At 41.6% G+C, this 72,089-nt stretch overlaps 1 pseudogene; it reads right to left on the minus strand.

The window, feature by feature from the left end:
- Positions 1-24,991: 24,991 nt before the first annotated feature.
- On the minus strand, positions 24,992-49,978 carry LOC138988838 (nucleophosmin-like; annotated as a pseudogene).
- Between the last annotated feature and the right edge of the window lie 22,111 nt (positions 49,979-72,089).

Consider the following 72,089-nt stretch of genomic DNA (forward strand, 5'->3'; position numbering starts at 1 on the left):
TGAAGTGCAGGCTCTAGGGTGCGCAGGCTTCAGTAGTTGCTGCACATGGGCTCAGTAGTTGCGGCTTGAGAGCTCAAGCACACAGGCTTAGCAGTTGTGGTGCACAAGCTTTTTTGCTCCGCGGTACGTGGGTTTTTCCAAGGGACACCAGAAATTGAACTGATGTCCCTTGCATTGCAAGGCGGATTCTTACCACTGGACCATCAGAGAAGTCCCTCTTTTAGACTCTTATATCTTATTATAAGAGAGAAGGGAATGGAGAAGGGAATGGCAAGCCACTCCAGTATTCTTTTTCTTTTTTTAAAATCTTTTATCTTTTTTTTTACTTTACAATATTGTATTGGTTTTGCCATACATTAACATGCATCTGCCACGGGTGTACACGTGTTCCCCATCCTGAAACCCCCTTCCACCTCCCTCCCCATACCATCCCTCTGGGTCATCCCAGTGCACCAGCCCCAAGCTTCCTGTATCCTGCATCGAACCTGGAATGGCGATTCATTTCTTATATGATATTATACATGTTTTAACGCCATTCTCCCAACTCCAGTATTCTTGCCTGAAGAATCCCATGGACAGAGGAGCCTGGTGGGCTACAGTCTGTGGGGTTGCAAAGAGTCGGACACCACTGAGCGACTAACACACACACATTATCATTCTACTTTTGGTTTCAGTATATTAATTTTTCTTTCACATTATATTTGCTTTATTGAGATATAGATTACATGTCATAAACTTTACCAATTTTAAGTGTGCAAGTTAATAATTTTAATTGTTTACTGAATTGTACAACTATTACCACAACCCAGTTTTAGAACATTTTGCTACCCCTGTGAGATAACTCACGCACATTTAACATCAATTCCCCATTCCCATAAGTACTTTTTTGTGTATGGAAAACGAAGTTTCAAGACGTGTCAAGTTCTTCAGAGAAGTGAGCAAGAACTGAAGAAGTCCTTGAGTTCTAGACTCGGTCTAATTCTACCTCATTCACTCTATACTGTGAGTTTATTTAACTGTTTTGAACATCAGTTACTCATCTGAAAAGTATAATTAGTAGTATCTAACTTGTAGAAGTTTTCAGATGATCAGAGATAACACATATGAATGGCCTGACATATAGTAGATGTTTAGTCAGATTATGAAATTATCTTATCATGAATACACAGATGCTTGCAAACAATAGAAATTGGTTGAGCCCAAGGACTGAACTATGGGATTCATTATTTTTCTATTTTGTAATTTAACCCATGAAATGGGGTAGGGAGGAGAAAATACAATTCATTTGTAATAGCTGTTTGCTGCTTTGAAAAATTAAATGCATTTTAAAAATCTTAATTTCTTTTGATTTATACTGCTCAAAAAAATTTCCTGTTAAAACTACACAGAGGTTTTTTGTTCCAAATGTCTTGACTCCCACTGACCTCATACTAACTCTACCCTGTGTTCTACACTTTTGTCTTGCTTTCTTCTGCAAGAGCTTTGAAAAAAAAAATAAGACCCTGGCTTTAGCTCTTCAGAGCCCATTAGTGATTTTCTCTTCTGGTATGAAATTTAAGACCCATAAAATCCAATTACCATTTCCTGTGGAAGTTCCATTTCTGTGTTCCTATTTCATATTTATTACCATATGAGTCAAGATCACAATAAGTTGCTCCATTGCCCTGTGTTACTGATAGAGTGTCATCTGTTTATGTGGGAATGGTTAGCTCCTGACATGAATACCTGGAAAACTAAGCATGGCCACCAGGGGGCGCCTTTTCCCCAGAGTCTAGTCCTGGGTCCTAATTTGGAAAAGGAGAGAGGACCAGGGATGAGGCTGCTTCAGCCCTGCCTCTCTTCCTCCCCAAGAGACGCCACAGGTGAGGAGCATCTTTATGCCCAAAAGCCAGTCCTCACAGTGGGACAGCTTCCCAAGTGGACAGGAGAAGCATGGGACCTCCTTGCCACCTTTGAAAGCTGGGGTCTTCCCTGGCTGCTTCTGGGGAGGGTTTTTCTATCTGCTTCTCGAGAACCACTAAAAGGTCTTTGCTAAATATGTAGATTCTTGGATTTCCTTCTCTAAACAAAGTGAGTCAAGATCTCTGAGGACAGGGTTCAGGAGTCTTGGCTGTCTAGATGATCTTAATTGCACACCAGTTAGGATCCTGAAGAAGTATTCTCAGAAAACACTTTAAAAAAACCCAGCCCTTCCCTTTCAAAACCCAAACCCAAACAGGTCTTCAGAGACTATGCCATCGCCCTAGGTCTCCATGTTCATCTTGTCCACTCTGTGGTGTAAAATAATGCTTCCATCTCTGCCTTAGTTTGAGGGACCCTTGAAGACTACTTTGAATTTCAGAAGTGAGATTAAGAAAAACAGTGTTGAAATCATTATCAGTATTGATTAGGAGATGTGACTATTTTCCTTGAAAAAGAAATGGATTCTGTATTAAATAGTTTCGTGTGGCAGTTGTAACAAAATACCATAAATGGGGTGGTTTAAACAAGAGAGGCTTACTTATTCCCTCAGAATTCTGGAGGCTGGAAGTTGAAATCTGGGGGTCAGGAGGGCCGAGCTTGGCACCCAGGGCTTTCCTCACAGGCTCCATGCTTTTCTCTTAGCTTCTGAATTGCTAGCAATCCTACATGTTCCATGGTTTGCAACTGCATAACTTCAATCTTAGCCCCTCCATCATATGATCATCTTCTCTTGCATGTCTATGTCCTCTTCTCACAATAACACAGCCATATTGGATTAGGGCTCATCCTAATGACCTTATGTTAATTTGATTACATCTGCCAAGACCCTGTTTTCAAATAAGGTCCCATTCACAGGTGCTGGGGGTTAGGATTTCCATCTGTGCTTGAAAGTGAAAGTGTTAGTTGCTCAGTCATTTCTGACTCTTTGTGACCCCATAGACTGTAGCCCACCAGGCTCCTCTCACGGAATTCTCAAGGCAAGAATACTGGAATGGGTTGCCATTCCCTTCTCTGGGGGAATCTTCCTGACCCAGGAATTGAACCTGGGTCTCTTGCACTGCAGGCAGACTCTTTACCATCTGAACCACCAGGAAAGCCCCTATGTTTGCAGGGACATAATTTGGCATATATTGTTTCCTACAAGTGACTATCATTATTTAAGTTTCCAACCCACTGAGTCATAAGGAAAAACTAAATTTAGTCCAATCCAATAACCTCAGTCCAATCACATGACTTAAAATGGCCTATTCATTCTCTGTAAGCATGACTAAATAAATGCTCAATCTTCCTTTTCCTTTTTCCTTTCTCTCCTTTTTTCCCCTTCCTTCCTTCCCTCCCTCCCTTTCTTCCCCTCTTCCTGCCTTCCTTTACCCTTCTCCATAGCATGCTATCTGTGGGTATAGGTGACCAGGGTACCTGACTTCATGGTTGTAGGTGAAGGGGCAGACTCACTCTGTCCCTGGCTCCTGGCTGGTCTCTGCTGCAGAATGGCCTCTCTGTTCCCCTCCAGCAACTGATCCCACTGATGCAAGGTTGGTCCTATCTAACTTTTTGGATCTGATCTTGCACTCTTCTCTGGAACCCCATAATCTTAGCCATTAGTCCCTGAAATTCAGAAATCTCCCTTATCTTAAAAACCAACTTTCAGGCTATTGTTTTATTAAAGAAACTAAGAATATCAGCTTTAAGATTCCAAGTTGATCAATGGCCGTTTTTTTTCCAATATCAACCAATGTCTTCATCTCAGAGGCAATTACCCTGATGGTTTAGTTTCTGTCTGCAAGGGAACAAGAAATAAAAGCACACAAAACCCACATGGCATGTTAACTATTACTGTGTAGCAACACATCCCAAAGCTCAGTGGTTTAAAACAAGGGTTGGCAAACTGTCCCATGGGCCAAATACAGCCCGTGGCATGTTTTCATAGGGCTCACAAACTGGGAATCATTTTAAATATTTTAAAGTGTTTAAAATACACAAAAAGAATATGCAACAGAGACTGTATATATAGCTTGTCAAACCTAGAATATTTACTACCTGGTCCTTTTTGGACAAAGTTTTCCAACTTTGGATTAAAATAATTAACATTTATTATTGCTCACAAAGGCGTCCTTGATGGCTCAGAGGTAAAGAATCCATTTGCCAACGCAGAAGACACGAGTTCGATCCCTGAGTCAAGAAGATTCCCTGGAGAAGGAAATGGCAACCCACTCCAGTATTCTTGCCTGGGAAATGCTATGGACAGAAGGGGCCTGGTGGGCTACAGTCTATGAAGTTGAAAGAGTCAGACGTGACTTAGAGACTAACCAACAGTTGGTCACTAATCTATGGGTTCTTCAGCTCCTTGACAGACTCCTTCATGTCTGTGAGGTTAGCTATGGGCCAGGCAGGCAACTTGGCTGATCTTGGCTGGTCTTTCTCACTTGATTGGAGGCTGGCTGGCTGTAGGCTGATCTAAGCTGGCTTTGCTGGGATAAGTGGATGCTTGTCTATGAGCTCTCTTATCCTCTAGAAGGCTAGCCTGGCCTTGTTTTCATGGCAGCAGTAAGGTTCTGAAAAACATAAGAAATGAGCAAGTTCTCTTGAGGCCTAGAATTAGAATCGACACATTGTCATTCCTCCTACATTCTACTGGTCAGAAGTTCTGGCCCAGATCCAGCCTGGAGAAATAAATACACTCTATCTTGACAGATGGAGCTGTAAGGTCACAAGTTAAAGGGTGTGGCTACAGAAAGTGGTGAATAATTGAACCCTGTTTTTGTAATCAATCTACCACATACGGGTTATTAGTTTCTAAATATTCTTCCAATGACAAAAAAATTACATTTATCTATCTTCTCCAAATATTCCTTATCTTAGGACTCACTTGTGTAGAAGCAGGTTTGATTTGATTTAGAGCACAATAGAGACTCGTGCACCTTGCTCACAGGACTTGTAGGTTCTAAAACCCTAGGATTAAGATTTTTAGAACTTTATACTAAGGATATCCTCTTTTACCTTCAATAATGCCTTCTCTTTCCAATCTCAGATTGCCCCACCTGAAGGAGAAGAAAAATTAGTTTAATATTGTTAGTTTTATAGTTAACAGTGGTTACAAAATTTCCTATCCCTTCAGTCTGTCCTTTCTGAAATCTGAGCTGGTTTGGAAAATCCTTGAGAGACATTCGCCAGACACCAACAACCCTTATAAAGTTGCCGTGAGGCATCTCTTCTCACAAGATTTTAAAGAAAACTTCTAAATTGATGCCCAGGAGAACCATCTAGAATTTCATCCCAGTCAACCCCAAGATGAATTTACCACCAAACTTTCTTTAACCCAATTTTTAAACTCTGTGACTCATCTCTCCCTAAGTTGGGAGCCCCACAATTTTTGCCCGATGCTGTTTTAAGAGGGAAACTAAAGCAAACCACAAAGAGCTGAAGCGTTGACTTTTGGAGCTGGATGGAACGTCCAAACTTTTTCTGATACATGCACATTCTGCTGCCTTTCAGAAGTGGCGGGCCAAACTGTTGGCTGCTTCCCATATCAGGGAGCTCACTACCTACAAAGCTGGCTTTCATTAGACTAGGTTAACGTACACTCCGTTTATGGTGCCCAGACACCTGAAGAAATATCAGGTCATGCTAGCCATTTTGTCTTTGGAACGTGACTTCAAGGCCAGCATTTTGTTGGCAAAATAAAATGAAGCAAACCCAGGGACCTGCCTGAGGGCATGGTGGCCCCAACTCAGCCAGAGAAATGCTGTGATCTTGAACATTCTTTCTAAATTCCAGTTGTAAAATCAGGCCCTTACTGAAGCTCTAAAAACGAGGTCTGGAATATAAATTCCTTGGTGGTTTCCCTAATGGCTGACAGCTAGCTCAGGGAATGAGGGGTGTGTGGAGGAAGAGACCTGTGTTTTTCAGTGCAGTCTCATGGGAGCAAGAGGAGGAGGCCTGGGTAGGAGGGAGGGAGATTTTCCTTCCAGGAAGAGGCCCATGTGTGCAGAGCAGGCTGCCTAAAATCATATGGGGCCTGGTGGATTTGAGGACTCTTTTCAAGGTTGCCATATGTGAGAGAAATTGCTGATTATCTGCCTAATTACCTATTATCCAATCTTCCCTTCTTCCTTACTAACAGAACCCCATTTTGTTTGGAGCAGCTCTGTGCCCAGCTACAAACACTCACTTTCCCTGATTCCCTTGCAGCTATCCCCTGGTGGCTGTGACCCCATGAGTGAAGTGTGAGAGGGTGTCATCTGGGATTGTGGGGGAGAGCCTTTGCTTCCCGATATGGTAACCATAGGCAACAGCATGGTAACCATAGGCAACAGCATGGATGGAAATTGATACCCTTGGGATTCATTCTTTAGCCGCTGCACCAGCTCAGGACAGCATCCCCGGACTGACTCCACGGACTTCATCCATAGACCACATCCATGCTTTGTGAAAAATAAACCTCTGTGTGTTTAAGCCAACGTGAGTTGGGCCTTGTCATTACTTTCATCTCAGTTCTCACTGCTGTAGAGCTCATACAATATAACTGAATTTTTCATCTTTGAGTTTGATACCTGAGGGTCCGGAGTTGGCATCAGTCCTGGGTGACCTCTGAGATAGTCTTCCTCATAGTGTTGTTGGGTGGAAACTACAGAGACAAGATGAATAAGAACTGCTGTGTCTCTAATCTGTGTCTCTGAGACTTTCTCTGGGCAGGGGGAGCCCTGTGAGTTGGTGAACATGCACTGAGCCTACAGGATAAGGGTGGTATAAAATGTCAATGGGAAGCCAAGGTGCTCTGTGTGCTGTGACAAGATGATCCCACACACTGGACTCCCATTTTTGGTGGCCAGGCATGTTCTGTGTGGGTGAGGGGGCAAAGGAACCTCTGCCTCCGGTGGCTACTTGTTCTCCTGATGAGCTGGAAGGGTTGTACCTGCTGCATTCCCAGTTCAGTTTCAGCAGCTGAGTGAACATGGTCTGAAGTCAAAGTCTTTGTGTCTTGTGAGTCTGAACACCAACTCAGACCCATGACCATCTCTGTGCCAAAGACCCAGCTGATTTTGTTAAGACTAATTAGCCACATCTTCCCTCTCCATGGACAATTATTATCTTATTAACCTTTTGTGCAGCGTTTCACATTGCCTTAGATATACTGTTTTGGGGAATGGGTTGGGGTGTAAATGATTTTTATTAGTATTATAATTATTAATACTTTTAAATTAAAGCTTTCCTCATCAATGATGATTGCCTCCTGTTGGCATTGAAAATGTTAGTTCTCCAGGAAGAGTTGAGGTGATGGTCAGGGGCCATTCCACCTGTTGTGGGCAGGGAGGTGGCACTGAGAAATGAAAGAGATGTGGGCCTGGAGGTCAGGGAAACTGGAAATGAAGTCCAGATACTACTATTACAGTGGTGATGTCTTGGGGGATTTATCTGGGCTTGCTGAGTCTCAGTTGCTGCATTTGTGCATTGGGCCTAAGTCTCCGTGTAGATGAAATGAAACAAAATAGATAAAATGATCAAGCTATCAAAATCAGGACTATCAAAATGATAGTCCTGATCCAGGCACAAACACAGGCTTCCCACCAGTGTTATCTCCCTCCCTTCTTTCAAATCAATAGTAATATTAATAATATTAATAACATTACCACCATCATCTGTGTCATGGTTTCCTCTTACGGTGGAGTGGAGTGAAGTGCTTGGATTCTTGAGTCAGACTTCTGAGTTTGAATCTTTGGTCTGCTCTTTGGAGCTGAATAACTCTGGGCAAGATATTTAACTTTTTGGTGGCTCATGTGCTTCATTTGCAACACGGGGAGAACAACAATACCTACTTTATAAGCTTGTTGAGAAGCTTAGTGAAGTTGATGATAAAGTGTCTGGCACAAGGCTTGGCACATGGTAAGAGCTCAATACATGGTCACAAAAAGGAGGATGTTTATAGGAGCTCAGGTTACGAAGCTGGCGGAGCTGGCGCTCAAAGCCCGGCCCCTTGTCACTGATCTTGCTCTGTGCCTGGCACTGTGCTCAGCATGAGGTATTTGACCATGAATAAGATGCAACTTCAGCTTCTGTTTTCAAGGAGCTGAGGGTCTAGAGACTGCAGGGTTCAGGAAATGAGAATATCACAGTTCTTACTCCTTTACTACCTTCAACTGTTTAGATTTCCCTCTCTCTAGGAATGGGAAAGGTGCCCCAGAATCTGAATAGATGGTCAAGATGGTGGAGGCCAGAGGCGAATCTACGAGTTCCTGCTTGTTGTTTTCCATCTCTGCCGCACCTGTCTGCACTGCTGAGGTTCTTTGCCTCCCGGATTTATGTAACTTATCATCAGAATCACGTCTATGTGTTTTGTTGATGCCATTTAAGTTCTGTTACTATTTAATACCAAGAACATCTAAAAAGAACATTTTGAGGGACTTGAAAAATCCAATTGGTCTCTTAGTAATTCGATTTGTAGGAAATTGGAGAAGATCATATTCTGAATGGAGTGCTTTTAAATGAATCATCATGGCTTTCCTGCACAGGCACTAGATGGGCTCAGATGGGGAGCCCTGCTAAACCTCTCATTAGGTGGGAGAGGCAGTCTGTGTTGGTTAGGAAAGGCTCAGTTCCATGTGGCAGAAAATCCAAAATAATAATGGCTTAAACAAGATGGATGCTATTTTCCTCTCATGAAAAAGAGTTCTGGAGGAGACAGTTCCTGGCTGAGAGGTGTCTTTATGGAATCCCCAGGGAGCCAGACTTTTTTCATTTCCTTGTTCTGCCACCCTTAGAATGTGGCTTCCTCCTGATGGACAAAGAAGCCTTTCAGACTCCATCATCACCATTTGTGCCTGCATTCCAGGCACTGGCAGGAGGGAGGGATGAAAATGGCGTGCCCTCTGCTTTTAAGGTATTTCCTAAGAGTCATAAATTACACTTTTATTCACATACTCTAGGTCAGCACTTAGTCACGTGGCCACATCTACTTGCCAGGAAGGCTGGTATCTTAGATCAAGCTGCTATAACAAAACACCATAGACTGATGGCTTATAAACAGCAGAAATCTATTTCTCATAGTTCTGGAGGCTGGAAGTCTGAGGCAGGGTACTAGCATAGTCAGATTCTGGTAAGAACTCTTTTCCAGGTGGCCAACTTCTTGTTGTGCCCTTACACAGAGGAAAGCAGAAAGGAGCATGGAGCTCTCTCATAACCCTTACAAGGGCACTAATTCCATTCATGAAGACTTCACCCTCATTATTATGTTATTTAGTCACTCAGTCATGTCCAACTCTTTGCAACCCCATGGACTGTAGCATGCCAGGCTCCTCTGTCCATGGGATTCTCCAGGCAAGAATACTGGAGTCATGGCCTCATCCAATCCTAATTACATCCCTAAGATCGTAATCATACCTCCCAATTTCATCACATGGAGAAGTAACGTTGCAACATATAAATTTTGGGAAGACCCAAACATTCAGTCCATACCAGCTGGGAAATTTACTTTATTGCAGGTACCCAGGTAAAATAGGTTCCATTACCATGGAGAGAGGGGATGAATGGATACTGAGGGGCTTTGCAACATATTTCTGAAGACATGACAATACTACTTTCTCTACCAGCAAAAGTTTTTTTGTTTGAGAAGAATAGCAAGGACCAGCTGGAGAGAAACCCCTAGTGCAGATAGAACTGCAAATAGGACATATGGGACTAGGAAAAAAGAGACAATTGCGAAGTAGAATTTAAGACAGAGTTGGAGAACCCTTGGAAGTCACGGAGGGCTGCAGGTCAGCTCTCTCGTGTAACACATGGAGATGCAAAGGGTCGGAGGGGTAAGTTAGCTGGCATGTCAGAGGTCACTAAGTTCACCCTCTAGCTCCACAATTCACTAGGACTCACAGAACTCAGAAAAATGGAAAAGTTGTTATACTCACAGTCACAGTTTATTAAATCAGCAAAAGAAAAAAAAAATAGACTCAGGGTGGAGTCCAGGAAAAACCAGGACTCCTGTGAGCTTTTAGTTGCTGTGTCCTTGTGTGGTCAATGGATAGGGTTTAATTTGCCTGGTTACAGGAGTGTGACAACATGTAGCAAATTTTGCTAACCAGAGTTGCTCACCTGAGCCTGATATCCAGGGCTTCTTCTGGGGAATTAGTCCTCAAAGCAGGCAATGCCGACATGAATGACTCTAGTTATTCAGTCTGCAGCCCTTCTCAGGTCAAACTGACAAAAAGTGGCCAAGACCCCATTATAAGTCACATTGTTAACATAAACTCTTTGGTGTGGCCCAAAGACACTCCAAGCAGGAATTTCCCATGACTCAGAGACGATTTCTCAGACGCTCAGGGCTGAAGACCTTTACAGTGTGCAGGGCTTGGGCAGCCCAGGCCTGCTGAGATAACCCCCATTGCGCACCTGCTCAGAGTCACACATCTATGGTGGAGCCAGACCCAGAATATTCACCTCCTGGATGACAGTCGAGGGAGTTGACTTGCCCCGTAGCAGAGGCAGATCTAGAGTACATGTCTCCAGATCCCCATCTAGGACACCAACAGGGTTGAAAGTATGATCTGAGACAGTCATTTATATTGGCTCTGACACTTAGTGGCTGTTGGACTTTCTCAGATTGCTTATCTGTAAGTGCAAAGAAGAGGAGAAGACTAGCATTTACTCAGCGTTTCTGTTAAGGCTGAATCCAACCATTAACATGAGGTTCTAGGAAGAGTTGGAGAAGGCAATGGCAACCCACTCCAGTACTGGGGTCACATAGAGTCAGACACAACTGAAGCGACTTAGCAGCAGCAGCAGCTAGGAAGAGTGCCTGGCATATGATATGCGCCCAATAGGTGAAAGCAAGTATTTTTATTATCATTCATATCACATTGTTATTCTGCAGTCTCTTCTTATGTCTGTAGAAAGCTCCAGAGCTCGTTCAGAACCTGGATGTTGAAAAATACCTGTTTGCCCAAGACAAGATCTCTTCCCAGAAGATTGGCCACCCAGCAGCAAGCTGCACAGGACATTCTGTGATGTCCTTGGCATGACTGAAGACTGAAGTCTCATCCATCCTTGCATCCATATTGCAAAGATTCCCTCAACATTCACTCTAACCTTATTTTCAATAAAGTAAACCTGCAGTGTTTACATTCTAAAAAAGTCCGTTCTCAAAGTTCTCTCCGATCTTTTCTCATTTCCAGAAGCATCTCAGATAAACCTTTTTCCCTTGGAAGTGATTCTCTGCAATGCTTCAGTGTTCTCTGTGTTTCTCTAGAGAAAGCATTCCTGATTAGCTTCTCTTGTTTGATCAAACTCAGCCCCCAAAGACAGGAGCAAAGGATTCAGGGATCTCTTCCCTTATTTGTCACTATCAGGCTTTGAAATTTTGGGAAAGTCACTTCTCTGGGCTTCAGTTTGCTCATTCCTAAATTGAGTGGAAGATGGATGCTAAGATTCCTTCCTCTTCTGTGTTCAGATGCTGAATGTGAACATGCTTAATCTGTGTTTTGGGCCGTTTAGTCATCATAAGTGTACAGACAGCGTGTGTGTGTGTGTGTGTGTGTGTGTGTGTGTGTGCGTGCACACGTGCATGCACGCTCCTAGAAGACAGGGATGCAGCAGGGACTCAGCTAATGCTGTTTATTCCCCCAGGTTCTCTGTTCCTGAGCAATCCTGAATCACAGGCCTGTCAAAGGGGAGGGTGTTTGTGTTGGGGTAAGAAGCTCTAAGCGGTACTCTACCCCCTCTCTCCACACTGTAAATGCCAGTGCACTTGGAAGGGGTGGAGGAGAGAATCTTCAATTTTTCCAGAAGCTTTAAAGTGCCCCTGGGACAAAGACCCTCCAGTTGGTGGGCACTCCCCTACAATCCTGGCAATGCAAGGCTGAATTTTCCCCAGAGCTATCATTCTGGGTTTGCAAAGAAGTGTGCCGGGTGATGTTTAAGAAAAGGAGGACCCCAGGGAGAAGAAGACAACTTCTGTTGGTCCCTTCCCTTTCTTTCCCTCCCTCCCAAGGCTGTTCTTTTCAGAACCCAGTTCGCTGCCTGATTGGCTTCCTAAATTCTAGAGGAAGTGCCACCCCCAGCAGATATAGAGCCTGCCTGTGTGCCTTTGCATCCCTCACTGCCCTGCGCAGCAGACACCCTGCTCAGCTTCTTTTTATAGAGATTTAAAAAAGGAAAGAGATGCTCCCCATGAAGCCTGAAGAGCAGCACTTCTATCATCGGTTGTCATGACATGGGCTGACATGGGAGCAGCCCCAGCAACGGCGTTGACAGTTGATGGGTTTAATTTTGGTGCAGATTCATGCAAAGAGGTAACTGCTAGAAGTGCACTGCCATTGGCTGGGGAGGCAGAAGGGGAATCAGGTAGGTGGTGGGAGTCTGGTGTTGTAGCCCATCGCAACAGCAGCAGCCCAGTGGGACTGCTTGCAAGGGCTTTGCCTGGCACCAAAACCAGCCTCACTGGTGGCTGATTTCAAGCTCTCAGTGGACTTGTTAATAATACTCAGCATTTGCCCTGCTCACTACTCACTCTCTAGAGGGGCCCACCTTTGGTCTCTGTCTGAGAAATGGAGGTAGACATCAAATAAATTACCCTGAGATGTGGTTGGTTGAGGTGGCAGAGGAATCTCCAGTCCCAATTCTTGGTCCTGGGTGCCAGTCCCTCTGAATCAGAGAGAGGCAACAAAGTAGCATCATTTCCTCCTCCATTCTTAACCCCACTTGATGTCCTAAGGTGAGGTCCATGCACATGACAGAGGATTTAATGACAAGGAAAGCAAAATGAGGCAGGACTCCTTCCTCCCAGCTCTGTGCTTCTGTTCCGTTGTACTCTCTCCCACCAGGGTCTGTGAGATCTAACTTGGCAAGAGATGGGATCAACAAACCATTTGCTACCCTGCTCTCTTCCACATTCTGACATCATATTTTGTTTTCCTCTGAGCCCTGAGGATCAGGAAGCCCACAGACTGCCATCATGCATTCATTCCACTAATGTTAGGTAGTCGTGCATCTAGACACACCCTGCTACATGCTGGGGCCACCAATTATGTGTGCATCCTGTATTTTAGGATCTGAACATCTGGCAGGGAGGACAGACAGGCAAGAAGCACTCTTAGGAAATGCAAATTAAAGACTAGCTTGTGATGCTATTTTATACACCTCAGATTGGTAACATTTAGAAAGTCTGATGGGAGTACCAGACCACCTGACCTGCCTCTTGAGAAACCTGTATGCAGGTCAGAAAGCAACAGTTAGAACTGGACATGGAACAACAGACTGGTTCCAAATAGGAAAAGGAGTACATCAAGGCTGTATATTGTCACCCTGCTTATTTAACTTATATGCAGAGTACATCATGAGAAATGCTGGGCTGGAAGAGGCACAAGCTGGAATCAAGATTGCTGGGAGAAATATTGATAACCTCAGATGTGCAGATGACACTACCCTTGTGGCAGAAAGTGAAGAGGAACTAAAGAGCCTCTTGATGAAAGTGAAAGAGGAGAGTGAAAAAGTTGGCTTAAAGTTCAATATTCAGAAAACTAAGATCATGGCATCCGGTCCCATCACTTCATGGGAAATAGATGGGGACACAGTGGAAACAGTGTCAGACTTTATTTTTCTGGGCTCCAAAATCACTGCAGATGGTGATTGCAGCCGTGAAATTAAAAGATGCTTACTGCTTGGAAGGAAAGTTATGATCAACCTAGACAGAATCTTAAAAAGCAGAGACGTTACTTTGCCAACAAAGGTCCATCTAGTCAAGGCTATGGTTTTTCCAGTAGCCATATATGGATATGAGAGTTGGACTATAAAGAGAGCTGAGCACTGGAAGAATTGATGCTTTTGAACTGTGGTGTTGGAGAAGACTCTTGAGAGTCCCTTGGATTTCAAGGAGATCCGACCAGTCCATCCTAAAGGAGATCCGTCCTGGGTGTTCATTGGAAGGACTGATGTTGAAGCTGAAACTCCAATACTTTGGCCACCTGACGCGAAGAGCTGACTCATTTGAAAAGACCCTGATGCTGGGAAAGACTGAAGGCAGCAGGAGAAGGGGATGGCAGAGCATGAGATAGTTGGATGGCATCACTGACTCAATGGACATGAGTTGGATAAACTCCGGGAGTTGGTGATGGACAGGGAGGCCTGGCGTGCTGTGGTTCATGGGGTCACAAAGAGTGGGACACGACTGAGCGACTGAACTGAAGAAAGTCTGAACGTATTAAGTGTTGTTGAGGGTGTAAAGCAACCTCTTTCATATGCTGCTTGTGAGAGGGTAAATTGATACAAGTACCTGCAAATCATTTCATGTTGTTTAATAAAGGGGAGATGTGTATATGCTATGCTATGTCTGGGGAAGTCTATGATTAAGTATATGCCCAGGAGAAATCACTGTGCACATACGCACAACAATGTCTTTTGAAACAGTAAAACCCTGGAAACAATCCAAATGACTATTAAGAATAGAATGAATAAAATCACTCTGGAATATTATACAGCAGTGAAATGAATAGACTACTACTATATATATCAACATGATGAGTATTACTAACAAAGTGTAGAACAAGAAAAGCAAGTCACAGAATAATAGATTGACTATGACTTTGTTTATACAAAGGTCAAACATAGACAAAAGTAAGCTACATATATAGTAAGTGTATTTTTAAAAACATCAAGGGAATGATAACCACAAAATACAGGACAATGCTTCCCTCTTGGGTGGGTGAGGTTCAGAGGGGCACAGTCATAAATGAGCTTATGGCTGAGCCTTTGCACAGGCTTATGTACAGAATGTTCATGATATCCACATGGTGATTTTCCTCATTAAAAAACACAAACAAACATTTTATTGAAACATAATTGAAATAAGATGAGCTATGCATATTTGAAAGTACAATTTGATATATTTGAGATACTTTTCAAACTTCTTTGGCTATTCTAAGTCCTTTGCATTTCTGTACTAAATTTAGTTTTAAACACTTGAGGACTGAGCACATGTTAAACTTTGTTTTTTAGAGTCCTTTCAATTACACTGATAGCTTCCCTGGGGGCTCAGATGGTGAAGAATCTGCCTGCGGTACAGGAGACCCAGGGTCGATCCCTGGGTTGGGAACATTACCTGGAGAGGGGAATGGCTACTCACTCCTGTATTCTTGCCTGGAGAATTCCATGGACAGAAGAATCTGGTGGGCTATAGTCCATGGGGTCACAAAGTCAGACACGACTGAGTGACTAACACTTTCACTTTTTCATTTCATTAGTGAGAGAGGCGGTGGTACAAAGAGCAGTGGTGGAAACAGAGGAGTCCAGTGCTAAATAGGCATGAGGATCTTTGCAGTCTGATGACATCAATCAGAGGAGAGCTAAATTCTCTGCCCTCTTGAGCCAGCATGGCTAGTGGTATCCATCCATACAACATTGGGAAGCTCCCTATGTGTCCACAGGCCCCGAATAGTACTCTTGTCCTGAATATTATCTTAAACATCCTTTCTGCTGGCATCTTTGAGGATGTGGTGGTAACAATATATTAAGTGTCAGATCAGATGAGATCAGATCAGTCGCTCAGTCGTGTCCGACTCTTTGCGACCCCATGAATCGCAGCACGCCAGGCCTCCCTGTCCATCACCAACTCCCGGAGTTCACTCAGACTCACATCCATCGAGTCAGTGATGCCATCCAGCCATCTCATCCTCTGTTGTCCCCTTTTCCTCCTGCCCCCAATCCCTCCCAGCATCAGAGTCTTTTCCAATGAGTCAACTCTTCGCATGAGGTGGCCAAAGTACTGGAGTTTCAGCTTTAGCATCATTCCTTCCAAAGAAATCCCAGGGCTGATCTCCTTCAGAATGGACTGGTTGGATCTCCTTGCAGTCCAAGGGACTCTCAAGAGTCTTCTCCAACACCACAGTTCAAAAGCATCAACTCTTTGGTGCTCAGCCTTCTTCACAGTCCAACTTTCACATCCATACATGACCACAGGAAAAACCATAGCCTTGACTAGATGAACCTTTGTTGGCAAAGTAATGTCTCTGCTTTTGAATATGCTGTCTAGGTTGGTCATAACTTTCCTTCCAAGGAGTAAGCGTCTTTTAATTTCATGGCTGCAGTCACCATCTGTAGTGATTTGGAGCCCAGAAAAATAAAGTCTGACACTGTTTCCACTGTTTCCCCATCTATTTCCCATGAACTGATGGGACCGGGTGCCATGATCTTCTTTTTCTGAATGTTGAGCTTTAAGCCAACTTTTTCACTCTCCACTTTCACTTTCATCAAGAGGCTTTTTAGTTCCTCTTCACTTTCTGCCATAAGGGTGGTGTCATCTGCACATCTGAGGTTATTGATATTTCTCCCGGCAATCCTGATTCCAACTTGTGTTTCTCCCAGTCCAGCGTTTCTCATGATGTACTCTGCATAGAAGTTAAATAAGCAGGGTGACAATATACAGCTTTGACGAACTCCTTTTCCTATTTGGAACCAGTCTGTTGTTTCATGTCCAGTTCTAACTGCTGCTTCCTGACCTGCATACAAATTTCTCAAGAGGCAGATCAGGTGGTCTGGTATTCCCATCTCTTTCAGAATTTTCCACAGTTTATTGTGATCCACACAGTCAAAGGCTTTGGCATATTCAATAAAGCAGAAATAGATGTTTTTCTGGAATTCTCTTGCTTTTTCCATGATTCAGCGGATGTTGGCAATTTGATCTCTGGTTCCTCTGCCTTTTCTAAAACCAGCTTGAACATCTGGAAGTTCATGGTTCACATGTTGCTGAAGCCTGGCTTGGAGAATTTTGAGCATCATTTTACTAGCATGTGAGATGAGTGCAATTGTGCAGTAGTTTGAACATTCTTTGGCATTGCCTTTCTTTGGGATTGGAAGAAAAATCGACCTTTTCCAGTCCTGTGGCCACTGCTGAGTTTTCTAAATTTGCTGGCATATTGAGTGCAGCACTTTCACAGCATCATCTTTCAGGATTTGGAATAGCTCAACTGGAATTCCATCACCTCCACTAGCTTTGTTCGTAGTGATGCTTTCTAAGGCCCACTTGACTTCACATTCCAGGATGTCTGGCTCTAGGTGAGTGATCACACCATTGTGATTATCTGGGTCGTGAAGATCTTTTTTGTAGAGTTCTTCTGTATAGTCTTTCCATCTCTTATTAATATCTTCTGCTTCTGTTAGGTCCATACCTTTTCTGTCCTTTATCGAGCTCATCTTTGCATGAAATGTTCCTTTGGTATCTCTGATTTTCTTGAAGAGATCCCTAGTCTTTCCCATTCTGTTGTTTTCCTCTATTTCTTTGCATTGATCGCTGAAGAAGGCTTTCTTATCTCTTCTTGCCTTTCTTTGGAACTCTGCATTCAGATGTTTATATCTTTCCTTTTCTCCTTTGCTTTTCACTTCTCTCTTTTCACAGCTTTTTGTAAGCCCTCCCCAGACAGCCATTTTGCTTTTTTGCATTTCTTTTCTATGGGAATGGTCTTGGTCCCTGTCTCCTGTACAATGTCACGAACCTCATTCCATAGTTCATCAGGCACTCTATCTATCAGATGTAGGCCCTTAAATCTATTTCTGACTTCCACTGTATAATCATAAGGGATTTGATTTAGGTCATACCTGAATGGTCTAGTGGTTTTCCCTACTTTGTTCAATTTAAGTCTGAATTTGGCAATAAGGAGTTCATGATCTGAGCCACAGTCAGCTCCTGGTCTTGTTTTGCTGACTGTATAGAACTTCTCCATCTTTGGCTGCAAATAATATAATCCATCCTATTTCAGTGTTGACCATCTGGTGATGTCCATGTATAGAGTCTTCTCTTGTGTTGTTGGAAGAGGGTGTTTGTTATGACCAGTGCATTTTTTTTTGGCAAAACTCTATTAGTCTTTGCCCTGCTTCATTCCGTATTCCAAGGCCAAATTTGCCTGTTACTCCAGGTGTTTCTTGACTTCCTACTTTTGCATTGTCAGATAGACCCAAAAAGCGGACCCCAGCATGTACTTCCAGTTTCTTGAATAACTTCTTAATGGCTCTGTCTCTTGTGAGAACATTATGAAAAATGATGTTGAGAGTAATCCATCCACTAGTGTGAGAGACCCCCTGGACTCAACTTCTTTCTGCTTAAGCCAGAAGCATTAGTACACAGGATGAAGGTTATGGTTCCCCTCTTGTTTCCAAATGCACATATGCAGTCATATATTTGAACTGTGTTGGAGAACTCAGGGAGGCAGCTGTGGAGGAAATGTGCCACCTCTTGGGTGACTAACATCCAAATCTCCCTCTTCCTTTAATATCCTGATTTCCTAATGAATGCCTGAGAGCATGTGGAGAAAAGGGAACCCTCCTATACTGTTGGTGGGAAGGTAATTTGGTGCAGCCAGTATGGAGACCAGCATGGAGGGTCCTTTAAAAACTAAAAATAGAAATACAGTATGATCCTACAATCTCAATCTTGGGCATATCCTCAGAGAAAACTAAGTCAAAAAGATACATGCTCCCCAATGTTCATTGCAGCACTATTTACAATGGTCAAGATATGGAAAAAACGTATTTGTCCATTGATAGATGAATAGATATAGAAGATGTTGTGTGTATACACAATGGAATACTATTCAGCCATAAAAAAGAATGAATTAATACCATTTGCAGCTAGAGAGTCCAGCTAGAGATTATCTAGATTAACTAGAGATTATCTAGATTAACTAGAGATTATCATATGAAATGAAGTAAGTCAAACAGAGAAAGACAAATACCACATGATAACATTTATGTGTGGAATCTAAAATTTGACAGAAATGAACTTGTTTATGAGACAGAAACAGACTCAGGACAGAGAAGACAAATTTATAGCTACCAAAGGGCAATGGGGAAGGGGGAGGGATAAATTATAAGTTTGGGATTATCAGATACACAGTACCACATATAACATGTATAAAAAACAGGTTGTACTGTATAACACAGGGAACTATATTCAGTATCTTGTAATAAACCAAAATGGAAAAGAATGTGAAAAAGAATAAGCATATATATGTATAACTGAATCAATTTGCTGTATACCAGAACAAGCATTTTAAATTAACTATACTTCAAAAAGAAAGAAAGAAAAAATATCCTGGTTTCTTACTGGGGCAACTCATTACTGTGTGTTATCTTAGTGGTCCCCAGTTCCTGGTGACAGCTGCTCCCTTAGCTCACCTCCATGGAAGTCAACAGAAGCCAGATTTTTTCTGTCTTTTTGGAGAGGCTGAGGACAACCACATGACCTAAACTTGACCTGTAGGACACTGGCTCCTGGGACATTGGATCTGGGGCAAATGAAGCTAAGATGCTGGGGCAGGCATATCTGTTGATGTATGGGAATATTTTAGTGTCCCATCCACAGTCTTGCTACATAGAGGATGCTCAGTGAATGAATCAGTGCATAGCTAATAATACTGTCAGCAGATCCCATTTCTCGGAAACAAAAACACTGTCTAGAATAAAAGACTTGTCAAGATTGAGCAAAACTGGTTTTTCATTCTCATCTAATTCAAATTCTCCATTTTGCTGGTAAGTAAACATACACAGGAAATCCAAGGGACACGGTCAGAATTGCAGCCCCTACCACAGCTCCCCAGGTACACACAGAACTGGGCTTTAAATATTCAGACTCCTGATTTATTTATTTTTTTCAGCTATCTTATTCCAAGACTTTAGAAGTATATTAAGATATTTGCCTACTTAACTTAGATATACCCAGACATAAACATATTTACAGAAAAATCACTGAAAATGATGCCAGTGGAGGGCAGTCTTGATACCAGCCACGTTTCAGAGAAGAGTGTTTCAAGATACTAATTTATAGGACTCAAGCTGGCTATAGTCTAGGTGGGTTATATTTAGCATGAGATACAGGATCCCAAGGGCATCCCCGGTGGCCCTAGTGGTAAAGAACCTATCTGCCAATGCAAGAGACATAAGAGACTCTGGTTCAATCTTTGGGTCTGGAAGGTCCCCTAGAAGACATGGCAACCCACTCCAGCATTCTTGCCTGGAGATCCCATGGGCAGAGGAACCTGGTGGGCTACAGTCCATAGGGCTGTAAAGAGTCAGACGTGACTGAAGTGACTTAGCACACACACATAGGATCCCAAAGTATCCGTTCACTTTCTTCATTTTCAGATCATAGTGTGATATAAGTTGACTTTCCTGAGTCACTAAGGGGGGCTTCTTGAAACTAGCCAACACTTTGACTCTTTTCATGAGACCACTGGGTTTGCAGAAACGGGCTAAGCTTCTAGAATCTAGAATACAAGTATTGCCATTTTCTAAAGACATACACACTGAATGCAGATTTGCTTCAGCAAATGTAACCTGTATAAAAAAGGCTTTATAGTTAGCTGGTAAACAAACACCCTAGTGGACAAATGTCTGTATTTGTTACCAGGAAACTAAGATGGAGGGCTTCCCTGGGGGCTCAGTGGTTAAGAATCTGCCTGCCAATGTAGGAGATGCAGGTTTGATCTCTGGGTCAGGAAGATCCCCAAGGAAATGGCAACCGACTCTGGTATTCTTGCCTGGAAAATCCCATGGACAGAGGAGCCTGCTGGTTACAGTCCACGGGTTTACAAAAGAGTTGGGCGTGATTTAGCAACTAAACAACAACAACTAGGATAGGAGATTAAAAAATGCCCAAAACTATTTACCAGAAATGCTGTTATCAGTCTTGGACAAATTGTGTTACATCTCCATGAAGTGTGTGGCAGTTTCTTTTGGGGTTTGGTATTGATCAGAGAGGGTAAAATTAGAGAACAGACCTTGTAATTTGCATCTAGGTATCCTTCATGTGAGCATCTGAATTTGAGTCCTTCCAAAAGTAGACTCTGTGACAAGGAGCTGGGTCCAAGATGTTTATTTGGGAGATGGAATGAAGGAGAGGGGAGAGAGACATAGGAAGGAAAGAAGAGCCAATAAAAGGTGTGACCATGGGCAGATTAGTGCTGTGGGCAGCTGAGGTTCAATCCTGCTGGGGATGCTTTGAGGAATAATACAGATTTCACTGCAGGTTCCTCCCACCCCCCAGGGAGGAAGATGATGCAGAACCACCAACTCCTGCCCTTTGTTGCTTGAGGGTTGCTCCTGAGGAATCAGCTTTCGGGTGTTTTGCCTGCAGGTGACCACTGGGGTCGGCTAAGCCTGGAGATGGGGAACCAATGGCATATGCTACAGTAAGGAAATACTATTCCAGTGACTTGGAGAACATAGGATCTTTGTATAGCACTGTATAGTTCTCCCTTTCTTTAAACATCACCATGACAACCACCACAAAATAGAACACCTAAAGTTAGGAATAATTTAAAATTTCAGGGAATGTGGACTATAGGGGAGATTTGCATTTCCATTCGATAAAAAGGCTTTACAGGAAAAATCCAATACTCTAAGTTGATGGTGGCTCTTTATTGTCCATATATGTGCTGTTAGCATTGATTTCCCTCTCTTGCATCTTGCATAATTATAGTACAATATCAAATCCAGGAAACTGATATTGATGATATTGACACAATCCAGTGACCTTATTTGGATTTTTAGCAGTTTTACATGCACTCATCTGTGTATAGCTAGTTCTTTGTAATTTTATCAGCTGGGCAGATGTGTGTGGCTGCCACCACACTGAAGGTACAAGATAGTTCCATTCCAAGGATCACTTAATAGCCACAACCTCCTCCTTCTCTTCCCCCGCCCCACTAATCAGTGCTGGCAACCCTTAATCTGCTGTTCAACTCTATAATTGCATCATTTTGAGAATGATGTGTAAAAGGAATCATACAGATGACCTAGAATGGAAAAGAATGTGAATCACTTTGCTGGACACCTGAAACTACCACAGCATTATAAATCAACTATAGTTTCAATAAAAAAATTTTTTTTTGAAAAGGAATCATATAGGTATAGCCTTTGAGAAATTTTCTCAGTGTATCTCCCTTCAGATCCAACCAAGTTCTCATGTGTTGTTAAGTTGTCAATAGTTTGTTCCTGGGACTTCCCTGGTGGTTCAGTGACTACGATTCCAGGTCCCAGTGTAGAGGACCCGGGTTTGATCCCTAGTCAGGGAACTAGATCCCACATGCTACAACTAAGAGTTCACATGTTGCAACTAAAGATCTTGCATACTGCAAAGAGATCGAAGATCCCATCTGCAGCTAAGACCTGGCAAGCCAATTAATGAATACATAAATAAAAGTAAACAAATATTAAAAAATTGTTTCTTCTTATTGCAGAGTAGTATTTCATGGTTTAGATGCCTCACAACCTCTAGCCATTCACCCACTGAAGGACATTTCAGTTGGTTCCTATTTGGGGACATTGTGTATAAAGCTGACCATCTATGTACAGGTTTTTGTGTGAATATCAGTTTCCATTTCTCTGGCACAAGTGCCCAAGAGTGTATTTGTCAGGCCATGTGGTAAATGCAGATTTAGTTTTGTGAGAAACGGCTTCACTCTTTCCCAGAGTGGCTGTGCCATTGCACACTTCCACCAGTGATGAGTGGTCCACACCCTTTCCAGAATGTAGTTAGTATTGATCTCTTTTCTTGGATCAGAGAGTCAGAAGAGTCTTACTTTTGTTTGAGAACAGTGCTGTGTTTGTGAACTTTGCAAGAAATTAGTCCCATGCTTGGGCCATCTAGCTGATAACTCTTTTCATTTTTGCTCTTCTGCTTTCTGATTGGCTCTCTTTTTACTTTGAAATAACAATATATGTGATAAGTTGCAATAAATCAAAGCATTTCCAATGACTAACTTCCCTCAGGTTAAAAAATATAAAGGGCCCTTCCCTAGTCTGTAAAGGTAAGTAAGTGACTCACTATATCCAGAATCAAAGCAAGAAGATGGATGGAACAGGGAGAAAAATGAAGGATGGGAGAATAGAGGAAAAGGATCAAAGGAATCTATTATTATAGGACATAATGAATATGTAATAGTTGTGAATAGGCTAAATAGCTTCAGTACACACAGAAACAAAGAGAAATGTATCTGTAGTGATATTGGCCTGTGAGCTATTAATACTTTAAGGGGGCTTGGCTGATTATATAGACTTGATGAATTTGTTAGAGTTACACTGTGCTGTGCTTAGTCGCTCAGCTGTGTCCAACTCTTTGCAACTTCATGGTCAGTAGCCTGTCAGGCTCCTCCGTCCATTGGGTTCTCCAGGCAAGAATACTGGAGTGGGTAGTCTATCCCTTCTCCAGGGGATCTTCCCAATCCAGGGATCGAACCCAGGTCTCCCGCATTGCAGGTGGATTCTTTACCATCTGAGCTATCAGGGAAGCCCTTAGAGTAACACAATTCGGGTTAAAAGGGGCAGGAAGGCCCATCAATTTAGATGTCATCTTAGAAATAATACTATAGTTTTAAGAATGATGTAAAGAATACACAGAGCAATTAAACTGCTTGTCCAAAGTCACACAGGGAGCTGACTGCAAACAAGGGCCAGAGACCCATACAGCATGAGACTGCAGTGTGCTTCCTACAAAACTGTGTGGGGTAATTCATTTAAAAAAAGATCCTTACCCTGACCCATGTCAGGTATGTTCATGCCCTAGGCCTGCATTTTTTCATGGCCAAGGCCTGCTTTTTTTGTTTTCCTTGGTGCACGGCTGCTCTGAGTTGGAAGCGTCCAAGTTATTTCATTTTGTCTTATATACCTATCGAACTCCAGAGAACAGGCCCAGAACAACCGAGTGACTTGTTTTCAAAGATCCACTTGTTCTCAGAGATGTTTGAAGGCTCAGAAGTAAAAACCAGAGCTGATTGTTAAAAAAAAAAAAAAGATTAGCTAGAGCAGGTTTTAAAATAGCAAGACTTAAAGTGATTCAATGTTAATTGAATACTGAGTAAGGAAGAGGTAGGGAGTTAATTGAATGAGTGAGCTTGGGGTTTTGGGTAATTTTTTTCATGATGTGAAGGAAATTATAACAGAGTTGGATGCAGATCAGGGGGGAGAAAGAGAGGCAGCATGCTCTTTGGAAGCCGTAAATGAAAGCCATTTACTTTGGTGGGAAACACATAAGCTTGTTGGATTACTGGCTTTTCCCTTTTGCTTATAAAATTCTTCTTTAAAAAAAACAAAACCTTTATTTTTTGTTATAAAAGTTATATGCTATTTGAAGACAATGTAGAAACTATGAAAAAGCAAAAAGAAGTAAAACAGCAAAAAAGAACAAAATAAATATCATTTGTGATTTCATCACTGCTAGCATTTTAGTTATATGCTTTTACTCTTTTATATGGGTATTATCATTTATATATTTATACATATATTATATGTTTATAAATAAAGGTTTATATTTTTAGGAACCTATCAAAATTTAATAGTGGTAAATGTCTTTCTGATATAATTTTAAATCACTGCCTCATATTCTATTGTATGAGTGTATTTATAGAATACACTTATATTGTATAAATATAATACAATATATTATATTGATATACCCAATATTATTTCCCTCTTGTAAACAACATGGTCATGGGTGTTATAGCTTCATTTTTTGTAATTATCCACAATTTTTTCCTTAGGTTGAGTTTGGAATTCTAGTGTCAAATGAAATGTAAATTTTGGGACTTTTGATTCCTACTGCAAAATTATAAACCTGGAAATAAATGGATAAGCTGTCATTCCCAGACCCAGTTTATAAGTTTCTCCACATTCTTTCCCAAATGGTTCCATTATTTATTTTTAAATTGTCAATTTAGTAAATGAAAAAATATATGTATATTTACACTTTTCATTTCTTTGATTACTAAGGACATTATACTTAAAAAAACCCCCAATATTTGGGTTCTGTGTTTGTAAATTTTCTGAGCATGTTCTTTGACTATAATTTTTTCTATTGGGGGACTTATCTTTTTCTCATCAATTCTTTTAAACTTTAAATTAAATTGAAATTTCAATTAGAAAATAAAATAAAACAAACCAATCCCTTCCCGAAACAGAGATTAGTACAAATAGAGATGCCAATATCCCAACTGAAAAAAAAAAAGATAGTCAGATTATAAACTGTTACAAAAATAAGATGGAAAATTTTAACAAACTGTTTAAGCTATTTTCTTAAAAGACATTTCTTTCACTGCCAGAGATCTTGAACATACTTCTGGTCAGTCATCCAGATGCAGTTCTTCACATAATTGATGAACTTGGGTTCCACTTTGGGAAGAGAACCACCTTTCTCTATACTTGCTTGCCTTCTACTTAATGTGTTCTATAAAATCAGCTCCTTTTGGTGTTTTAGGAGTTTTTCTATGTTTTTGAGATTCTTGACCTTTTCATCTTGGTGTCAATAGTTTTGAGTCTTGTCATTCTGGTTTGATTTTTATGCATTTTAGACCTGGGTTCAATCCCTGGGTCATGAAGATCACCTAGAAGAGAGAATGGCAACCCACTCCAGTATTCTTGCCTGGAGAATCCCATGAGTGGAGGAATCTTGCCGACTGCAGTCCATAGGGTTGCAAAGAGTTGGGCACAACTGAAATGACTGTCAATAAAGGACAGAAATGGTATGGACTTAACAGAAGCAGAAGATATTAAGAAGAGGTGGCAAGAATACAAAGGAGAACTGTGCAAAAAAGATCTTCACGACCCAGATAATCACAATGGTGTGATCACTCAGTTAGAGCCAGACATTCTGGGAAGTGAAGTCAAGTGGGCCTTAGGAAGCATCACTTCGAACAAAGCTAGTGGAGGTGATGGAATTCCAGTTGAGCTATTTCAAATCCTAAAAGATGATGCTATGAAAGTGCTGCACTCAATATGCCAGCAAATTTGGAAAACTCACAGTGGCCACAGGACTGGAAAAGGTCAGTTTTCATTCCAATCCCAAAGAAAGGCAATGCCAAAGAATGCTCAAACTACCACACAATTGCACTCATCTCACACACTAGCAAAGTAATGCTCAAAATTCTCCAAGCCAGGTTTCAGCAATATGTGAACTGTGAACATCCAGATATTCGAGCTGGTTTTAGAAAAGGCAGAGGAACCAGAGAATAAATTGCCAACATCTGCTGGATCATGGAAAAAGCAAGAGAGTTCCAGAAAAACATCTATTTCTGCTTTATTGACTATGCCAAAGCCTTTGACTGTGTGGACCATGATAAACTGTGAAAAATTCTGAAAGAGATGGGAATACCAGACCACCTGATCTGCCTCTTGAGAAACCTGTATGCAGGTCAGGAAGCAACAGTTAGAACTGGACATGGAACCACAGACTGGTTCCAAATAGGAAAAGGAGTACGTCAAGGTTGTATATTGTCACCCTGCTTATTTAACTTCTAAGCAGAGTACATCATGAGAAATGCTGGGCTTGAGGAAGCACAAGCTTGAATCAAGATTGCCAGGAGAAATATCAGTAACCTCAGATATGCAGATGACATCACCCTTATGGCAGAAATTGAAGAGGAGCTAAAAAGCCTCTTGATGAAAGTGAAAGAGGAGAGTGAGAAAGTTGGCTTAAAGTTCAACATTCAGAAAACTAAGATTATGACATCTGGTCCCATCACTTCATGGCAAATAGATGGGGAAACAGTGGAAAGAGTGGCTGACTTTAGTTTTTGGGGCTCCAAAATCACTGCAGATGGTGACTGCAGCCATGAAATTAAAATACATATATTCTTTGGAAGTAAAGTTATGACCAACCTAGACAGCATATTAAAAAGCAGAGACATTACTTTGCCAACAAAGGTCCATCTAGTTAAGGCTATGGTTTTTCTAGTAGCCATGTATGGATGTGAGAGTTGGCCTATAAAGAAAGCTGAAAGTGAAGTCACTCAGTCGTGTCTGACTCTTGGCGACCCTATGGACTGTAGCCTACCATGCTCCTCAGTCCATGGGATTTTCCAGGCAAGAGTACTGGAGTGGGTTGCCATTTCCTTTTCCAGGGGATCTTCCCAACCCAGGGATCGAACCTGGGTCTCCTGCACTGCAGGCAGATGCTTTACCGCCTGAGCCACCATGGAAGCCCCAAAGAAAGCTGAGCACTGAAGAATTGATGCTTTTGAACTGTGGTGTTGGAGAAGACTCTTGAGAGTCCCTTGGACTGCAAGGAGATCCAGCAAGTCCATCCTAAAGGAGATCAGTCCTGGGTGTTCATTGGAAGAACTGATGGTGAAGCTGAAACTCCAATACTTTGGCCACCTGATGCGAAGATCTGGCTCATTTGAAAAGATCCTGATGCTGGGGAAGATTGAGGGCAGGAGGCGAAGGGGATGACAGAGGATGAGATCGTTGGATGGACATGAGTTTGGGTATACTCCGGGATTTGGTGATGGACAGGGAAGCCTCGTGTCCTGTGATCCATGGGGTTGCAAAGAGTTGGACACGACTGAGTGACTGAACTGAACTGAACTGAAGTGACTTAGCACACACACATATTTCATATGGATTGCTTTACTGGAGCCTTTTCTTCAGCTTCCTCATTATATTCATTATCATCATCATCTTCACAGCAAGTTTGACCTTTTTTTTGGTGGAAGTTTGCCGCCACTTTCAGGAGCAGATCACTTTCCAGACATACTTAGAAGTTTCACCTTCTCCTCTTCATCTTTTGATTCTTCATCTTCCTTCACACCAACCAAGTACTGTCTACTAATATGCATGAACCATCCCTTAACTCTAAGCCACAAGTGGTGTTATTTCAAAGCTCCCAAGGGAAACCGTTGACTATATAGATGTTTTCAAAGTTGCCAACTTTGACTGTTTGCATAATTCATTGCCACTGTTTTGGTAATGTGCAATTTATCTTTTGTATCAGTTATTCTTAGAGCTAACTGTAGGTCACCTTCCATTACTGTTGTTGTTGAGTTGCTCAGCCATGTCTGACTCTTTGTGACCCCATGGACTGCAGCATGCCAGGCTTCCCTGTCCTTCACCATCTCCCATAGTTTGCAGAAACTAATGTCCATTGAGTCAGTGAAGCTATCCACCCATCTGATCCTCTGTCGAACCCTTCACCTCCTGTCCTCAATCTTTCCCAGCATTAGGGTCTTTTCTAATGAGTCGGCTCTTTGCATCAGTTGGCCAAAGTATTGGAGCTTCAGCTTCAGCATCAGTCCTTCCAATGAATATTCAGGATTGGTTTTCTTTAGGATTGACTGGTTTGATTTATTTGCAGTCCAAGGAACTGTCAAGAGTCTTCTCCAATACCACAATTCAAAAGCATCAGTTCTTTGGTGCTCAGCCTTCTTCCATTATCATCCACTTTAAAATCACAAGTTTTGGTCAGTTCTGGGGCCTCAAGGACTCATGTTCATTTCAACTAAACTGTCCTTGGGGTACTGACTGGTACTTGATAGGAGAGAAAGTGGATGGAGATACAGTCATGAAGGAGGGAATCACACAGGGGTTCCTCTTGATTTTTAATTGCTTTGTGTACATTAAGATTGGGGCCTCCCTTGTAGCTCAGTCAGTAAAGAATTTCCTGCAGTGCAGGAGACCCAGGTTCAATTCCAGGGTTGGGAAGATCCCTTGGAGAAGGAAATGGCAACCCACTCCAGTATTCTTGCCCTGAGAATCCGATGGACAGAGAAGCCTAGCAGGCTACAGTCCATGGGGTCACAAGAGTTGGATACGACTTAGAGACTAAACCACCACCACATTAAGTTTACTCATTCTTTATCTGTTTTCTTTGTTGCCAAAATTTTTTTCTCTATTCTTTTTAGGCTTTGAATTTTGTTGATGTACTTTTCTATGTTAGTAATCTTTGTTGCTGTTACTTTTTTCCCCCTTTAATTTGTTTGATTGCTTTTAGCTTTTAGGCAGTCAAATCTATTACAGTTGTGATTTCTGTCATTGGTATCACACTTAGAAAGACTACCTCCCTCCTTAGATAATACAATACTTGTTCACATTTCCTTCTAGTCCTTTATCATTTCATTTTACATTTGCAATGTATTTAGGTAAAAGGTCTTATTTCAGGAAACGACTTCAGAATATTATGTTCTAACTTAAGTGTGTGTATAGCCTATTAGGATGATTAATTACTAACCAACACTGTTATATTTCTGTTGTAAATGACTCATTTGAAAAGACCCTGATGCTGGGAAAGATTGAAAGTGGGAGGAGAAGGGGATGACAGAGGATGAGATGGTTGGATGGCATCACTGACTCAATGGACATGAGTTTGATTAAACTCCAGGAGTTGGTGATGGACAGGGAGGCCTTGCGTGCTGCAGTCTATGGGATTGCAAAGAGTCGGACATGACTGAGTGACTGAACTGACTGACTTGTATAGAGTATGTCTATTCCTGTAAATACTGTTACTCACACCTGGGCCCAGAGCCCTGCTGTGAGCATCACTTTTTCATTGCCTGAAAGTCGGGATAGACCTTGGGTTTCACATATAAGTAAGAGGGTCATCACCATAATGTTACTTGGCAAACTCAAATTCTTTTTTTTTTTTTTTGCTTCTCAAACACCTAAAATTAGGATCATGTGTTTTCCTTAAGATCTATGAGAATAGTTGATATACTTCAGTCATTGGTCAGAGTGCATGTTTTGTGAGTAAAGCTCTCCTGGGGGATGGTGAAGAGGAGGGAGTAGCTGGCCCTCTGGGGACTTCATGCTTCAGCACCTGTACCAAGGCACTCCCAGCTGGGAGGATCTCAGCGCCCCAGACACCTCTCAGCACAAACAACATCATTCCATGCTGTGCATTTCTGAATGCCTCCAGCTGTAAAACAGATTGCTTTCTATGTTAGAATTAAATTTTGTCTTTTCCTTCTCTTTCTTTTGCAAAGCTTCAAATGCGAGAACAAGTGCCAGCTGTTGGATCAGAGGACTCTTCCTACAGTACAAAAGTGCATGCACTATCCCAGATTTGCAAATATGTAGAAGATGGCACATCTTGTTATTTTTGTTTTTGAGGTTCCTAAACTCATGTCTTCTAAAATGCAGGTTGCCAGTAGAGTTTTGTAGGTAGGTGACCCAGGAGAGGTGAAATGAGTGGGCAGAGAGAGCCATGAGGAATTCCACACATTTGGGAAATACTTTCATTAATATTTTGTATTTGTGTTTTAAATTTTGGGAGTGACTCATAGGCACTTAGTACAAAAAAGTGATGAAATTAATCTTGCCAGTAATGAGGTTGCTTGGCCCTTCTGTTAGCAGACACTGAGCTCATGGGCTGTAGGATGTTTAATTGGCTGCCTGGTGGTTTGTGAAAGCAATGTGGGTTGAGTTTCACTTTAACAAGTGTTATAGTACATCAACCTTGTCATATTGTCTCCAGATGTTATTAAAGTTAGGGAGTGATACACTGAATTGTCTGTTTTCCTTATTTAGGCAAAACAGACGTTCAGGACTCACTACTCAGACACAGTAAATTAGGGGCGGATATACTGAGTGAGCGGAGAAGGCAATGGCAACCCACTCCAGTGTTCTTGCCTGGAGAATCCCAGGGATGGGGGAACCTGGTGGGCTACAGTCTATGGGGTCACACAGAGTTGGACACGACTGAAGCGACTTAGCAGCAGCAGCAGCATACGGAGTGAAGGCTTCCCAGCTGGTGCTAGTGGTAAAGAATCCACCTGCAATGCAGGAGACCCGGTTTGACCCCTGGATCAGGAGAATTCCCTGGAGGAGGGCATGGCAACTCACTCCAGTATTCTTGCCTGGAGAATTCCATGGACAGAGGAGCCTGGTAGGCTCCTCTGCCCTTAGGGTTGCAAAGAGTTGGACATGACTGAAGCGACTTAGCTCATGTTGAGTGAAATGAATACTTTGTGTGGTCTAGAAGAATAAATATTGTAACCATTGTCATGCTCTGGCTATATTTAAAAACAATAAGTGATATTCTTAATACAGTTTGCTGCTGCTGCTGCTGCTGCTAAGTCGCTTCAGTCATGTCCGACTCTGTGCGACCCCACTGATGGCAGCCCACCAGGCTCCCCCGTCCCTGGGATTCTCCAGGAAAGAACATTGGAGTGGGTTGCCATTTCCTTCTCCAATGCATGAAAGTGAAAAGTGAAAGTGAAAGTGAAGACGCTCAGTCGTGTCCGACTCTTCGCAACCCCATGGACTGCAGCCCACCAGGCTCCTCCATCCATGGGATTTTCCAGGCAAGAGTACTGGAGTGGGGTGCCATTTGTTCTTCAAATGCCTAGTTGGAGCTCAAGGGTTATGAAATCAGACTCTTGAGTAGTGGGTTGTGAAAGTGCTAGAGACTGAATTGTGTTCCCACCAGTAGTTCATGGGGCTTCCCAGGTGGTGCTAGTGGTGAAGAACCCACCTACCAATGCAGGAGACAAAAGACGAGGGTTCAGTCCCTGAGTTGGGAAGATCCCCTGGAGGAGGGCATGGCAACGTACTCTAGTATTCTTGCCTGCAGAATCCCCATGGATAGATGATCCTGGGGGGCTACAATCCATAGGGTCATACAGAGTCAAACATGACTGAAGTGACTTAGCATGCACATCTGCACTAATTCATATGCTTAATATAATGTGACTGTATTTGGAGATATGGCTTTTAACAGGTAACTAATGTTAAGTGAGGTTGAGTTCTTACCTGATAGAACTGTTTGTATTATAAAAATTGGGAAGATCTCTCCCCCTCCACTCTCTATTTCTCTCTCCCCACATGCACACACAGAGGCAAGGCCATAGGAGAAGGCAACCAACTGCAACCAAGGTAGAGAACTCTCACTGGATATCAACCCTGTTGGCACAGAGAAATCTAGCTTCCATAACTGTGAGCAAATAAATTTCTACTGTTTAAGCCACTCGGTTTATGATAATTTGTTATGGTAGAATAAGCAGACAGAAAGGAGATGGCATGTTAAATATAGCTCCAGAGGGGATCTTCAGAGGCTGAAGGTTGAAAGCAAAAGAGTGCTTCTCTGTGAATGACTTTTAACAACCATACTGGGTGAACCAGCAGGTCTGGGAGAGGACCTGTCAGAAACATGAGACTGGGTTTACCTCTCAGCATTGCCTCATTTGGGTCTCAGATTTCCTCACCTGTGAAAAGAGGTGATGAGGTTAGCTTTTATTTAAGTTCAACCCACTCCAGTATTCTTGCCTGGAGAATCCCATGGACAGAGGAGCCTGGCAGGCTACAGTCCATGGAGTAGCAAGAGTCAGACATGACTTAACTTCTAAACCACCACCATGAGTTACTGCATTGTTGATGGGGAGGATTTGGGGCTGGTTCCAGGAATACTGGGGGCTGTCTCACATAGGGTGCATGTCACAACTGCAGGTGCCACATCCTCTACCGGGATTGGTGACCTCAAACACAGATATAAACACAAGATGCCCTGACCTCCTGCTCAAAGAAGGTCAGTATGTCTCTCCCTGTCACACTTAGTTTTGCGTGAAAGATCCTGAAAGTTGTATGATAAGCAGTTAGTGCCTGTGAGTAGAACTTGTAATTTACTTCTGGGGGTAAATTGTTTCCCAGGACACAATTGAATTGGGTCCAGGGAAGATAGTTTCATGAGGGGCTTGAGGAAATGCCATGTGAAAGAGGGGGAAGCCAACAGAGAAAGTCTGGAGTTTCAGGAAAGCTGGCTGGTACTCAGGGTGTGGCCCTTGGGAGAATTATCTTCTTTCATTAGGCGTAAAAGAAAAGAGTGTAGAGTTTGGGGAATGAGAAGTCCAAATAAATGAACTAATGTGTATATGAGCTTTGCAATGCATAAATGGGGTTCATATACATAACCTCATTGATTCTTGGCACATTTCTGCATGGGTTCAATCTTTACCAGTTGAGTACCTTGTTCTAGTTCCCAAGTAAAATATGTGATTCAGAGAGGCTAAAATGACCACCTATGTCACCAAGTTCATAGAGTGCAGATTGGAAGCTTAAACCTGTGGTTTCTGACCCCCAAGTTGGGCTCTTGAAAGGGATAGAGTAAAATTGAGTTCAGCATCTTTGGGTGAAGGTGGGGAAAAATGTTACATGTTACTCACCCTGTTTTTCTCCATTCCATCCTAATCATCCTTATAGGGTAACTAGACAAAGATCCTTTTCCAGATTCTAGGCTGAAAAGACGTCCCTACCTCAGGAACACATATTTATTCTCTCACTCTCACAAAATATAGTCTCTCTCCACTCCTTGCTTCCTTTGGTTGAGTCACATTATTTAGATGTGAAGGTGGGAAGAGATAAATCCTTGTGACCCAATGACTGAGAGAACCATTAAGAAAGAATAACTTCCTTTGAGGACAGACTTGACCTTTTCAAACTGAGACTCTCTAGCTCAAGACACCTTCCCTGTTGGTTCGTTTCCTTCAATGTGAGGATCTCATATTGAGAGGGAGACAATCAAGGAGGCTGTCACAGTCACTCTGATGAAGGACAGTGGTATTTGGAACTGGGAATTAAGATGATGATTGTGGTTGGACATTTAGGCCATGATGACTTGAATATGGACATAAAAGGGGGAATATTGTCAAGAATAGCTCCTAGGTTTCTGGCCTATGTGTTCAGGAGGATGTAAATACTATTTACTGTGAAAAAGATAATGGAAAGGGGGCCAAGTGAGATGGCGTTTCATGAGTTCAGTCCCTGTCTTATGTTAGTGAAAGCTGCAAAGAACAGAAAGTTTCTACTGGAATGGTCAGGAGTGTGTGTGGTTTGCAGAACAGAATCTACAGTAATATTCTCTAGGACTTAAAAAGTAGCGCAACAGTTCAGGGATAGTGGGTTCTTTCCTGTCTACCTACTGTGACGTGTAGCCCTTTACCCCTTTGCTTATCTCCTCATGGTTCAGGATGGCTGCTGTGACCCTGCCTTTGTACCTGCTTTACAAGTAGAAACTTGGCAGCAGGGCCAAGAGGTGGAGGGCTGTGTCCTAGCAAAGATTTTCCCTTTCACTTGGGAAGGATTCTCTTCTCCAGGAACTCTTCTGACATCACATTGGCCTGATCTAAGTTTTATGACCTCCCTTAGCTAAATGGAGGCTTGGAAATGCAGTATTGTAGCTTTCTATCCTGTACAGGTAGAGAAAGGTCAAGGAGAGGGATGTGTGAATAACTTTTAAGACTTGCATATGTGGTATGAAGCTTGGGTGCTTTGTGTCATCCAAATAGAGATTTCAAGGAAAGAGGAGATATTTTGGCCCAGAGCTATTCTTCTCCTTTCCCCTCCTAAGGGGAAACATGTGATTTGGTGACAATTTTAAAATATGGGAGTTAAGATATGTGCCCCGTATCCTCAAAATAAAAGGAAAGCAGAAAAACTCTGCAAGAAATTTGATCAACCGAAAGGATGATTCCTTAATATTAACTACTATTATTGGAAGTAGGTGGCTAAAAGGACTTTAAAATAAGGGCCCAATAATTCTGTGTGTGTATCTTGCATCGACCCAGCCAGTCTCTTTGATGGTGCATGAATCTGTAGCATTAGTTTTTAATAACCTGGTCACTCTGGGCCACATTATAAGCTTTAATGCACCAATTATAATGACAGTAATAACCTTCCTGCTTCATGGGATGAATCTCATTTTACCCCATATATTTTCTCCTTGAGAAGAGATGATGAGATAAAAGCTAATGTCATCTCATAGGGGATTGTCACTGAGGAGGTGACAGTCGAGCAGAGGCCTGAAGGAAGTGAGGGAGGAACCTGCAGGGGAAAGAATTCAGGCAGAGGTGGAAGCAGGCCTGAGGACCCAAGCTGGGTTAAAAATTTTGTTACCACATAGAGACAGTTCTGGGAGAAGTCTCCCAAGAGAGAAATGGAATAGTAACATCAGTCTTCTTCATTTTAAACATTTAAAGTGAACTATGAAAATGACACATAGGAAAAGTATGATATGGGATTTCCTATTTCCACTGGCACTTTGAGCCCTTTTCCTTGCAAGCCACCTTTCCTTGTTGATTTGGTTTCTAGAACTGCATTTGCATGAATCAGGATACATGGGGTGTCAGCAACAGAAATCTTGGCTAACTTTTATCTTATATAAATGAAGTCTGGAGGTAGGAAGTTTTGGGGTTGGTTTAGCAATACAACAACTTTTCTCTCACAGGGATAAGATGACTACAGTAACTCCAAGCATCCCTCAAAGGTGCCCCAAATAGGAAGGAAGGTGAAGACCAAAAATGAAGCTCTCCTCTTTCCAGCTCTCTGTTTATTTACAGGACAAAAATCTCCTCGGCAAAGTCCTGCTTATGTCTCACGGACTGGTATTCAGTCAACTGCCCTTCCCTGAAGATTATCAGCAAATGGTAATAGAACAGTCCCATTGACTTGCACAGAGCTTGGCTCATCCTCAGAGGTTGAGGGAGGGGTTTAGCTACTCTGAGCTTGTTGTGGCCAAACCAAATTGATTTGTATTGACTATGGACGGAGGAATAATTGCTGAGGAGTATGTAACCAGCAGTGTCTGTCACACCAGCACAACCACGAATCCTCTCAAGTTTGGTCATAGAAGAGATGAGTACTTTTTTTTTTTTTTTTTTTTTCTGTCCAGATGTGGCTCCTCACATGCATTTCCTGACAAACCTAGAGGGTGGACTCACCTTGTCCTAAGTTGGGTTACCTCTGACGCTGACCTGAGGCAAAGATTCAAATGCAAAGAGCTTCTTTAGGAGTTGCATGGAACATTGACAAGGATGAGGAAAGTGATACGGGGATGGGAGGGCAGTCAATCAAGGATGAATTGGTCACTAGTTACCAAGGTGAGCAATTGGAGCTTAATCTTGGGGAAATTGGGAAATAGAAGAAAGCACATGCCTCAGAATGATTCCATTTAGAGGTGAGGAAGCTGAGGTATTTATCCTCCAACTCTCATTGGTCATTGGTGAGGGTTGCTTTGGAGATGTGCTAATTTTCCAGAACTCCTGGCCTGCACATGTCTGTAGGGCAATCTTCTATGGCTCTGGAAAAAGCTCTCAGGTCCAGAGATGCAGATAATTGGTGGTGGAGGTCATCCAAAGCACAAAGAGATGGTAGGATCTAAGGGACATGAGAGGGGGAGTCACAGCATTGGCCGCAAACCCTGCCTCTAAAGATGAAGAGCCCCTTCCTTAACATGCACTCAAGCTCTTTGGTGGAATGATTCTAACTTATATCTGTAACTTTATCTGTGGCCACCGGATATTGTATGCTCCTCAAAATAAGGATGGAACAGACATATAATTTTGTTGATGCAGCATCCTGCATGACACTGAGTATAACTTCTCTCTTATGTGCATTTTGTTGGTGTCATGTTGAGATAAGAGTGACTTCATATATATCACAACATTTGGGCCGGTAGTTCTTATCAGTAGTTTACATGTTGATACAACTTTTCCAGTAATACCAGTAAGTCAAGGGATAAAGTCCTTAAGGAGCACAAGTTGTGTAACATGGAGTAAACCTACAGCACACCAAGGAAATGGAGATTGGGTGGATCCGCATAATCTGATTATGGTAGTGGCTCAGGTGGTAATGTGCCTGCAATGCAGGAAACCCGGGTTTGATCCCTGGGTTCGAAAGATGCCCTGGAGAAGGGAATGACTACCCACTCCAGTACTCTTGCCTGGAGAATCCCATGGACAGAGGAACCTGGCAGGCTACAGTCCATGGGTTCACAAAGAGTCGAACATGATTGAGCAAAGAACACTTTCACTTTCTTTCAGTCAGCCCAGTGAAAAAATTCAGTATTGCAAATTCCAGAACATAATCACATTTTACATCTAGAGATTTCCTTGTGTCTCCTTGGAATCCAAATGAGAAGAAGCATAACAATTTCTAAGGTCTATATGGAACATAAGCTGTTTTATAAATGTGGAATAATCCATTGAGGATATAAGTAATGTTGAAGAGGCATCCCCAAAAAACCTTGCTTTTGATGTAATCTAGTCAAATGGATTATTTTTTTTCCTCCCGCCCCACCCCCACCTTCCCTGGTTCATTTTTGCCAAAGTGAGTTTCCATATGTTTCATCTAAATGAGTCACATTCAGAGAAATCATTCAAATTATCTGTGGGCACAGATACTTTGCTTTCATTTGTGGCCTGACGGTGGGTGGTTATAGGGAGTGGGAAACGATGGCGGGCTTTTCTCCAAACCCCAAATCTTTGGCTTGCTGTGATTCTCTGAGCTCTCTGCAGCTCTAGGTTTATTCTCTACCAGAGGGAAATAGCCATAGCAAATTGCAAAGATTATTCAATTTCAGTCCACTTTAAGTGCCCTTAAAGGGAGACTGTACTCATGACTTCTCAAGGGATAGGCGATGCATCTTGCCACGAATAAAGTGCTGGTTGAGAGGTTTTAAATCACATTTTAGCTTGGAAGACTAATATTGGAGGCAGTCCTCTTCCTAAAAAGTAATACCATCTGTGTCACTGACTGTACAGAGCACAGAGAGTTGGGGGTGGGGGAGAGACCAGAGCTAACTTGTTTAAAGAATGATAGAACCATTCCATGACTGTCTTTCAAGAGACATAAATGCCTTACCCAGATTAATAAAGACCGTCATTGCATTTTACGCTTAGTGTCAGGGATGCAATTACTTTCTGTGTCTCCCTAAGTCACCTTTTATCAGTCAACCTGAAATACATACACATCTGAATCCAAATGAATCACTGCATTTGATATATGCTTGAAAAAGAAATTTTTGTGGACTGTATTTATTTAATGCTTTGTTTGATTTTCACCTTTCTCATCAAAATTCATCTTTATTGAGTGACCATTTATGGAGCACTCACATCTGAATGGCCTAGACAGGGAATTATTCTTGACTCCCCCTGCCCTTCGACGTGGTTTCTGTTTTCAAACGAATGGGTACACTGAATATTTTGTAGATTTTGTTGCTCTTTGGATTCTATAATCTCCATGGTCTCTTGGAAAGGACTCAACTCAGTTCCACGCACCCTTGCTGAGCACAGACTGTGCCTGATGTTGGGGTAAGAAACCAGCCAGCCTGCCTGGAATCCTGCACAGCTGCCAGCCTCTCATAGAGACCACCCACAGCAGGATCCCCACAGACACTTGGCTTTGTCCCAGGAACAACAGGGGAGGAGCAGGTGAGGAAGGAAGGGAAAAAAGAAATGAAGGAAAGAGGGAAGGTAGGAAGGAAGGAAGGAATCAGAGCTCTAAAAATTTCATATTGTTCCAAGCAGAAACCATCATGTGTGTGATAGGAATATAGTCGAGGTGGAGGCAAACATCTTGTCTTTCCCGTTTGCATCTGTGAGCATTACTCCGCTGGACAACATTCCATGTGTGGACAGCGTGATACACCCTGACTCCTTCAATTTCAGCTCTAAATGTTTTTGAGATCAGTGAATCTAAAAATCTTCCATGCAGATGAGGTGGCTCATGTCCAACCCTAGCTGTTCCCTTTCTGCTTCCACAGCCACCTTGGCTTGGGGCTGGGGCGGAAATCTGTGTCTCTCTGCCTTTGTTCTTGCTCACTGCTCTCACTGGCTGGACAGGATTCCCACAACAACCACCCGGCTAGCCCTGTCAGGCTGACTTATCTCAGAGGCTGAGGTTTCCCTGGTGGCTTACAAGGTAAAGAATCTGCCTGCAATGCAGGTTTGATCCCTGGGTCAGGAAGATTCCCCTGGAGAAGGGAAGGGCTACCCACTCCAGTATTCTTGCCTGGAGAATCCTATGGACAGAGGAGCCTGGCGGGATACAGTCCATGGTGTTACAAGAGTCAGACATGAGTGAGCAAGTAACACTTTAACTTTCAAGGTGTGTGGAAGTTGACTGTGACCTGTGCAAACAACAGAGTCTGGAATTAAGTTGGGATTAATGTGTCTTTTAGATTGCCCTTATTAATTTTTTAATGTAGTTATTATTTAGACCCTGCCTATTTCTAAAGCATCTTTGAGATGAGTGACAATAAAAGAAAGAAAAGTAATTAGACTCATATAATAAGGAATGAAAACTTATATACGAAATGATAAACCCAGGCTAAAATAGCTACTATTATTATAATACTCACTGTAGTAATGAGTTCTTAGGCAATCAAAAATGTAAAATGAAGTGAGGACTAAACTTTAATCATCTGATGTTAAAAAGGATACATACTCATTCACCAGGAGGTGAGTTTGCTCCCTAGATCACTAACTCTTAATTGAAACTTACTACATGGATCCTTGAGTACAGGCAGAGACTAACAAACATTTTTAATGGTGATATCTTTCAAGTTGTAGAAATTTTTTTAATATGTCTGTCCCTCATAGAGTGAAGAAAGTTGATTGGTTCCCATAGGAGAAGGGAGGTCTTTTTTAGTTTTTCAGGTTTATTAATACTTCATCTGAGCTGTATCTTACTCATGCCAGAAACATGGACATGTGCTGGGGACCAGCCCCAGCTGATCCAGGGTATTCGAAGGAGAGACGGCCTAGGCGACTATTTATATGCTAATTAGAGATATAGAGAACAATAGAATGAGGATAGCTCAGTAGGAAAATTCAGTGGAGAAAAGAAGCTGAGTAGCTTGGTTTACGCGGGAGACCAATAAAACTTCAAGACAAGAAGTTTGCACCACTTACGTAGGGCAGGCGCGCCCTCTCGAATAGCGGAAGGTGTCTCACCCTAGACACCTTCTCGAGTGGGTCTTAGAAGCCCAGGCATAATTAGTAAGCGTGGTGGGTTCCGCGCTCCAGATGGAGACTCAGCTGGAGGTTAGAGGGAAGAATGACATGGGGAGACCAAGCGCTGGTGAACAAGGCCCGTAGCTTTATTTTCAACAGGGGCTTTTATACCCTAAGTTACACATAGAGGATAATAGGGGATGCAAAGTCAGCAGTCTTTGATTCTTATCAAAAACCAAGGTTTCTTTCCTGCAAATGTATCGTATACAAATGGTTTAGGTGATTTACATCATCTTCTGGCCAGAAGGCCTACTAACATTTTATGACTCTTGACAAGGACTTATCAACAAAGACTTACTTTCTCTAAGAGTAATTATTTCAAGGTTTGGCACCATCTTCCAAAGATAAAATTGCATTCCTATAGGGCGGATGTGTAATGGGTTTACAACAAAGAAAGAATTTATTACCTTAAGGGTCTAAAGTTACTAACACCAAGGCCACTACTTATTTTTTTCTACATACCCACTATTAATTGATACATATTCAAGGATACAATTCAGGGATGTGAAAACTTGGCAACAAGCATTGACTCATCAATGAAATCCTTTACTAGTTTATTCTGACAGTTTTAACTCTCTGAGAGGCTCTAAGCTATTTGAATATCTTAAGCTTCCCATGCCTCTGGAGGCTGGGAGACTGTAAACAATCGTATGCATAGCTGCAGGAGTCCGGGTAAACTTGTCAGGCGAGTTAGAGAGCCATCAGAGGGGTTTGGATTTAAACACTCCTAATTGCCCAGGAACTTTATTAATTGGAGCTGTAAGTTAACTCTTTGACAGAGAGAGCGAGATGGTGGTAGGGGACAGCCCCCAGTAAAGTCAGAGGTGAGAGCACAAAGCAATAAAGTAGGCAGACTCTGGTTTTTTGGGGGAAAATGCTCGAGAATATCCGGGGGGACTCCTGAGGCTCGATCCCGCCTTTGCGTATGCCGAGCCTCCTTCCTCATGACCTTTGTCACGAGTGGAATGCCTCACCGGCTCCCCGCAGACATGAGCTTTTTGGTAGGAAGAATGATGGATGGTCCACTTTGTCTTATGCCAAGAAGTTCACATTCCAGGCTCCTAAAGAGCTTATGACATGCTTTCCTTGCAAGGGTATCTTGTCATGGTTACACAGTTACCTGGTTACACAGTAAAGCCTTCATTAAGAATTCTTTTATGTTTCCCAAAGGAATTCTCCTATATTTTTTCCTTTTAATTTTTTTCTCTTTATTGATATAAAATTGACAGCATTGTGTGAGTTTAAGGTATAGAACTTGATGATTTGATACACTTATATGTTGGGCAATGATTATGACAATAAAGTTAGTTGGCACCTCCATCAGGACTTCCCTGGTGGAATAGTTATAAAGGATCCCCTGCCAACGCAAGAGTTGCAAGAGATGTGGGTTTGATTCCTGGCTTGGGAAGAACCCCTAGAGCCAGGGCATGGCAACTCACTCCAGTATTCTTGCCTGAAAAATTCCATGGACAGAGGAACCTGGCAGGCTACAGCCCAAGGGGTCACAAAAGAGTCAGACACACAACTGAGCACACACGCAAAGCCCACAATACCTCCATCACCCCACATAATTTTTGGTTGTGATAACATGTAAGATCTACTCTGTTAGAAACTTTCAAGTATATAAGAAGTATTGTTAACTAGAGTCACCTTGCTGAACCTATTTGTCTTATAACTGGAAGTTTGTACCCTTTGACTGTTATCTTCCCATTTCCCTCCCAGCTCCCCCTAGTCCTTGGCAACCACCACTCTACTATCTGTTCCTATGAGTTTGGCATCTTTATATTTCATATATAAATGACATCATACAGTATTTGTCTTTCTCTGTTGGACTTTATTTCACTGAGCATAATGCCCTCAAGTCCATTCATGTAGTCACAGTGGCAAGATTTCCTTCTTTTTATGGCTGAATGATACTCTTTTGAACATACACACCACAATTTCTTTATTCCTCTATTGAAGGTCACTAAAATTGTTTCCATATCCTGGCTATTGTGAATAACCCTGCAATGAAAATAGGAGTGGGGATATTTCTTGGAGGTAGCAATTTCAATTAGAGATTCTTGAAACTGCCTCTCCTGGCTCACCCTCAAGGTCCTTGGAATAAGAATTGGTGGACCTTTAGTGCTTAGGTCTGTTCCTAAACTTCTCTGATTATTTTCAGGGAAAACTCCAGGCCTGCCTAACATCTTTTGCATCCTGCTAAGAGCATGGTACTCTGCAACCCGAGGGGTCACTTTTGATATCTGCTGTTACCGAGTGCTGGTTTCGAATCGCATAGGAGATGAGAACCAAGCTTTGGATTGATTGAAATCCCATTTCAGCAGTCAGTGCCACAACTAATTTTGGTGATCCTTAGTATTTGACAAAAATGTTCATCATGAATATTTAGAGGATTTAACTTTTAAAGTTCTGCCTAGTGCAATGACATCACAAATGAATAATACTGCATTTCCCAACTTCAAAGGCTGACAAATAGTTTGATGAAAGCAGTGAATCGAGTCTGGCTCAGAGCCACTTATGCAGCAGACATAGATCCCAGATGTCAAATGTTAAATATCATTTAAGAACAGTAGTGCACTCAAGCAACAGAACATTGTACTGGGGTTGGCGACATTGTCCCCGTCAGGAGAGAACACAAGAAGGAAATGATATGGGGGATAAAAACACATGAAAAACATTTAATAACCCTCAGAACATATGGAAATTAATGATATTCAAAGCTTACCGAATACCAAGATTTTTCAGCTTAAAATAATCTTCCTGCTGATGCTCAGTTCCTGGAGGGCTCCCAAAACGCCACAGAGAAAATTAGATGCAAGCAAAAAAAAGCAAATCTCTGAGATTCAGGGAAGGGTTAGAAATAAAGTAGAATTATTTTTGACTAGTTGAAGAGACAGTGACACAAATACAACACCAGACTGAGACTTGGGTCCACGTCCCAGTTTTCTCCATACCCACTCTAATTGGTCTTGGACAAGATTCTTGTCCCTAGCTTATTTGTAAGGTGTTTTATTTCAATGTTTTAGGTCTTTTATATCTTTAAAACCATATAATCTATGCATATGACAGAGACCTGATAGCCTGATGGACTTCTATCTCTACTAAATCTGTACTGAAGTAATAAACTTTCCCCCTGACCACCCAGTGCCTGGAAATCTGATGAGATTTCAAAGAGGAAGGGCAGCTCCTCTTTGGAGCTCAACTAGCACTACATCTGGCTGCCCCAAGAACAGAACATGGTGTGGAGAAATGACCAGTGAACGAAATGGAGCGCTAATCTCCTGGAAGCTGTATGTAACCACTTTATCCATTCATTCTCACCTATTGCTGCTTGAAATAGGGATTAAATTGACTAATAGGGTCTGGCAACCCTAAATCCCAGGAGTGAAGTTTCTCCAGTGACAGAGTTCTCTAGCTTAAAAAAAAAAAAAAAAAAAAAAGGCACTCCCCAGGGCCGGTGAATGTACTCAACAGTGACATATCTGAATCTCTTACACTCATTGACTATAATTGAATTGGAGCTTCAAAATCCTTGAACTCTGTCTTCCATTTAACCCTAGGACCTTACTGGCAAACAAGATGCCTTCTGGAGAGTGGACCAAATCAGAAAGCTTTTAACTGACTCTGGATTCAAGAACGACGGACTTTCAAAGAGCTTTGAGGCCTGTGAGAATCACAGAAGTGTTGGGAGGTCACCAGCAGATTTCTGAATTATTAACACATGTTTAACAATTAAAGAACAACATAGTGACAGGCTATCAAGGCAATTAATTATTTAGTTGTACAAAGTAAAGAGTGGAAAAAGAGATTAAGTATAGTGGATAGGACTCTTAGGCTGTGAAGACAGATATGTCTGAAATGCTTGTCATAAAACTTTACTTATTTGAAATCAAATCACATCTGATTTCAACCCTCCCCCCCCCCACCCCACCCCCCGCTGCCTCATTCCACAGGGCTGGTGCAAGTTTAATGTCAGGTGAGATTCTTAGCATACTTTCCCCATCTATTTCCAGGGTCATGTATGAGTTCTTATTGAGAAAGGGAGCTGAGGATCAGAGTCCAAGACTACATAGTGGGTCTGATGCTTCCAGGAGCTCTGGAATTCTGAGCTATGCTGGGGGAAAGGAAAAATCTTGCTTAAGGCTTGAATTTACCCCCCACTTCATTGCTTCTCAAAGGAAGTGAGGGAGCCAGCTGTGAATGGAAACCCAGCAGCCCTCCAGCCAACGTAGGGCCATCTCAGTTCTTCTCTGCTGCACTTGTTCCCTGCAGAAGCTTTAAGTTCTCTCCCAATTTCTTTTGGAATACCTGCTACCATCCCCTCTGAACTGCGAACCCCAATCTCTTCAAAAACTCAGACTTTCATAAGAGAATGAAAGAGACGTTGGCTTCCAGAAGCTTTGTCATTTGTTTGTTTTGCCTAGCAAAATAACTTTCTCTAGATTCAGGAAGCACAAAAGCCCAGCTACCTGCATGGAATTGCAGGTGGAGCTGAGTGTGAGGGAAAAGACACTGAAGGGCAAGACCAAATTAGCACATCAACAAGCTATCCCATACCCTCCCACTCTCCCCCCCATCCTCTGCCCCAATAAATATTGGGATTCCTTTAACTCAGATGTCCAGGGCTCTTTCCTAAGCAACTCTCCCACACAAAGCTAGGGGTGTGATACTTACCCAGAGTTTTCAAGGGTTGAGTGTGTGAGCCCAGGTTCAAGGCAGCATTTTGCCTCCTGACGTGAGGAGGCAGCTCTGAGTAGCAAGAGCAAATGTATTGATAGGGTATCTGGATGACTAGTGATTCCTAAGTATGAGAGCAAGAGAAGAAGGAAGACTGCATTTTCAACGCTCCTTGGTGAGGAGGATCCTTCATCAAAGAGTTTATGACTAGCATTCAGGATGAACTGGTGCGAAATGTTGCAGTGCCACGGCGGCCATCTGGGAAGGAACCGAGGGCTCCCTGGCTGCCATGAAACTGAGAGGCCTGAGGTTATGACAGTTAAGTACATGGAAAACCATCTAACAGAATCCCCAAGAATGACCTCCTCTCTTCTCACCCCTCTAATAAAAATTTCCTCTGACTTCAAGGTTTTTTTCTTTATTTTGACCCTTAGTAAAATAGAAATTAAATAATTCTTATATTTCTTTATTTAAGGTTTGTCTTCCTTATAAGCTCCACGAGCACAGGGGCCGATATTTGACTTGATCTTCCTAGGATTTCCAGCACCTAGCACAGAGCTTAGGGCACAATAGGTGCTCAATAAATATTTTGGCTGGGTGAATGAATAATCCAGGTAAAGAACATTTTTATTCTAAAGATGTCCCTAGTCACTTAGCCCAGAGAGCCATCTCTCTTCCTTTGCATGTCCAGAGCACTAATTACTTGTGTGATTGAGTTATCACAGAATGTAAAATGCCTTGCATCTTACACTTGCCCAGCACAAGTACCTGCAAGCCCCCATTGGCACTTTGTAAGGTCACAGAGGGCAGAGCTGATGACTCGAGAGGCCCTGATTCTCTATGGCAATAGCACTGAGCTCTGAGCCTAGTGGGAACCTGATATACAGTATTTACAGATAACTGTTCTGTTTAGAAATAAATGTTTGGCATTCAGCCTTTTCTTCTTTTTTTTTTCCACTGTGTTATTTTTATTTATTTATTTTTAAAGTTTATTTTATTTTTAAACTTTCCAATATTGTATTTGTTCTGCCATATATCGAAATGAATCCGCCACAGGCATACACGTGTTCCCCATCCTGAACCCTCCTCCCTCCTCCCTCCCCATACCATCCCTCTGGGTCGTCCCAGTGCACCAGCCCCAAGCATCCAGTATCGTGCATCTAACCTGGACTGGCGACTCGTTTCATATATGATATTATACATCAGCCTTTTCTTGCAAATAGGGCTATTCATGCAATGAAAATCCTTTTGCTGGAAATCAGCTGTAGATCCTTCTGTTACAGAACAATATATGCATTTGTAAAAAAAAAAAAAAAGCACTTTGTGTATTAAACATAAGAGAATTTATGGAGAAATCAGGATTGGGAGTAGGCAGTTCAAAACCTGTGTACAACTCTGTAACCTCAAGCCTTATGAAAACAAGAATTGCTACCTTAGCTGGAAAAGGCCTCATGGATACTAAAATGCACAAAACCAGCAGGGTGCAGATGCCTGGTCTGTGGGCACTGAGAGAACGCATTTGGAAGTGAGCCCCTGAGCCCACCTGCCACTGGCAGGGGATGCTGTGAGGCTGGGGGTGATGGAAGGGAAGCCCTCGCTGCAGGTACATATCTTAAGGTTTCTTAAAACTGAGCTGAAAGGGCTCTCTGCTTGTGCAGCAGGCACCGTTCAGGATCTTTCCTTTGATGCTGGAGGTTCTTTCTGTTCTGTGTCCTTTTCCTAGGAAAATTCACCTATGAACCGACAAGAGTAGCTCATTATATAGATATCATTCCCTTATTTAATGACCGTGTGTGAAGTATTTGTACAAAACAGACTGTACTTGTGTTTGATCTTGATCTGCTTCCAATGTTCAAGAATGTAGTTCTACTCAGAACTATGGGTTTAAATGTTTTTCTCTCACACTGTTTCCTAAAAATAATAATGACGACCATATGACAACTATATGATAACAATAATGACAACTACTTCTTTCCACATCTACATCCTTAGGGATAAGCCTCATTTGGCTCAGAGTGTGGGCTGCCTTGGTGAATGCTCCCTTCGAATTTGAAAAGAATGTGTATTCTGCTGCTGTTGGAAGAAGTAGTCTATGGATGTCAATCATACCCAATTCACTGATGGAGGTGCTGCATTGACTGTGTCCTTACAAATTTCCTGCCTGCTAGATCTGTCTTTTTCTGAGCAGGATATTGAAATTTCCAACTGTGAGAGTGGACCCAAGTGTTTCACCTTGTAGTTCTGTCAGTTTTTCCCTCTTATATTTTGATGTCCTATTGTTAGGTACATACTCCTTAAGAATTGTGATGTCTTCTTAGAGAATTGACCCCTTTATCATACTTAAAGCCCTTCTTTATCCCTTAAAACTTTCCTTGCTCTGAAGTCTGATCTGTCTGAAATTATTCTCCTGCCTTCTTTAGATTACTGTTCAGTTAGTTCAGTTCAGTTCAGCTGCTCAGTTGTGTCCGACTCTTTGTGACCCCATGAATCACAGCACGCCAGGCCTCCCTGTCCATCACCAACACCCGGAGTTCACTCAAACTCACGTCCATCGAGTTGGTGATGCCATCTAGCCATCTCATCCTCTGTCGTCCCCTTCTCCTCCTGCCCCCAATCCCTCCCAGCATCAGAGTCTTTTCCAATGAGTCAACTCTTCGCATGAGGTAGCCAAAGTACTGGAGTTTCAGCTTTAGCATCAGTCTTTCCAAAGAACACCCAGAACTGATCGCCTTTAGAATGGCCTGGTTGGATCTCCTTGCAGTCCAAGGGACTCTCAAGAGTCTTCTCCAACACCACAGTTCAAAAGCATCAATTCTTCGGCGCTCAGCTTTCTTCACAGTCCAACTTTCACATCCATACATGACTACTGGAAAAACCATAGCCTTGACTAGATGGACCTTTGTTGGCAAAGTAACGTCTCTGCTTTTGAATATGCTATCTAGGTTGGTCATAACTTTCCTTTCAAGGAGTAAGCGTCTTTTGATTTCATGGCTGCAATCACCATCTGCAGTGATTTTGGAGCCCCCCAAAATAAAGTCTGACACTGTTTCCACTGTTTCCCCATCTATTTCCCATGAAGTGATGGGACCAGATGCCATGATCTTCTTTTTCTGAATGTTGAGCTTTAAGCCAACCTTTTGACTCTCCACAGTTTACTGTGATCCACACAGTCAAAGGCCTTGGCATAGTCAATAAAGCAGAAATAGATGTTTTTCTGGAACTCTCTTGCTTTTTCCATGATCCAGCAGATGTTGGCAATTTGATCTCTGGTTCCTCTGCCTTTTCTAAAACCAGCTTGAACATCAGGAAGTTTACAGTTCACTTATTGCTGAAGCCTGGCTTGGAGAATTTTGAGGATTACTTTACTAGCGTGTGAGATGAGTGCAATTGTGCGGTAGTTTGAGCATTCTTTGGCATTGCCTTTCTTTGGGATTAGAATGAAAACTGACCTTTTCCAGTCCTGTGGCCACTGCTGAGTTTTCTAAATTTGCTGGCATATTGAGTGCAGCACTTTCACAGCATCATCTTTCAGGATTTGGAATAGCTCAACTGGAATTCCATCACCTCCACTAGCTTTGTTCATAGTGATGCTTTCTAAGGCCCACTTGACTTCACATTCCAGGATGTCTGGCTCTAGGTGAGTGATCACACCATCGTGATTATCTGGGTCGTGAAGATCTTTTTTGTACAGTTCTTCTGTGTATTCTTGCCATCTCTTATTAATATCTTCTGCTTCTGTTAGGTCCATACCATTTCTGTCCTTTATTGAGCTCATCTTTGCATGAAATCTTCCTTTGGTATCTCTGATTTTCTTGAAGAGATCCCTAGTCTTTCCCATTCTGTTGTTTTCCTCTATTTCTTTGCATTGATCGCTGAAGAAGGCTTTCTTATCTCTTCTTGCTATTCTTTGGAACTCTGCATTCAGATGGTTATATCTTTCCTTTTCTCCTTTGCTTTTCGGCGTCTCTTCTTTTCACAGCTATTTGTAAGGCCTCCCCAGACAGCCATTTTGCTTTTTTGCATTTCTTTTCCATGGGGATGGTCTTGATCCCTGTCTCCTGTACAATGTCACAAACCTCATTCCATAGTTCATCAGGCACTCTATCTATCAGATCTGCCCTTAAATCTATTTCTGACTTCCACTGTATAATCATAAGGGATTTGATTTAGGTCATACCTGAATGGTCTAGTGGTTTTCCCTACTTTCTTCAATTTAAGTCTGAATTTGGCAATAAGGAGTTCATGATCTGAGCCACAGTCAGCTCCTGGTCTTGTTTTTGTTGACTGTATAGAGCTTCTCCATCTTTGGCTGCAAAGAATATAATCAATCTGATTTTGGTGTTGACCATCTGGTGATGTCCATGTGTAGAGTCTTATCTTGTGTTGTTGGAAGAAGGTGTTTGCTATGACCAGTGCATTTTCTTGGCAAAACTCTTTTAGTCTTTGCCCTGCTTCATTCCTTATTCCAAGGCCAAATTTGCCTGTTACTCCAGGTGTTTCTTGACTTCCTACTTTTGCATTATAGTCCCCTATAATGAAAAGGACATCTTTTTTGGGTGTTAGTTCTGAAAGGTCTTGTAGGTCTTCATAGAACCGTTCAGCTTCTTCAGAGTTACTGGTTGGGGCATAGACTTGGATTACTGTGATATTGAATGGTTTGCCTTGGAAACGAACAGAGATCATTCTGTCGTTTTTGAGATTGCATCCAAGTACTGCATTTTGGACTCTTTTGTTGACCGTGATGGCCACTCCATTTCTTCTGAGGGATTCCTGCCCACAGTAGTAGATATAATGGTCATCTGAGTTAAATTCACCCATTCCAGTCCATTTCAGTTCGCTGATTCCTAGAATGTCGACATTCACTCTTGCCATCTCTTGTTTGACCACTTCCAATTTGCCTTTATCCATGGACCTGACATTCCAGGTTCCTATGCAATATTACTCTTCATAGCATCAGACCTTGCTTCTATCACCAGTCACATCCACAGCTGGGTATTGTTTTTGCTTTGGCTCCATCCCTCCATTCTTTCTGGAGTTATTTCTCCACTGATCTCTAGTAGCATATTGGGCACCTACTGACTGGGGAGTTCCTCTTTCAGTATCCTACCATTTTGCCTTTTCATACTGTTCATGGGGTTCTCAAGGCAAGAATACTGAAGTGGTTTGCCATTCCCTTCTCCAGTGGACCACATTCTATCAGATCTCTCCACCATGACCCGCCCATCTTGGGTTGCCCCACAGGCATGGCTTAGTTTCATTGAGTTAGACAAGGCTGTGGTCCTAGTGTGATTAGATTGACTAGTTTTCTGTGAGTATGGTTTCAGTGTGTCTGCCCTCTCATGCCCTTTTGCAACACCTACTGTCTAACTTGGGTTTCTCTTACCTTGGGCGTGGGGTATCTCTTCATGGCTGCTTCAGCAAAGCACAGCCGCTGCTCCTTACCTTGGACGAGGGGTATCTCCTCACCACCACTCTTTCTGACCTTCAACGTGGAGTAGCTCCTCTAGGCTCTCCTGCGCCCGTGTAGCCACCGCTCTTTGGACGTGGGGTTGGTCCTCCAGGCCGCTGCCCCTGGCCTCGGGCGTGGGGTAGCTCCTCTCCGCCGCCGCCCCTGACCTCGGACTTGGGTAGCTCTTCTCGGCCATTCCTGCGCTGTCGCACCCTGGCACTCTTGGCCGCTGCCCCTGACCTCGGACGTGGGGTAGCTCCTCTCGGCCGCGCTTAGTGCGCCCGTCGCAGCCGCCCGCGCTTGGTGCACCGGTTGCAGCCTCTAGAGAAATCTGTATGCAGGTCAGGAAGCAACAGTTAAAACTGGACATGGAACCACAGACTGGTTCCAAAGAGGAAAAGGAGTACGTCAAGGCTGTATATTGTCACCCTGCTTATTTAACTTATATGCAGAGTACATCATGAGAAACGCTGGACTAGAAGAAGCACAAGCTGGAATCAAGATTGCTGGGAGAAATATCAATAACCTCAGATATGCAGATGACACCACCCTTATGGCAGAAAGTGAAGAGGAACTCAAAAGCCTCTTGATGAAAGTGAAAGTGGTGAGTGAAAAAGTTGGCTTAAAGCTCAACATTCAGAAAACGAAGATCATGGCATCTGGTCCCATCACTTCATGGGAAATAGATGGGGAAACAGTGGAAACAGTGTCAGACTTTATTTTGGGGGGCTCCAAACTCACTGCAGATGGTGACTGCAGCCATGAAATTAAAAGACGCTTACTCCTTGAAAGGAAAGTTATGACCAACCTAGATAGCATATTCAAAAGCAGAGACATTACTTTACCAACAAAGGTCCATCTAGTCAAGGCTATGGTTTTTCCTGTGGTCATGTATGGATGTGAGAGTTGGACTGTGAAGAAGGCTGAGCGCCAAAGAGTTGATGCTTTGGAACTGTGGTGTTGGAGAAGATTCTTGAGCGTCCCTTGGACTGCAAGGAGATGCAACCAGTCCATTCTGAAGGAGATCAGCCCTGGGATTTCTTTGGAAGGAATGATGCTAAAGCTGAAACTCCAGTACTTTGGCCACCTCGGGCGAAGAGTTGACTCATTGGAAAAGATCTGATGCTGGGAGGGATTGGGGGCAGGAGGAGAAGGGGATAACAGAGGATGAGATGGCTGGATGGCATCACTGACTCGATGGACGTGAGTCTGAGTGAACTCTGGGAGTTGGTGATGGACAGGGAGGCCTGGCGTGCTGCGATTCATGGGGTCGCAAAGAGTCAGACATGACTGAGTGACTGAACTGAACTGAACTTGACCCTCCTCTTTCACTTTCATCAAGAGGCTTTTTATTTCCTCTTTACTTTCTGCCATAAGGGTGGTGTCATCTGCATATCTGAGGTTATTGATATTTCTCCCAGCAATCTTGATTCCAGCTTGTGCTTCTTCCAGTCCAGCATTTCTCATGATGTACTCTGCATATAAGTTAAATAAGCAGGGTGACAATATACAGCCTTGACGTACTCCTTTTCCTCTTTGGAACCAGTCTGTTGTTCTATGTCCAGTTCTAACTGTTGCTTCTTGACCCGCATACAGGTTTCTCAAGAGGCAGGTCAGGTGGTCTGGTATTCCCATCTCTTTCAGAATTTTCCACAGTTTATTGTGATCCACACAGTCAAAGCCTTTGGCATAGTCAATAAAGCGGTAATCGATGTTTTTCTGGAACTCTCTTGCTTTTTCCATGATCCAGCGGGTGTTGGCAATTTGTCTCTGGTTCCTCTGCCTTTTCTAAATCCAGCTTGAACATCTGGAAGTTTACGGTTTATGTACTGCTGAAGCCTGGCTTGGAGAATTTTGGGCATTTTTTGCCAGTGTGTGAGATGAGTGCAATTGTGCTGTAGTTTGAGCATTCTTTGCAATGCCTTTTTTTGGGATCGGAATGAAAACTGACCTTTTCCAGTCCTGTGGCCACTGCTGAGTTTTCCAAATTTGCTGGCATATTGAGTGCAGCACTTTCACAGCATCATCTTTCAGTATTTGGAATAGTTCAACTGGAATTCCATCACCTCCACTTGCTTTGTTTGTAGAGATGTTTCCTAAGGCCCACTTGACTTCACATTCCAGGATGTCTGGCTCTGGCTCTAGGTGAGTGATCACACCATCACGATTATCTGGGTTGTGAAGCTCTTTTTGTAGTTTTTCTGTGTATTTTTGCCACCTCTTCTTAATATCTTCTGCTTCTGTTAGGTCCATACCCTTTCCCTCCTTTATCGAGCCCATCGTTGCATGAAATGTTCCCTTGGTATCTCTAATTTTCTTGACGAGATCTCTAGTCTTTCCCATTCTGTTGTTTTCCTCTATTTCTTTGCATTGATTGTTGAGGAAGGCTTTCTTATCTCTCCTTGCTATTCGTTGGAACTTTGCATTCAGATGTTTATATCTTTCCTTTTCTCCTTTGCTTTTCACTTCTCTTCTTTTCACAGCTATTTGTAAGGCCTCCCCAGACAGCCATTTTGCTTTTTTGCATTTCTTTTCCATGGGGATGGTCTTGATCCCTGTCTCCTGTACAATGTCACGAACCTCATTCCATAGGTCATCAGGCAGTCTATCTATCTGATGTAGTCCTTAAATCTGTTTCTGACTTCCACTGTATAATCATAAGGGATTTGATTTAGGTCATACCTGAATGGTCTAGTGGTTTTCCCTACTTTGTTCAATTTAAGTCTGAATTTGGCAATAAGGAGTTCATGATCTGAGCCAGTCATCTCCCGGTCTTGTTTCTGCTGACTGTGTAGAACTTCTCCATCTTTGGCTGCAAAGAATATAATCAATCTGATATTGGTGTTTGCAAAGCATATCTTTCTCCCTCTGTGAGCTTGTAATTTATGATGTTTTCTATTTAAATGAATTTCTTTGTAAACAACATACAGTTGGATCTTGTTTTTTGAACCACTTTGACAACCTCTGTCTTTAGACCAGTGCATTTAGATCATTGACATTCAGAGAAGTTATTGATATAATTGGATTATATCTAATATATATTATTGTTTTCTATTTGTGCCCTTGTTCTTTGTTCCTTCTAGTCTCTCCCCTCACCCACCGCCCCCCGCCACCCCGCTGCCCCCCACCTTTGGTGGCTTTAACTGAGATTTTATGTGACTCCATTTTCTCTCCTTTGTAAGCATATCAGTTAAGCTTACTTTTAAAAAAAGTTTTTAGCATTCCCTGGAGTTTGCAATAAATGTGTGCGTGTACTAATTTGCTTCAGTCTTGTCCAACTCTTTGAGATCCTATGGATTGCAGCTGGCCAGGCTTCTCTGTCCATGGGGATTCTCTATGCAAGAATACTGGAGTGGGTTGCCATGCCAGCCTTCAGGGGATCTTCCTGACCCAGGGATTGAACCCTTGTTTCTTAATCTGCATTGGCAGGTCGGTTCTTTACCACTGAGGCCACCTTGGAAGCTCCTTGCAACATATATTTACAACTAATTCAAGTTCACTTTCAATAACGGTTATACCCTTAGTGTTATGTATATGTAAGCATACATAATTGAATACACTGTTTCCATTAGTATTTTGCACAAATTTTTACCAGTTAGATCAATTAAGGATAACAAATGAAGAGCTGGTGCTTTACCTTCACTTGTTCCTTCTTTAATGTTCGTTTCTTCTTTATGTGGACCCGAGTTTCTGACCTATATTAATTCCTTTCTCTTTAAAGAACTTCTTTTGACATTTCTTGCAAGGAAGGTTTGCTGGCTACAAATTCTCTGAAGTTTTGTTTGCCCAAGAAGGTCTTTATTTCTTCTCACCTTGGAAGGAAAGATTATTTCAGAGGGCACTGAATTCTAGGTTGGTGGGTTGTTTTACTCTCAACACTTAAAATATTCGACTCTCTTCTTGCTTGTATGGTTTCTGAGAAGCCAGGTATAATTCCTATCCTTGTTCCTCCATAGATGAGTTGCCTTTTCCCCTATGATTTCTTTCAGAATTTTTTTCTTAATCTTTGATTTTCTGTGATGTGAATGTGTGATACCTAGTTTAGTTCTTTTCTTGGTATTTATCCTACATGGTGTTCTCCAAGCTTCCTGGATCTGTGGTTTTGTGTCTGACTTTAATTTAAGGAAATTCTCAGTCATTATTGCTTCAAATATTTCTTCTGTTTTCTTCTCTCATGTCCTTCTGGTATTTCCATTACATGTATTTTGCACCATTTGCAGTCGTCCCACAGTTCTTAGATATCCTGTTTTTTCTTTTTGTGTTTTGTTCTGTTTTCAGTTTTGGAGGATTTATTGACATCTTAAAGTTCAGAGATTCTTTCCTCAGCTGTGTCCATCAAGAGCATACTTCTTGTTCCTATTTCTTGTGGGTTCTTTCTCAGGATCTCCATCTCTCTGGCTGCACTGTCTGTGTTTTCTTCCATATTGTCTACTTTACCGACTAGAGTCCTTAGCATATTCACAGTAATTGTTTGAAATTCCTGGTCTGATAATTCCAATATCCCTGGCATGTCCAGTTCCAATGTTTCTTCTGTCTCTTCAAACTGCATGTTTTTGCCTTTATGCCTTGCAATTTTTCCCTTGATACCTGGAGATAATGTACTGGGTAAAAGGAAGTTCTGTAAAAAGGACGTTAGTAGTAAGGTGTGCAGGGGATTTGTGTGTGTGGTAACAATGGGAGTAGGTCTCAGATCTTTAGTGAGCATGTGCCTCTAAATTGTGAACTACATAAGTGCTTCTCAGTATTTTCTCACCATTAGATAGACTGAGTAGAATTCGCAGGATTTAAGGTTTTCTTCCCCCTCCTCCACCAGGTTAGTTAGGCTCTGATAAAAAATCTCACCAGGTTAAGCTTTAGTTAAATAGTTTCTCATTGCTAAGGAGAATAGAGCGCTCTGGTATGTTTGAAATGATTTCTTCTCTCCTGCCAGAAGCGCAAGAGAATATTTCTTTGATATTTACATGGAAACCTTCTGGAGTTTCAACAGGTAACACTAAACTTTTTATCTCTGCAACTTGTCCTCACTGAAGCTTGAGCAATTCATCATTTACAATTCTAATTTTCTTACTTGGCACTGGTCCCAAAGATATTTCATCTCTTGAGTTTTTGCTACAAAGAATTGTGATTCTCTGTATTCACCTGGTGGTCCCTTCAATTTTGGGGGTAGCAGGTTGCCTTGTAACCTCACTTCTTTACAGATCTAAGAGGAGTTGCTGATTTTTTCAGTCTGTCTAGCTTTTCACTTGTTGGTATGGAGTGGTGACTTCCATTTTCCTTACATGCAGAACCAGAAACCAGAACTAATGGATGAGCATTTTACAGACCTTGTTTATTTAATACTCAAGGCAACCTTTAAAGATATCTTGTGCTCTTGTTATTGATGAGTAGACTTCCCCCTGGAACAGAGCATTGTCTCCTGGGGTCAGAGATGTTGCCTGCATGTTAAGCTTATCCACTGGCCCCCAAGCCAAAGTGGTAGAGAGAAAGGTCTGGAAAAGTATCCTAAAAGCTCTGACATTTCTTCTCTCCAGGCCTCAATGAGGTGACACTAACTTTCAAAGGAAAGAGTGACTGGTGATTTCTTTTTGCTCATCATCCACAGGTATCTGCACAGTATCTGGCATAGCAGGCAAATGGTTAAAGTTTTTAAATTGGCAAGGTGAATCATTTGCTTCCAAGCTGACATTTCCTCTCCTTGAAGCTTCCGAACCCCTTGTTTTATAGTCAGTCAATTCTACTGAGAATTTTCAAGAAAGATTTCTTCCTTTATTGTTCTGTATCAGTTTCTTCCCCTAAGCACTTCGGAACTCACCAGGGGCTGACAAAAATTAAACTTCTTGAAGGCAAAAGGTAATTAAGTTTCTCTTCTAGTGCCAAAAATGTAATTGAAGATTTTAGACAAGGACTTACATTTTTTTTCCTTTTCAGTCTAACTACAACATCTACAGAAACATAGCTTGTTTTTAATTAGATTATCACATAATGCCAACCACTTCTAATACTTTAATGGGAAAGCATTCTAGATTAATATGTTTAAGATTGTCAGCTGTTCTGGCATTTACTGAAAGGTGTATTGATAGAGTCAGTGTGTTGAGTCAATGTGTTAATTCAATAGCATCAACGAGAAGTATGAAACAATTTGTAAAAATCTAAAGGCTTTATTATACATAAATTGATCAGGTCCTGGCACAGGGATATCCAGAAAAGAGCTATCAAACTTACTTAAAATAAATCTTATGCCCATGTGTGTGCTGTGTGCTCAGGATCGGGTCTGAAGCTAAAACAAAATACGGTGGACAAAGAAATGGTAGGGATCAAGTATCAACTAATTGCTTATAGAATCATAAGCCTGTTGAAGAAGATTCTTTTAGTTTCTCACATTATACAAAAGGGAAGTTGGGGACACAGTGGAGATGAGCAGTGTGATGTTAGTAAAACAATAAGGTGAGATAGCAGGAGCAGAGGTGTGGCACTGAGTTTGCTGTATTAGCATGTGAACAAGCTAGTGATACACACCAAAATGCCTGCAGCGGAATCAGTATCTCTCTGGTGCCTCTTCTGAAATCCAACTAAAGTGCTAATGCATGATATTTAGTTGGCTTAAACTTCAAGCTCTGTGTCTTATTATAAAATAATCCTTATGGGCAAAAGAGGCCCATAAATAACCTTCAGAAGCCCACTCATTATTTCTTCCATCTTTTTCAGATTGAATTTGACACCTACTGCTTTTTCCCTGGGTCCCTTTGGCATATATGATGACAATCAGAGCATGTTGCTTTCTGGGTTATCACACTGGAGCCAGGTTGTAGATTGCAGTATAGGTAGGAAAATAAAATATGTTTTGTGACGGCAATTTGGTATCCTTTTGGTCTGGCTGTTGGGACAAATCAGGGCATATCTATGTGGCTTTATCTCTGAATGTCATCTTAAATTTGTCCTATGGATTGATAAATTGTTCTTTAACTTTCAACATGAACTATCATTAGTTTTTATGGCCAAGTGAGGTGCTCTGGAGTGACATATGTCTCAAGTCTGAAAAACCTGAAGTCATTAACTGGCAACCTGAAAACTGTAAAGGTAAGTTCTAAGCCCCAAGAGAGCCTGTACTCTTCATAACATGCAACTTTACTTTGCTCTCCTTGATATTTGGTGTGGCAAAGGAAATTGCCATACACAATTCACACAGCATTGTAAAAATCCTTGCCTTATTATTTTTTAAGACGTGCTTCAAGTCAGTTTTCTCTTTGATGAGTATACTATTTCTTCTTTATAACTGACTGAAATATACTGATTTGTTTTGCTGCATGAGCATAATGGGTAAAAGCATGGACTTGAGTCAGCCAGCTGGGGTTCAGATTCCAGCTTCACTTGTCACTAGATCTGAAACTTTGGGCAAGTTACTTTACTTCTCCATGCCGCAGATTAAATTAAATTGCCTCAGATTAAAAAGTGTGTGTGTGTGTGGTATTCAGCCCATGATAAATACTATGTGTTTGCTATATATTTCATAAGCCAAAGTAAAGTTTTGCATGTTTAATTCAGAAATTTTAGAGGCTGACTTTTAGTCACTGTATATAAGTTTTTGAGCAAAATCAATGTTCATAAATGAAGCACAAATGTCTCTTTACCTGGAAGCTAAAAAGGTAAACATCAGAGAAAGAATTTCAATGTCCTATTTATGTTGGTAATTAACTTCTGATTCCTTGAAGAGATTTGCTCATTTCTGATATATTTGTCTTCTAGAGGAGTTAAATCTTTTCTAAGTATAGATTCAGTGAAGTCAATTATAAAGTATAAAAACTTTATTATAATAAAGCTTATCTTCTCTTCCAATTGCTACTCATATTTCTTCTCTCACTTTAGCAAATTAACAGACATTAAAATTTCATCATGTTTCTCTAAATTTGCCTCTTAACTTTGCAAATGGAGAACTAAAAAAAAACCCAAATAACAAAACCTACCATCATGAAATGAAAACAAACTAATGACTTCTTCTCTTAGTGCTTTCCATTTACAAAATTATAGTTTTTTTTTTCTTTCTGTATTTACTCCATTTGGTGTGTTAAATGCCTAGCGTGTTGCAGATGTTGACCAAGAAGCTATTACAAATGTTTCCCATGAGGCTCCTTACTGAGCTCTCAAGCTATGAGATTACCTTAGGAAAAGAAATATGGGACTTGACTTCCTCAAAAAGTCACCATTCCAGAAGCTTATGGTAAGACACCAAACAAACAACTAAGCAAAAATCCCCTGGAGAGGCCAAGGTGTGTCCAGGAGTGAGTCCCTTATTTCATCTTAAAACATAACACATCCCATTCTTGACCATGTATCTGGAGAAAATGCTAATTTGAAAAGATACATGCACCCCAGTGTTCATAGCGGCACTATTTACAATAGACAAAACATGGAAGTAACTTAAATGTCCATTGATAGATTAATAGATAAACATATAGATAAATATATGCAATGGAATACTACTTAGCCACAAAAACAAATGAAATAATGCCATTCATAGCAACATGAATGGACCTAGAAATGATTATACTAAGTGAAGTAAATCAGACAGAGGTAGATAAATATCATATGATATTTACACTTATATTTTCACTTATATGTGGAATCTAAAAAAATGGTACAAATGAACTTATTTGCAAAATAGAAATAGGCTCACAGACATAGAAAAAACTTCTGGTTACCAAAGGGGATAGTGAAGGCCTAACTTTCACTAAGTGGGGGGAGATAAATTATTATCTGGGGATTAACATATATATATAATATATATAAAATAGATAACAAGGATCTACCAGACGCACTGGGAACTGTACTCAATGTCTTATAATAAAACATAATGGAAAATAATCTGAAAATATATATATATAACTGAATCACATTGGTGTACACTTGAAACTATCACAACATTGTAAATTAACTATACTTCAATAAAAAAAATACCACAAATATTCCAGTGCTTTTAGTGCAGTAAGAATTCAGCATTGACCAAAGTCCCATGAAAACTGGAGATGACTATATTAAAAATAGTTTTTAGTATTAAACAATTTATGAGGTATTGACAATCTGGTGGGATTCCACAGAGGATGACCAGCAAAGGCTGAAGTTTGGAATCTTGTCACCTAAAGGGTTAAAGGGAGGCAGAGGTATTAAGCCTGGTGAGTTCAGTTTGGTTCAGTCGCTCAGTCGTGTCCTAGTCTTTGCGACCCCATGGACTGCAGCATGCCAGGCTTCCCTGTCCATGACCAACTCCCGGAGTTTGCGCAGACTCATGTCCATCAGGTCGGTGATGCCATCCAACCATCTCATCCTCCATTGTCCCCTTTTCCTCCTGCTGTCAATCTTTCCCTCCTGCCATCAATCTTTCCCAGGATCAGGCTCTTTTCCAGTGCGTCACTTCTTCTCATCAAGAAGGGAATGGCAAATAACTTCATTATTTTTGCCTTGAGAACCCCATGAACAGTATGAAAAAGGTAAAAAGCTTGGTGAAGAGGAAAGGAAATTGAAGCTGTTTTCTTATATTGGAAGTGATGATTTGTAAAGAGGAATTATATTTGTTCTGTGTTACAGGTGAAAGCTGTAGCAAGTTTTGGGGGATTCCTTCACTTTGTAAGCCTGTGGGAGAGGTAGATCTCACTTCTTTTTACGAAATCTACTTTTAAGTTTTTCAGACTTTCTTCTAACTAAGTCATGGGGATCTACAAATTTGAGGCATCTGTTGAACTTGCAAAGGTTGTGAGGGTTCTCCTTGAGGGGAGTAATGATTTCAGGAAGAAGCAGTGGAGCAGCAGAAGTGGTGGTGCTCAGGGTGGCATCAAGGATCCATGCTGGAGGTCTGTGTGGGGCACGATTTAGCCTCTGATTTAGTCACCATGGCTGAGGCATCCCCATCAGCAGTTCTACAACATGATGTCAGGCATGTTTCTGATCATATATCCCTAAAGGTTGTTTGTCAGCCTTCCTAAAAATCCTACGAGAAGTGCAATATCTTTTAATAATTTTCATTTCTACCTATATCATTCAAGGTTGATACTGTTGCTTTCCCATGAGAACCCTGAATGATACCTAAACTGGTAACAGGAATGGTTGCAAGCAACTGACTTTCAAGGAAATGGAGGAGTCTGGAATGTTTTGTATGCTCTGGTTGGGGTTGAAGACTGTGAAAACCCAAATGAGTATTGAGGCCTGGACTCTTGCAGCTAATGACACATAGTTGCAAAACAGTTGTAAATCATATGATATCTGGAGAAAACACTGAAAAACTTTGCCAAGTTACAGATCTTGTGAAGTCTGAAAATGTAGAAGTGCAGTTTTGCTGCTGCTGCTGCTAAGTCACTTCAGTTGTGTCTGACTCTGTGTGACCCCATAGACGGAAGCCCACCAGGCTCCCCCGTCCCTGGGATTCTCCAGGCAAGAACACTGGAGTGGGTTGCCATTTCCTTCTCCAATGCATGAAAGTGAAAAAGTGAAAGTGAAGTCACTCAGTCGTGTCTGACTCTTAGCAACCCTATGGACTGCAGCCTACCAGGCTCCTCCATCCATGGGATTTTCCAGGCAAGAGTACTGGAGTGGGCTGCCATTGTAGGTAGCTATATAAAGGGAGAAAGAATATAACATTAAATTTATTAATATGCGCTCTCTGGGAAAGTATTCTGGATTTAATGTGCTAGCTCAGGTGGTAGGAATTGGTTCTAACTGGTTGCTTGTTTTAGCATCTGTACTCTGGATTAAGTGGTGGCCAAGTTAAATGAAGTTGAGGTGCCGAAATTCCCTGGTATTATGTAGAAGAAGAAATCCCAACTCTTGGAAGGTGAGGATGTTGGAGTGGACTTATCATGTACAATCTGCAAATGCTAGCTATGTCCTGTTGATAAACATATTGGTAGAAAAAGCACCAACACTTTAAGTACTTTAGTGTCTGTTCTTTTTTTAAAAAAATAAATCTTTAATAAAATACTTACTCCCCATCCTGAACTCCCCTCCCCCATAAGTCTGTTCCTTATAGGTTGAGGATTTAGAACAAGATGATGTGTAAACGTGTCCTCTGCTTTAAATGTGGAAACCAAAAAGTGGTCTGAAGGTACCACATTAGACAATAGACACGGTCTCGGAACCAGAAATCCCCAGGAATTTTTGATGATAGCTAATTGATCTTGGGGCTGTAGGGTAGAAGTGAATCAGCAGTCCATTAAAATAGAATTTGATTTATAGAACCGATAAAACAGTAACCTGTTGAAAATGGCTTGATTTGACCTACTGGAACAGAGGCACAATCCTGTTCTCTTCCTGGGTCTTATAAAGCTGAATGATGGCACAGAGAAGCCAGGGGCCTTGAGAGATCTTCATCATTTACATTTCCTGAGAGAAGGGTATGCCACACACAGCCATGGGAGAAGCATGAGGCAGTTTTCTGTTTTAATTTTTTAAACTGAAGTATAGTTGATTTACAATGTGTTAGTTTCTGGTGATACAGTTACACACAGACACACACACACACACACACATGTTTATGGTTTTTCTTCTATGGCTTATTATAGGATATTGATCAGGAGGCAGAAACTAGAGTGAGAGGAAAGCCCAGACCATGGCCTTTACTGGGGTTTCTGAGAGAAGGACAAGGCAGGCAGCATAAACAGTTTAGACTTAACCAGTTTGAATAATGTCATCAGGCCCTGGGTTGCAGGGGTGGTCTCTAGTTGTCTGGTAAACAGCCATGGATTGGTCAAGGTAACTTAAGGTAGGAGAAATTTTGGTTGTCTTTGTGAGATTTAAAGGGTTAGGAAGAGATATAGACACAGAGGAATTTATTTTTTTGCATCTGAAAGACTACTCTAGGTTAAGACCTTTGCTATTTCTAACAACTGACTATATCTGGGAAGGGCAGTCTTTCCAGGTCAGCAAGATTTTTTAAGCTCTTGAAACATCAGAAAGTACAGAAAATTAAAAAACAAAACAAAACAAGATGATGACTGTAATCTCCTTGTCCAGTTTTCAGACTTGAGGGTCTGTGCACAGAGACGATGCCTAGTAAAGAGAGGTCAGCTGCCCTGGAGGAAGGACCCACTACAGTGGGCAGTGTCACGCTTCCTCCTAGACTTCACTAAAGGCACTGGCGGATATGTATTAGTGCAAATGGACTGTGGAAATGAAAATACCCATTTTTGGGGTTATTGGACACTGGACAAAGCCAACGCTTATTCCTGGAGACCCAGAAAGCCATAGTCAGCATAGGGCTTCAGGGGGTTGGAAATTAAGGAGAGCTTCTGTCCGAGTACTTCTCCATTGCAGAGTCCTTGAGACCTTGAACACACTGTATGGTTATGTCCCCGGTTTTATCTGTAATACACATGTCTATTGGCAGAATCCCTATAATGGCCTTTCATCCTAGAGCAGTGGCCCTTTTGATTAAAAGAGTGGGATGGAAATTCTTAGAACTCCCTCTCTCTGTCTAAATAGTAAACCAATACACTACCACTAGGGGAAATCAGCGTTAAAGGCATCATTAAAAACCTGAAACATACAAGGAGGTAATCCTGTTACACACCAAGACTAACTAATTTGGCTTCTGCTAAGATGGTTTGTTTGATTAAGAATAGATGCTTGTAACTTTAGGGTTTGAAGGCAATGGCACCCCACTCCAGTACTCTTGCCTGGAAAATCCCATGGATGGAGGAGCCTAGTAGGCCGCAGTCCATGGGGTCGATAAGAGTCAGACACGACTGAGCGACTTCACTTTCACTTTCCACTTTCATGCATTGGAGAAGGAAATGGCAACCCACTCCAGTGTTCTTGCCTGGAGAATCCCAGGGACCGGGGAGCCTGGTGGGCTGCCATCTCTGGGGTCGCACAGAGTCGGACATGACTGAAGTGACTTAGCAGCAGCAACATGTCATCTGCAAACAGTGACAGTTTTACTTCTTTTCCAATTTGAATTCATTTTATTTCTTTTTCTTCTAGGATTGCTGTGGCTAAGACTTCCAAAACTATGTTGAATATAAGTGGTGAGAGTGGACGTCCTCTCACCACTTACATTCTTGATCTTAGAGGAAATGCTTTCAGGTTTTCACCATTGAGTATGATGTTAGCTGTAGGTTTGTTGTATATGGGCTTTATTATGTTGAGCTACGTTCCCTCTATGCCCATTTTCTGGAGAGTTTTTTTTATTATGAATAGGTGTTGAATTTTGTCAAAGGCTTTTTCTACATCTGTTGAGATGATCATATGGTTTTTACTCATCAATTTATTGATGTGGTGTGTCACACTGATGGATTTGCAGATGTTGAAAAAAAGAAAGAATAGATGATTACAGCTTCTGTTCTGGATGGGATCTCCTAATACAATCAATTAGTGCATCTTTTAACTATAGTTATGTAGCTATTAATACAGTGCAATTTTCTTTTTCTCACAGAACACAACAAAATTTTTCTTAAAGAACCAGATAGCAAATACTTCAGCCATGTGGTGCCATGTGATTTTTATCGCAGCCAATCAACTCAGATATTGTAGTACAAAAGCCACCACAAACGGTACGTAAGTGAATGGTTGGATGGCATCACTAACTCAATGGACATGAGTTTGACCAAACTCTTGGAGATGGTGGAGGACAGGGAGGACTGGCATGCTGCAGTCCATGGGGTTGCAAAGAGCAGGACATGACTGAGTGAACAACAACAACAACAAACGAATGGGTATTTTGCCTTGGGCTTCCCTGATGGCTCATAGGTTAAAGCATCTGCCTCCAATGCAGGAGACCCAGGTTCGATCCCTGGGTTGGGAAGATCCCCTGGAGAAGGAAATGGTAACCCACTCCAGATAACTCTTGCCTGGAGAATCCCATGGACGGAGAAGCCTGGTAGGCTACAGTCCATGTGGTCGCAAAGAGTCGGAGACAACTGAGCAAACTTAAAAACTGATAGCCATCCCCTAAGCACAGTTTGCTAACCACAACTCTATCCCAAAAGCCAGAAAATACCCAAAATAAGTTGCTCTAATTAGATTAGGATATTGGTAGATTATTACCAGTGAGTCTGGGACAGGGGATGTTTCAGTAATGGATGCACTGAAACCAGGTAAATTTAGCTTTAAGAGTCCATGACTCTTAAGCAAATATTTCTATCCCTTTTTCATCATATCCCAAGGATGAAGAAAGAGACACTACAATACCTCATTTGCTTATTAAGAGTCTCAAGTTTCCATCACAAGCCAAAAAAGTCCAGTTACAGACGTGTCTCAAACTTCTGAGTGAAACTTACATTGCATTAATATAATTAAAAGATTCCATTTTGGTGACTTTCCCAAACAAAAAATTAATCTGATTCAAGGGGACTCTTTTTCTGTGCTTTTCAATAGTGTAAAGATACATCATATTCATTCTGATATTTCCTTGGAGAACATCAGATATGCTTGCTTATTAGTAGACCGGGGGACTAAGGTTTGAAAGGGGCTAAAGTGGAGTTTTTATTTAGCTATGCATTTTAAAATTTCAGATAGGAGAACTTCGCTATGTAAAGGAATGCCCAGGCTATCACTGCCTTCCTAATGACTTTTGTCTGTTGAAATCTGATCTCTCCCCTGCAGAGATGTGCCACGGGTTCTGAATTACTGTGTGGCGATCCTATTAGTCACCGTAAAACTGCTAATGTGCCCCATTTAAGCAGGCACAGTGGATTTCAGAGCAGTGCAGTGATAGAAAGCAGAGCTGACAGCTGTGCCGTCAATCATTTTTCTAGGCTGTGCCCTGCAGCTGTTCAGCATTATCACTTATTTACTGTTTAAAATAGACACTTTATAACCATAACTCAAAAGCCAATATGGCCACAAAGGGGAGAAAACTGACCCTGAGATCTGAGGAAACGTTGTGGTCGGATGTATATTTAGGCTTATGTTGTTTGAGTACATCTCATTACTCACTCTGAGTGACCCTTAGTGGGCCACATTAAAGTGATCAAGCTCACCGCAGAGTGACTAAATGGAAATATACAGCCCACTTTGCCTTCAAACTCTTCTCCTGAAACTGAAGTGCTTAAATTCCCAAGAGAGATTTCCCGGATTCCAGAACTCAATGACTATGGCTTAACTGGCTTAGCGTTCAGTCTTGGTCTTGATATCCTAATTAAGTTTGCTGAATGTGGGATCTTTCCACAAGAAGTGTTGTGTCAACTGGTAAATTTTTCTCTTAAGCCAATCTGTGGCAAAAGGCAGCACGTAAATTATACACACATGCACAGAGAGAGCTAGCAAGAGAGAGGGCTTGGTTTATGTATAAACAGCCTTAGGAAATTTGAACATTTCAGTCATTATCATTACTGCTATAAATCAACATGGGTGAATAGCCTGTGGTGAGATCTATTTTGCTCATTAAAATGGCTGTGTCCTGCTCCAGCATTTTCTGGATATAAACTGGACCTCAGATACGAATTGTTTGTGAAGGCAGGCTAGTTAATGGTATAAACTGCAACTAAGCTATGGAACCTCAAGTAAGATATTCTAAAGGTGACTTCCTATTTATTGACCAAGATAGGGCAAAGGGAAATGTAATGGAAGAAAAATAGAGAGAAAGTGGTCTGTTAATCCGCTCCAGAGTCAAAGAGCCTTCCCTGGTTTCTTTCAGTGTCAGGACTAGAAATGAAAGTGCACAGAAATTAAGGAAAATTCCACAGCATTATCAGGCAGTTACCCTTGTTCAATCTATGTAAACTATAAGAATAAAATGGAGACGGGGATTTTATCGATAAAAGTCAGCTGTTTGTTATCTGGAAAATTATTTGTGAGTGGGTCAGATAAGGATTTATGGTATCTATTATCTGTGAAATATGGTTTAAATTACCTTCTGTTTACATTTGAATGAGTTATCTGTTTTGTTTTCCTCAGTGGCTTTAGTTGCCATCACATGGTTTTCTTTTTTATTCTGAAACTTGAACTTAAAAGAAATTTAAAGATGCTCAAGAGAGGTTCTTGAAATCTGAATTTTTTCAAAGTCTATGAATATTTTCAGAAAGAGGAAATTTACTTTGAAAAAAAAAATTGAAGTGAAATAAACATGTATAAGTAGCCAGGGTTTTAAAACACATTCTAATTTGATGACAATCCAATATAAATTATGTGAAAATTCAAGCTCTGTTGGGTGGGGTGTTGAGAAGCTGTGGAGGAGGGAGCACTTGCAGGTGGGGGAAGGTTTATGTCTCACTTCCCAGAGCCTTGCCAGCCTATTTCCTCTCATATTCTGTATTGTCTCCAGAGTAGAACCATCAGTGGCTAAGGAAAGGATATGGATGGCACCCTTGTACTGAATACAGACCTAAAAATGTGGGTGAGGGCAATTAGGACTGTTGAGGGTGAGAGAGAACAGCAAGATGAGAGAGTACTGGGGTCACAAAAAAGGGAAGTCTTTCTCTCAAATTCAGTCTTTCTGTGGGCCTCCCACTGTTATCAAGTTCAAGTTCATACTCCTCGCCACATGACAGGCCAATAAATTGACAGATAAGTTGCTGGGGCAAACAACAGTGACTTTAATTGGAAAGCCAGCAGACTGAGAAGATGATGGACTAGTGTCGCAAAGAACCACCTTACCTAAGTTTAAAGTCAGGTTTCTTTTATACTAGAAAGGGAGGAAGGGATGTGGCTGGTTGCGACAAATTCCTTGGTGTTGGAATCATTTGTTCTTGCAATTTTCCATGTTGGTTAGCTCATGGTGTCCTGTAGACCTCCAACAAAACAAACATTCTTTGTTTTGCAACTTTTAATCTCCATATGAATGGAAAAGTGTTATACCTTTACAGGTCAGAGCCTTGATAATGGGATATCCTGTATATTTCAGGCTATAGGCAACATTCTTAACTTGTAGCAGAAGCAATAAAATACGATGCTCAAAGTAAAATAAACAGATCCAATATGGAGTCAGAGTTGTTCTTCCCTATTACAGCACATCAGCTGTGTAGCCTTAATGCTCCAGTGAGGACCAAAATGATCACTTGGCATGTTCAGGACTCATGGATTCCATGGCCACATGACCTCTGTGCACACAGGGTCAGAACCACTCTCCCACTCATTTTTTACCCCTACACAGAAAGGTTCTTAGTTAGGCTGCAAAAATGGACCCCGGAACACTTGTCCATCCTTGAGTGCCTTGGGAAGGTGGTGGGACTCTCTCCTTTCACACACAAGAAAATTAAGGCCCAGAAAAATGGCACATACTAACCCGGTCAATAGGGATGAACAGGACTCCTTAGGGATTCTGAGCCCCAGTCAGGGTACGTGGGGTGGCCCGGACTGCCTGTTGCACCTGGATTGACTAACATTCTTCCTCTTCATTAATCTCAGCTTCTCTCTCTGAAAGCGGCTGGAGTTTGTCTTTCCAGGAAGCCCAGAGAAAAGAGTCTTAGTAAAGGTCTTGGATGAGGTTGCAGAAGGTCCAGACCTGAGTTGAATTGCCTGGCATTCTACCTCTAGATTCACCCCAAGATGTCTCCCTTTGTTCTTCTGAAAGTGGTTTTGACTGCAAATGAACCTTCTGAGGTTCAAGGAGGTACACAGTTAGCTCTAGCATGTGACTGAGGTTTGGGCCATCCCTAATGTTTGTGGGGTCCCAGGCTAGAGTGCAAATGACAGCCCAGCCACCAAATGCCTGTGTACTTGCATTGGGAACATGAAACTATAAACTGTAAAAGATTGAAAATAAATTGAGTCAGAGAAAGATCTGGCTGTGGTTTGTCTCACTGGTGCTGTGCTCCTGGGGAAGACGTATCATTCTTTACATCTGCAATTTATAGATTAGCACTTCTCTACCCTGACTGCAAATAAGAATTACTTGGGGACACTTATAAAAATTACTGTTGGCTGGGCAACAATCCAGAACACTTAAATACAAGTAGCATGGGTAGAGTTTGTGTTCAGTTCAGTTCAGTTGCTTAGCCAAGTCCGACTCTTTGTGACCCTAGGGACTGCAACACAGCAGGCTTCCCTGTCCATCACCAACTTCTGGAGCTTACTCAAACTCATGTCCATTGTGTTGGTGATGCCATCTGACCATCTCATCCTCTGTCGTCCCCTTCTCCTCCTGTCCCCAATCCCTCCCAGCATCAGGGTCTTTTCAAATGAGTCACTTCTTTGCATCTGGTGGCCAAAGTATTGGAGATTCAGATTGAGCATCAGTCCTTCCAATGAACACCCAGGACTGATCTCCTCTAGGATGGACTGGTTAGATCTCCTTGCAGTCCAAGGGATGCTCAAGAGTCTTCTCCAACACCACAGTTCAAAAGCATCAGTTCTTCAGAGCTCAGCTTTCTTTATAGTCCAACTTTCACATCCATACACGATTACTGGAAAAACCATAGCTTTGACTAGATGGACCTTTGTTGGCAAAGTAATGTCTCTGCTTTTTAATATGCTATCTCGGTTGGTCATAACTTTCCCTCCAAGGAGCAAGCATCTTTTGATTTCATGGCCCCAGTTACCATCTGCAGTAGTTTTGGATCCCCCCAAAATAAAGTCTGCCACTATTTCCATTGTTTCCCCATCTATTTGCCAGGAAGTGATGGGACCGGATGTCATGATCTTAGTTTTCTGAATATTGAGTTTTAAGCCAACTTTTCCACTCTTTTCTTTCACTTTCATCTAGAGGCTCTTTAGTTCTTATTCGCTTTCTGCCGTAAGGGTGGTGTCATCTGCATATCTGAGGTTATTGATATTTCTCCCAGCAATCTTGATTCCAGCTTGTGCTTCAAAAGACTTAATGGGATTCTAAGGTGTAGCTAAGAGTGATAACATTTGATCCATAAAAGAAGGGATTTTTTGTTCTTTTAGAACACTTTTGGATCATAATATGTCAAATGCTATTAGAATTTCAGTTCACTATATCAAAGCATGGTTTGATGTAGTAGCTTTACCCTGTGGCTAAATCATTCTGAATTTCAGGGCCACCTTCCTACTCTAAAGGTCTTACAACTCTTTTGGAAGAAATACTGCCTCCTGATGTGCTGTTCTAGTTTCAGAGAGTCTGTGTATATTTTTCCTACAAAAATTCACTTCATCTACTTAATATCTCTCTTAAGTCAATTAATATGTTTTTTCTTCTCCAGTGTTTTTTCTCATTCTGACCTAAAATGCATTCTTAACCCTTGTCTGGCCAGGCTTCTCCTTGTTAAACTATTAGTCAAAAAAAGTTAATTCATTTTTTCATTAATCAGCTATTTAGATCAAGTTCCCTCTGTGTTCATGGTTGTCTCTGAAGGTGATTTCAAACGCTCTATGCACTTCACACTTATCCTTCTAATTGCTTAGGATGTTAGTCTGCCAACTGTAGGCAGGAATGTGGCTGTTATTCTTAACTCAGATATATAGGCTGCTGCTGCTGCTAAGTCGCTTCAGTTGTGTCCGACTCTGCCACCCCATAGATGGCAGCCCACTAGGCTCCTCTGTCCACAGGATCCTCTAGGCAAGAATACTGGAGTGGGTTGCTGTGTCCTTCTCCAAGAGATATAGGGGTGCTATTTTAATAGAAGAACAAGAGCAGAGAAGTATTATTCTTCTAGATTTTTCTATGTTTTGGGATAGTGGAAGTTAACTTTTAACTTTTACTCCCCTCTTGATTTCTAAGAATTGAAAGAACAGTTTATCACAGGTTCATGCAGATTAATAAATAAGAGCCCAGGTGTCTTTGGAATGGCAACCTTCCAGTTCTTCTAAAACTACAAAAACGTAATTCAAAGGAATGGTTGCAGTCAAGATCAAGGGTGAGTTTGCTCCCCTCCCCATCTCAGCACAACATCTTGAGATTCCCTCTTGGTTGTGCTCTTCTGGTCCGTGGTGCCTCAGACAGTAAAGAGTCTGCCTGCAATGTGGGAGACTTGGTTTTGATCCCTGGGTTGGGAAAATCCCCCGGAGAAGGAAATAGCAATCCACTCCAGTGTTCTTGCCTGAAAAATCCCATGGATGGAGGAGCCTGGCAGGCTACAGTCCATGGAGTCGTAAAGAGTCAACTAACACTAACACTGCTGGATCAGTCCTGGGCTTTCAGAGATAGTACAGAAAAAGCAATAAGCATCAGGAGCTTGAATTGGCTTTGAACCTGCCAAAGCTACCAGATACTGGGACCCAGCTTTGATGATGCATAGTATTCTTGTTGGAAGGAGTAATTTTATCATTAAAGACAATATATCTCTTTTCTTTTAAGTGGCAGTTTTGTTGGCACTGTTTCTTTTGATTTTTGTTGGTATTATTTCTTTTGATTTTTGTTGGCATTGTTTCTTTTGATTTTGTTCTTATTTCATAAGAAGAAAAGCAAGTCCATGTGGTTTATAGGAGAGAAACGTGGTTAACTGCTCAGATTGAGACTGAGAATTTTGAAAGATAATAGGAATTAGGAATTGAACACAGCCTCTCCTACCATGAATACAATGTTAACAACCATGTACAGAGATGATGCAAAACTGAGCAACTTCATGTCAAGTAGGTGAAAGAAATAAAATTGTTAGCAGATCATCTCAGAACATGGGAAGGGAGAAAATGGGGGTACACAGGATACTTAGAGATCAAAGGGGTGGGCACTGTGTTGTGTGTCTTGAAGGATTAAGTGAATAGATAAAGTGGTGGAAGTCGGGGGACAGGAAGGGTGCTCACTGCTCCTAAGTGCTTGATATTGTTGATTCTAGGACCTCTCAGCTGGCAGAGTATGGCAATGTATGTGTGTATATATGCTCACGTATATATCTGCAATATTTCTAATGTAGGCATATGTCTCTATTCTAAACTAAACATGAGTTCCTAATGGTGTCATCAACTTTAACTGACTGCCACATGGATCAATCTGTTCTTCTTCTCTTGTTTGTGTAAAGCTTCCCATTCTAACAGGGAGAGAAATCTGGCTGCCACCATCTTCCAGTCAATTACTTACATTGCTCAATCCAGTACACACATGTAGTACTTTCGGGATTGTTAACCCATACCTCCATGGGAAACAACTTTATCTACTAGAGCACAGTGCTGATGTACAGTTCTTTTTTGCCTTCAGTCTTAAAGACACTATGCTTTTCTGTTGATGTATGGCAAAACCAATACAATATTGTAAAGTAAAAAAAAAATAATAATAAAAATTAAAAAAAAATAAAGCTGGATAAGTTCTATCATGTTACTCTAAATATTTTAAATAAATATTATTAAAAAAAAAAAGACACTACGCATTTCTAAAGTGACTTAGGTCAGCATTTTCTCCCCATTCCCTTTGGTGAGATTGTTTCATACATTTTTATCACAGATCATTTTGTCACATTCAGTATTCCATCCTGGTATCCTCTGACAACCTGATTATATATATATATATATGTATTCATCCATTAAGGCTCACTGTTATATAAAAAAATAATTTTATTTATTTATTTTTGGGTTGTGCTGGGTTTTCGTTGTGTTCGTTGGGTTGTGTGGGGAGCTCTCTCCAGTTGTGGTCCAGGGGCTTCTCATTGCAGTGGCTTGTCTTGTTGTGGAGCACAGGCTCTAGGTTGCTTAGGTTTCCGTAGTTGCAACACGTGGGCTCAGTAGCTGCAGCTCCCAGGCTCTAGAGCACAGGATCAATAGTTGAGGGCTTAGTTGCTCCCCGGCGTGTGGGATCCTTCCTGTCATGTCTCTTGCACAGGCAGGCAGACTCTTCACCACTGAGCCACTGGGGAAGCCCCAGACTCCCTCTTTATATAAAACTCTATGGATTTTTACAAATTCAGAGTCATGTATCTATCATTGCAGTATCATGTGGAATAGTTTCACCAGCCTAAACATTTTCTTGTATTTTATGTATTCAATCATCTTTTGCCCCCTCCCCTCCAGGAAACCTGCAACCACTTATCTATTTACTCTCTCTGTAGTTTTGTCTTTTCCAGAATGTTCTAGAAATTGAATCATATACTAGGTAGTCTTTTCAGACTATTTCCTTTTACTTAGCAACATGTATTTAAAATTCATCTATGTCTTTGCATAGCTTGATAACTTATTCCTTTTTATTGCTAAATAGTAGTCCATTGTATGGACATAACAACTTGTTTAGGCATCTTGGTTGTTCCCAATTTTTGTAAAGTATGAATAAATCTGCTACAAGCAATCACATGCTGGTTTTTGTGTGACTTCAAGTTTTCAAATCAATGAGATAAATTATATAAACAATGAGATAAAATATAATTTATCTCCTTGTGATTGTTGGAATTTATAATTGGATTATGTTTATCTTTGAAAGAAACTGCCAAGCTGTTTTGTAAAGTAGCTATTTTGAATTCCTGCCAGCAATGAAGGTGAGTTTCTATTGCTCTACATTCTTTCCAGCAATTCATATTATACTTTTGTTAATAAAAAATTAAACTCTTTAATGGATGTGTAGTTGTATCCTATAGTCGTTTTAAGTTTCAATTCCTAATTACAAATGATGTTGAACAATTTTTCATATGCTTTATTTACCATGTGTATATCTTCTTTGGTGAGGTGTCTGTTCAGAT

The sequence above is a fragment of the Bos mutus genome, chromosome 8, assembly GCF_027580195.1.
Source record: "Bos mutus isolate GX-2022 chromosome 8, NWIPB_WYAK_1.1, whole genome shotgun sequence".
Classification (NCBI taxonomy): domain Eukaryota; kingdom Metazoa; phylum Chordata; class Mammalia; order Artiodactyla; family Bovidae; genus Bos; species Bos mutus.